General features: G+C 32.6%; 4 protein-coding genes across 7 annotated transcripts in view; all 4 read right to left on the reverse strand.

The window, feature by feature from the left end:
* Positions 1 to 15,371: 15,371 nt before the first annotated feature.
* OTLD1 (OTU-like cysteine protease family protein) lies at positions 15,372 to 22,322 on the reverse strand. Of its 4 annotated transcripts, XM_012214766.4 has the most exons (11): positions 22,255 to 22,293; positions 22,114 to 22,171; positions 21,433 to 21,473; positions 20,451 to 21,347; positions 19,833 to 19,994; positions 19,010 to 19,087; positions 17,018 to 17,096; positions 16,771 to 16,916; positions 16,307 to 16,372; positions 16,042 to 16,213; positions 15,372 to 15,809 (listed from the first exon to the last, which is right to left on the reverse strand). In XM_012214766.4, exons 4-11 carry the CDS (start codon positions 21,141 to 21,143, stop codon positions 15,595 to 15,597), a joined length of 1,611 nt encoding a protein of 536 aa, XP_012070156.1. In that variant the 5' UTR covers positions 21,144 to 21,347; positions 21,433 to 21,473; positions 22,114 to 22,171; positions 22,255 to 22,293; the 3' UTR covers positions 15,372 to 15,594. The 4 variants fall into 4 exon arrangements, with proteins under 4 accessions (XP_012070156.1, XP_012070154.1, XP_089580687.1 ...); XM_012214764.4 differs by having other exon boundaries at positions 22,114 to 22,320; XM_089724561.1 differs by having other exon boundaries at positions 20,451 to 21,473; positions 22,114 to 22,320.
* Positions 22,323 to 26,438: 4,116 nt separating this feature from the next.
* On the reverse strand, positions 26,439 to 28,765 carry LOC105632401 (uncharacterized). Its single transcript, XM_012214775.3, has 5 exons — positions 28,375 to 28,765; positions 28,050 to 28,254; positions 27,623 to 27,932; positions 27,166 to 27,232; positions 26,439 to 26,485 (listed from the first exon to the last, which is right to left on the reverse strand). The coding sequence occupies exons 1-5, from the start codon at positions 28,763 to 28,765 to the stop codon at positions 26,439 to 26,441; spliced, it is 1,020 nt and encodes a 339-aa protein (XP_012070165.3).
* A 37,145-nt stretch (positions 28,766 to 65,910) lies between these two features.
* CASP3 (casparian strip membrane protein 3) lies at positions 65,911 to 66,849 on the reverse strand. Its single transcript, XM_012214776.4, has 3 exons — positions 66,493 to 66,849; positions 66,266 to 66,389; positions 65,911 to 66,177 (listed from the first exon to the last, which is right to left on the reverse strand). The coding sequence occupies exons 1-3, from the start codon at positions 66,792 to 66,794 to the stop codon at positions 65,962 to 65,964; spliced, it is 642 nt and encodes a 213-aa protein (XP_012070166.1). The 5' UTR covers positions 66,795 to 66,849; the 3' UTR covers positions 65,911 to 65,961.
* A 3,834-nt stretch (positions 66,850 to 70,683) lies between these two features.
* The window catches only part of ELM1 (fission ELM1-like protein (DUF1022)), a 6,615-nt gene continuing 5,209 nt past the window's right edge, over positions 70,684 to 72,089 (reverse strand). The window contains exon 10 of the mRNA XM_012214768.4: positions 70,684 to 71,181. Coding sequence (XP_012070158.1) covers positions 71,080 to 71,181 — 102 coding nt within the window. The 3' untranslated portion in view covers positions 70,684 to 71,079. The remainder of the gene's footprint in view (positions 71,182 to 72,089) is intronic.

Consider the following 72,089-nt stretch of genomic DNA (forward strand, 5'->3'; position numbering starts at 1 on the left):
AAAAGAAATAAAATTAACAAAAGAACAAATAAATGTTGGCATAAAAAACGAACCAAGACATACATTTGTTGTGCATGAATGTAATTGTAAACAGGAGTTGACAGAGTTCATCAAGCAGTATTCAGATTGCTTCGCTTGGATAGCTAGCGACATGACCGACATAGACCCTGATATTGCCGTGCACAAGATCCCCATATATGATCACATCAAGCCAGTAAAGCGGAAGCTTCGAAGACAGAAACCGGAGATTTTTCGTAGAATTAAGGAAGAAACAACCAAGTTATTGGAGAACAACTTTATTAAAGCTATAGATAACCTGACATGGCTAGCCAACATAGTACCGATCCCCAAGAAAGATGGCAAGATCAGAATTTGCATCGATTACCGAGATCTGAATAGGGCATGCTCTAAAGATGATTTCTCTATACCTCACATCGACCTGGTTGTTGATAGAATGGTAAGATCCAGTGTGATTTCAGTTAAAAATTTGTATACAACGTATAATTCGATACCAATCAATCCAATGGATAAACCAAAGACTTCGTTCATCACAAAATAGGGTACCTTTTATTATAGGATGATGATGTTTGGATTGAAGAGTGCTGGTGCCACTTATCAGAGGATAGCTACCATAATCTTTCATCACTTGATGCATAAAAACATAAAAGTATATGTTGATGACATGGTTGTCCACAATAAGGACGGACCAAGCCATCTAATTGCCCTTGAATAATTTTTCTCCAGGCTCTGCCAGTACAATTTGAAACTTATCCTTCTAAATGTCTCTTTGGAGCTCCATCTAGTATCTTACTGGGCTACATGGTCTCCAAGACAGGAATCGAGATTGATCCATCAAAATCTAAAGCCATCTTAGATATGCAACCTCCTAAAATAAAACAGGAGATTCGGGGCTTCTTAGGCCGCCTTCAATACATTAGCCAATTTGTTTCACAACTAGCAAACACCTATGGACTGGTCTTCAAGAAGTTGAGAAAGGATGGCCCAAAGACTTAGGATGAACAATGCCAGAAAGCCTTTGAACATCAAAGCATATTTGCTTAACCCTCCGGTTCTCTAGCATCCGAGACCGGGAAAGCCACTTCTCCTCTACTTATCAATGACTGACAAAGCCATAGGGGCTATGTTAGCATAAGAGGCATCAGAATCTCGCAAGAAGATTGTCATTTACTACCTGAATAAGTGCATGTTGGTGACAGAATTAAAGTATAGCAAGATTGAATAGCTCTGCCTCGCTCTGGCATGGGTATGCACCAAACTCCAGCATTACCTCTGCTCCTACACCACTCATGCCATCGCTGAACATAGGCCCTTAAAATTCCTTATGGAGAGGCCGATTCTGGACAGTAAGATGGCAAAATGGGCCATTATCTTTGTAGCATTTGATCTGAAATTTATTGCAAAAAAAGCAATCAAAGGCAATGTGATAGCAGATCACCTAGCTGCATCCCCTGGTGATGCCGAAATAGCAAATGTCAGGTTTCTAGATGAAGACATCCTTCCAATCCAAACAGGCCAGTGGAAGATGTATTTTGATGGAGCTACTAATTATCAGGGTTACGACGTTGGTATAGTTATAGTAACTCCAGACGGGAAACAATTGCCCTTTAGTATTAAGTTGGCATTTCAAGTCACTAATAATGAGGCAGAATATGAAGCATGTATTGTAGGGTTTGAAGCAACGTTGAGGATTCAGGTCAAGCACCTAACAGTTTATGGGGACTCCATTCTGATCGCCTCTCAAGCGCTAAAGAAGTGGAAGATCAAAGAGCAGCGTTTGGTCCCATACCTTCGACGCCTTGATCAGTTAGCTCAGCAGTTTGAAGAATTATCATTTCACTACTTGCCCCGGGCTAAGAATTAGTTTGCCGATGCACTAGCAACTCTTGCCTCTATGATTGATGCCAGTCCTAACATGGTCATCAAGCTTCTGAATATTCAAATTCATCAATAGCCAGCCTATTGCTGCAATCTCCAGCTTAGCGATGGCAAACCATGGTTCTGGGACATTTAGATCTAGTTAGAAAGGGAAGACACCCTGAAGGTGCCTCTAAATCTAATAAGAGGACTCTCTAGGAACTGTCGAAAGGCTCTAGCCCATAAATCACCAATCAAGGTTATTATCAGCTCACCATGCAAAGCGCCAAGTTTGTTCAGAGATGTCATAAGTGCCAGATCTATGCCAAGCTCCAGAAAATGCCCCCAATAGCACGTCACCCTGTTGCTACGCCTTGGCCCTTCGTAACTTAGAGGATCGATGTGATTGGCAGAATCACTCTTAAGTCTTCCAATCAGCATGAATACATCCTCATAGCCATCGACTACTTCACCAAATGGGTAAAAGCTGCCTCATACCATGTCCTGAATTCCAAGAAAGTAGCTCAGTTTATGCAGACAAACATCATCTGCAGATACGGAATCCCTTTTGAGACCATATCAAATAATGGGTCTCATTTCCAAAAAGAGGTCTCCACTCTAATGACAAAGTATAAAATTCAGCACCACCGATCTTCACCATACAGGCCCCAGACCAGTGGAGCAGTTGAAGCAGCAAATAAGTCCATTAAGAATATCCTTTAGAAGATGATTCACAATCATAGAAATTGGCACGAGGATCTGCCTTTCACCTGATGGGGATACAGAATCTCCATCAGAATGCCAACCGGGCAACGCCACATTCACTAGTATATGGGATGGAAGCGATCCTCCCTATTGAAGTTCATATTAGATTAGCTAGGATCATGAGAGAAAATCAGTTGCCCGAAGCCAAATGCACCCAGAATTATTAACTAGTTGAATGCTATTTATGAGAAAAGACTAGAGGCTTTTAATCATTTTTAGAGTTACCATTAGAGAATAGCTAGACATTTCAACAGAAGAATTCGAGATCAAAAACTAGAAGAAAGTTGTCTTGCTCTCAAGGAAATCAGAGCTCCTGTGTAAGATCCTCGGGGTAAATTCTGGCCAAACTGAGCAAGCCGCTACATACTAAAGGAGATCCTTTCCGGAGGTGGTGTCATCTTGATCGATATAGATGGCAACGAATTCACCTATCCGTGCAATTTCGATCAGCTCAAGAGATGCTTTGTCTGGATGCATTTAGGCATTAGCACCAGAAAAATTGCCCCTTTTCATGTCACTGTAAAGTAGAATTACAGTGACCTGACTCCCGAAAATATGTTCCAAAAGTACGGGATATGTAAGTATCCAAGTCTGTGGGTGTGGTCAAAATAATAATAAAAATACAATTTTGTTCCTTCTCTTATGAAAATTCTAAATTTTCTGTGCCTATTAATGAAAAAATCAAAATAAAAAAGAAGAAAGACTAATCAATAAGCTAAGTTGAAAACCTGCAAAGGCAGGCGGCTTAGGCAAAATCAGAGCCCACTAAGTCGAAAACTCGAAAGGACGGCTTAGGCAAAAATTAGGGCAGCCTGCTAAGTTGAAAACCCGCAAGGGCGGCTTAGGCCAAAATTAAGGCTCAGAAGCAGCAATCTCATGAAGGATAATACTTATTTCCTCTTCCAAAAAGTGTCAAAATAATTACCTTTTCACATATCCCTAATTAGTACAAGTGATGTAAAAAGAAAATCACAAAAGCCCTATTACATAGACATTTGTCTCTACCATCTACCTATCTCTGCCATCTATCTATTTGTGTCAACCATCTGTGTGTATCCACTATCTATAGTCTCAAATTATATGTCAACTGAACCCTCTATACATCATGGGTTAGTGTCCTACCATGAAGCCCTATGAAAAAAATACGAGTCGAGTCAAAGTCAAAAGAATAAAAATCACACCCTATCAAGATAAGGTCGGCCTGCACCGAGGGACTAGGCAAATTGTCTGTGTCGCCTCGAAGGCATCTCCCTAGAGTTGTTAGAATCCTCTGGGTCAACCTGTCGAGTAGAGTCTAAGGTCGTCTTAGTCGTCACCCAGAGTCTAGCATCCATCTCCCGAGTTAGAGTCGTTGTACGATCCCTCTCTCGGTCACCATGCTCAGCCATCCATCAAGCCTCATAAGTAGTAGTCCTGCCCCTTAAAGCTCCAGTCTCAACCACATGAGCTCCTCTCGACTAACTACCCAGTATGGCCACAGTAACCTTTGGAGAAATTAGTATATCCCGGAAAAGAGCTCCAGCCGATGGCAATCCCTGAACATGCCCCATCTGTCTCATCAATCTAGGACCAACATAAATGTGATGCTATCCATACCAAGTAGATAAGCCATCTAGAACCCAACTGACCGGACCAGAAACCTCCTAATCTCATACTAGTCACATCTCCACAGAATCTGATCAGGCCTCAGCGCCAACAACCACTATAGCCACTCATCCTCTGACCCGAGTCTCACCATGACTCGTCTGGATCGATACTGTGATGGCTCATATGGATGACATTGTGGTGGCCTACAACTCTCAGATGATCTCTTAGCTAGACCTGCAAGATCAAACATTGCACCAAGATGCAAAGATGAAATAGGTACTCAGATGCAAATATTCTCTTCCCTAACAGATTCAACCATACCCCAACTTAAACACTCAAGCCTTTCCTTGAAAGCAAACCTTACCAGATTTTGCCTCCTCAACTATCCAAGTCTAAACAGGCATTTACATGCAAAACTCCTTCCTTAAACAAATTCAGCTTGATCCTAACTTAAGTACTCAAGCCTTTCCTAGAAAGCATGTAGGACTGGACTTTACCCCCCACTATTTGCACCCTAGACAGGTATATTCATAGGCAACTCAAAACTTAAGCCTCTTTCAGAAAGCACCTTAACCAAACATAAAGACGAGCTAGTTCGAGAATGCTTACCTGAAGCAAGATTGGGCTAGCAGACCAAATCCCATCAACTCTATAAGCTCGGTCAAGGCTTATGATAGTCTCAGCCAAGGCCATGCTAGCTATCACAGCACCTTGCTCCGTCTGAAGGACCAGGTTCACCACTCTCAGATCTTCACAACTTACTGAACTAGTCAGTATGCAGGTGCTCACTAAACCAAATACTAGAGCCCGAGTCCTGAACCTCTAATGGTCCGAGTCTAGGAAGTCGAGCGGTATCTAGGAGCCCAGCCAGTTCGACTTGGTTGTCCACCACCAACTCCCTAGCCTCTACCACAAATAGCCCCAGCATCCTTATGAAACTCCTAAAAAACCTAGTCCCAGTCGGTGCAGCCACCGAAGCGCTCTCAGAATCACTACCCAATTGTTGATGCGTGTTTTTATGCCCCCACCTAATCCAATGATGATACGAGGATGTGGAATGAAAGGTTAATGCTACCTAGAAGTCTTTTAATCCAAGGATTTAAATAAAATCAATTTTAAGTGTCTGACTGGGTCGTAGCTGCGTCACGCAGCTATGTTAGACTACATGCCGTTTTTGTATTAAACGATATGTAGCTCTGATACAGCAAGTAAGCTGCGTCACGCAGCTGTGCTCTGTGCCCCACTTATATAAATAGATCTTTTTTCTCATGTTAAGGAGAATTCGGGATGATTTTTAAGAAACCCTAAAACGCATTGTGCGGCCAGATTCTCCTCCAAAAGCTCTTTTGAGTTCGTTTGAAGGAGAATTGCCATTAGAGATCAATTTTAGGTGAATTAAACTAAAAAGAGAGAAACTCAAGAAAGAAAAGAGTGATTATTTAAATCCTTGGTAACGAAGCTTCTGGATCGTCGTAACCTTCATTCGTTAAGCCGTTTACAATCCTCAATCTTAGGTAATTTCTTTACACCTTTTGTGTTTTTTATTCATTGATTATTGATTTTATTGTTGTTTTAGTAGTTTAATCTTAATTGAATTGTATTCTGTTCGTTTTTGGTCATTTGAGGTTGCCCTAAAATATATTTATATAAAAAATGCTTTAAACAAATAATTTAAAAACAAAATTCGGACCAAAGCAGTTGCGTCACGCAGCCAGTAGATCCGTAACGGAGCTTGCAGTTGCGTGACGGAACTGTTCATGTCCAAAATTTCATTTCTTTTACCCAGAAGAGCCGCGTCACGCAACTATTCTTCAAAGAACAGCTGCGTGACGCGACTGTTCTACGGTCCAGAAACATTTTCACTCTTTCGAAAAAAGATAAATTTTGTACAAAAATAAAATTTAATTTTTCCAATAAATCCGAAAATGACCAATTATGAACAGATTGTAATTTAATTAAGTTTAGAATATTAAAATGTAATTAGGCATGATTTCGGGTTTTAGGGTTCTTGGATTCAAATTCGGGTAGAATGTATTTTTAGGTTCGGTTTGTGGCCCGCCTTTAACCATAAGGCAAGAGTGGGTCTTTTATTTATTTGATTTAATTGCTTTGGGTTGGATAATTTGGATGATTTGGATGATTATGAATGCAATAACTGATTTAATTTGGGACGATTAAATAATTTTCCATATAAGAACTCGGTTCGACTCATTCGGGTTGGGTTTAAGTAAATAAATTGGCTTTTCTAACTAAAATAAAAATAGAAATCGTAGGTTAAAAGAGGCCAATTTTTCCCGGCGTCGGCTTCCAATGGGCCGGCGTACCCAGGTCCCTTACCCAGAATCGCCTTGGTGCGCCTGACTAGTTTTTAAATAATTTGGCCTTAAATAAAATTGGGTTTAAATGGAGTCATTTTTATAAAATAAAATTGAAAACAGTCCCATTGCCGAAAAAAATGGGTGGCAACTCAAATGTTTTATAAGACCGATTTATCGGCATCGTGTCCAATAAAGTGTTTTGTCACTACTGCTCATAAATAAAATCACTTTTCCATCAAAATCAAAAAGGGAACGTTTTCGGATCGCTCGGGGGCAGTGCGAAAACACCAATAGAGTCGTAAACTCCTCGTATGTCGGGCACATCTCCTCAAAATGCATGCCGAATCGAAATACATGAGTCTGTGGATCCCATAGTTGCAGGCATGCATCTAAAATAGCCCGGTCAACCGGCAAGCATCTCAAAGTCACCAAAGAAGCCATACTGTACCGGCTTAAATTAATCTTTTTAACCTTTTCCAACCTCTTGGTCCATCTTTTCATACCACAAATGATAAACAACTCCATTTTTGGGCAGAGTGCTTAAAAATCAGAAAAATCAGGCTCCGAGGTGCAAAACGACACCGTTTTGAGGTTATAAATGAGGTATTTATAAGGCTCCAACTATCAGCCCTTAGGACGCTCCAGCACCAATATGCCCAAAGTTGATACCGATGGGACCAAATTCGGTATCGATTTGGTCCTACGATGGACACCAAAATGGTACCGGTTCAAGGGACTTCGGTTCCGTTATAGGGCACCTCGGTACTGATTGCCCCCACTAAAAGAGAGAGAGGAGAGAGAGAGAGAGAGAAAGAGAATTAAAAGAAAACTTTTTGGGAATTAAACAGAGCACTTATTAGAAAAAAATTGATCATTTTATTCAGAAGCCGGTATTTTCGGACTGTAAGATTTTCAAAATTATATTGGCAAACCAGACCTGAATTTTCTGAAAACACCCTCTCAGGAATGGAGCTAAGCAATCAGAAGTGGCATTCGTACATCATGCATAAGTATCATGTTCAACTAACCAATATCTTTCAGAATGGAGTTTAAGCAAATAATCATTCAGTGCAGCTACAAGAAGAAGCAGGCAATCAGTGCAAACAGGCAGTCAATGCAATTCCTTAGAATCAGTCACTCAGAATAGGCAATCAATGCAAAATTCAGTATAAGCAGGCGATTAGTGCTAAAATCAGAAAAATTATAAAACAGGCAGTTCATGCAAACTCCCAATAGGCAGTCAGTGCAAAAGAAACAGGTAATCAGTGCAGCTATAAGACAGGCAGTCAGTGCAAAATTCAAGACAGGTAGTTAGTGCAAAAGTCTGTATAAATAGGTGATCAACGCCAAAATCATAAAAAATTATAAATCAGGCAGCTCAATGCAATTTTCAAATCAACGCTCAAGATAGGCAGTTCAATGCAAACTCCCAACATGTAGTCAATGCAACCATGAAACAAAGTACACAATGCAATTCTATGCAGTTCCAAAATAGGCAGTTAGTGCAAGACACAAAATAAGCAGTCAGTGCAAGACTAAGAATAAGTAGTCAGTGCAAAACTCAGAAAACAGGCATCCAGTGTAGTCTCACTCAAAACAGGTAGTCAATGCAAATTCACTCAAAGTAGGCGATCAACGCAACTTGCAATAACAATTCAGTATAAACAAGGCATTCAGTGCCACAACTGGAAACAATCAATCAAGCAATCAGTGCAGCTATAAGACAAGCAATTAATGCAAAATTCAAGACAGACAATCAGTTCAAAATACAGTATAAGCAGGGCAATCAATGCCAAAATCAAGATAAATCAAGTAGTTAGTGCAATTTCCAAATCAACACTGAAGACATGCAGTTCAGTGCAAACTCCTAACAGGCAATCCATGCAGAATCAGAAAGTCAAGCGTCCAGTACAAACAGATAAAAATAAGACCTGCAGAAGTAAAAATCTGACATTTTCATTAACAATATAGTCAAGTTTTACAAAAGAAGATGCTACCACTAGGGCAGAATCAGCCCAAATTGTGCTATGAAGTTAGTCCCTAGACTACTTAAGCTCAAATCGATGGCCTACCCCAAAAAACAGTCAGAAGCTCGAGGTCGGGACCTTAGCGATGCCTAAGGTCATCCCGTAGTGTCCTGACCTAATCCTTAAGGAAGCTGTCGCAATTCAAGGCCCCAGATAGTGCCTCGCAAAGCTGGCCAATCAAGTACATCGCCCCCTCACTCCAACCAGAAGGTGGTTGCATAGTAAGCAATATGTCAAAAAAAGGGGAGGATGATGATGAAAATGATGAATGAAAGTGATACATATATATACCGACATGCCCTGAGGATAGACTAGCCAGTGGTCAGGGACATCATCCAGCAGAGGACATAAGGTCGTGCCGTGCCGAGTGACGAATCTCACCCGCTGCATGCTCTCACATAGCAAATCTGGCACCTCAGGAACATCTACCCACCGACTCATCCTCAATCTCAGTTGTGATGGTGGGCCCCGGTCTTACTCTACCTACCTAGTCAGCAGTGAGGAATGAGATGCATTCACACTCCGCTCCAAGTCACTGGCTGGGGAGTACGAGGAAGAGGGAATTTGGGAACCCATTGGTGTCGAGTTGTGGGTATGAGAATAAGTGGGCAAGAAAGAAAGAGTTAATTGAAGATAAGATGGAAAGTGTGAGTGGGGTATATGGGCCACCACTCACCCTCCTCCTCTATTTATAGGAAAAGGGGAGGACAAGCCTCACCCTTGCTCAGAAGATCAGGTCTTTCAGGATTCATCCAAATTCAAATTGAAGCATGGTCATTGTCAAAACGTTCATGACAAAATCCCAAACACAGTTGTACCTTCTAATTTGATAGACGATTACAGCCAAGACCCGAAAAATCAGACAGACCAGACCGACTCCAGAAACATATTCTCAAAATTAGAGGAAATTTGCATATGATGTTCCAGACATCGCTACAATTTTCCAGGTATGGTTCTTATACCAAAATTCCCTTTGAAAGCACTGAAATTGAAGTCCGAAAGATCGATCCTTGATCGGCTCCGATCTTTGAAAGGGGGCAAGCTGTTAACTATAATTTTAGCACTAGGCTCTAAGAAATTTTGCCACGATTCCAACGACATGAGCATGAGCTCAATTGGGCATCATTTGGGCCTCGAATGGACTTCTGAAAGCCTGAAAACCCTAAAACCAAAGGGTAGGTTCAAAATGGTAAAATGCCACAATTGGTACCGATTTTGGATGCACCAAGGCCCCTAATTGGCACTAAATAGGAGCATCTCGATGCCGAATGAGAGGACCTCGGCACCGATTTTTGCTTTGTCTCAACACTCTCTTGCCTATAAATATGGCACTCCCCCTCTCATTTTCACACCTCTTATTGCTTGATTGAGCACTTCTCTAGTTTTAATGACTCTCATTCTCCCTTTTGTGATTCTAGGACAATATAGTCCGACCTTGCTTTTCTTCCTTAGTTGAGTTAAGGCCCAACTTGGTACTCAAAAGTCAATCCTTTCGACTTTGAATCACACTTTTGTCTTCCTTAAACAAAGCTATTAGTTAACTAACTTATTGTTAATTAATTTATTATTAATTAATTTAAGAATTAACTAATAATTCATTAATTAATGCTAGTAAAATATAAGACTATAATTCGGGACCTCGTGCACTACCTTAGCTTAGTTGGAGAGAGCCTCAACCTCTTTGGTCGATTAACACTATGGACCTCCGATCCGGCCGCGTCACAAGCACTAGGGTATAAAACACTAAACTCAAAACTTTGCCAATTAAGCTCGGTTTGTCCGGTACCATATCAATTATCAAGCTGGTTCGTCCAGCACTTAGCATGCTTTAAGCCCGGTCCAATCGGCCACTAAGCCCAGTCCGTCCGACAAAACCACAAAATCAATTTTCAAGCAAGCCTGGTTCGCCGATAAACCCTTTAAACCCACTCCCTGAATGGTACCTTCAAAACCCTACCATCCTAATCGATGGTAGAACTTCATGCGCCCTGATCCTTATACAAGCGAGGTACGAAAGCATAACTACGGATTTCAGTCTAGGTAGTGCGCCTCCGACCAAACTAACCAGTCGAGACTTAGGGAAATATGTGGCACAACCTAGAGTCCTTAATAAACAAAACTAGAGTCGGGCTCCCCTCCAATTACACACTTTTAATTATTTATGTTTTTAATGCACCATATTTTTTATATTGACATGCATTATTAGTATGTTCATGCATCGATAAACTGATATTCATACAAAACACTGATTTTTGATTTCTTAATTATGACCCAACCGTTGATTCATTCGAAAGAAGCCAAAAAACCTAGTCCCCGAACCCAATGATTCGAGGCTAGTGCATTTTATCCAAAGGCATACTGAAAATAGAGTCCAACACAGAGTTTTTTCCTTAGTCTTTCTCCGAAAATAAAAACAAATTAGGGTGGCAACTCTATCACAGTACACACTGTCAAATTGGGCCAAAGACCCAACCCGACATCACTTAAGCGTTAAACTGAGCCATAATCTAACAAATCAATCTAAAATCAAAATCAACAAAAGGAACCATAAGGAGTTCCTCCCAGTTTCCATGATGAATCGTCCAATGGGCCCGTCTGGATCCACTCTGTCCTTCAGATCTTTCCTATGGCGCTCGGGTGGGGGTTCACAGATACCAATCGTGAAGACCCAACGTTTTCATAGGTCTCTTTCTTCTTGCAAGAAGCTATATTACAATGGATCTCTTGAGTAACCAATGATCTTGGATATAAAAATTGATATTACCAAATAAATCAATTACTTGGGGTAAGTTCTAGTAGCTGTACTGAAATGGGTCTCTTCGTTATTGAAAAAAAAAATGTGAAATGGGTCTTTCAGTTCTTGATTTTGAAGTGGAGACTAAGGAATAGTGATCTGAGATTGATATGGTTTTGTTGTTGTTTTTTTTTATTATTATTACTGAAATTCTTTGTTCATATTCTTTGGTGGCTAGAGGCTTCATCTTTGGTTGATGAGTTTTTGTTTGTATTACAAATAGCATATTATTTTCTTTTCTTTTTTTAACGAGCATATTATTCTTTTTGTTAGAATATATATTACTTAATCTTTATAATGGAAAATTGTTGGTATAAAGGGGAGCCTTCAGTTTATAGAGTCTCATCAAATGCAGAATCAGATTTGCATCCTTTTTCATTTATTTTTTTTTCATTTTTATGTTTCAAATCTTGTTTTATTTTGAGAAATGGGTTTCACTTATGATTTTGTTTTTCAATTACAAATATAAAGCTAAAAGGATAACTATAAATTTATCATAATCAACCTTTGTTCATCTCTGTGTGATTTTTTGGTATTTGTAATTGGGTTGCTAACTAGCTTATTTTTAATTGTTTTGATCTAGATGTTTTTATGTAGAAAGGAGGGCAATAAAAAGCTTGAGGGTATTTTCTGTCATTTTAGAAGATTTCTCTCTCCTCTCTCTTGTTTTTTCTTGTATTTTAACGGAAAAAGTAGCTAAAAATGGACAGACGGACTATATAGTCTAACGGAGGCAAACCTCAAGGATGATTTAGATATTTGAACAAACTACATGACTACTTAAATAATTTTTCTAAGCCTCAAGTACGAAATAATAATTTTTTCTTAAAATAATTATAATAAATCAAATTAAATATTAATAAAAATAAAACCAAAATATATTATATTCTTATCATATCTAACATGTACCTTATATATACCTTATATATACCTTATATAGTATAATATAACCAATCAAAATCAAATTACCTTTACTTTTTCAATCAATATTATTAAAATCTTAAAGATATTATATTCTTTTATCACATTTAATAGATACCATATTTAGTATATAGTATAATTTCTTAATTTATCCGATAGAATTTGGATTTAAATAGAAATTTTTTGGAATAGAAAATCTTGATTCGGAATTTTTTGATGTTGCCCCTAATAATTGATATGTATTATATTCTTATTTTTTAAAAAAAAATAGACATTAAAATAGGAGAGAATTATTATTTTATCTTTCTATTTTGTTAAAATTATTCCAACAAAAATTAATTAGGACCATATAAATTTTTTTATACTTTATTAATAACATGGTATTAAGCCTTGTTTTTCAACTTCATTAAAGGACCTCAATTTAATAGCAAAATTTTTAATAAATTTTAATAATTATTTATTATTTAAACAAATAAAATATAATAAATACACATTATAGCATAAATAGTATTAAAAAAAGATGGAAATGGTAGCATACAAAATTTCCCAATTAAGATTTTTAATAATATATAATATTTGTTATACTTTTAAGGCAATATACTAAATTATATATAATATATTTTAAAAACTTTTTCACGTTGCAGAAACTGAATTTTTTTCAATAAAATTATTTATATATATTATATACTTTTTTCTTTTTCTATCTCTCTCCTAAATAAAATAATTTAAATTATAATCAAAATAAAATCAAATATTTAATAAATAAAATATAAAAATTTCCAATATCTCATTATCATATATATTTATTAACGAAATAAATTTAGAAAAGAAAAACCTTAATATTTTGAAATGCTTCGATCCCTATATGTACTTATTTAAAAATTAATTTTTAAAATATATCCAATCAACTAATAAAATATAATAATTTAATTGGCTATTATTAAAGTTATTTTAGAATATTCTAAATTTCATTCAGAACGATATCGAAAATCTCATTATTCCATTATCCCCTTATTCCCATATTTATATATATACTAGTTTTTTTATAACGTGCATTGTACGTTGACTATGCTTGTTATATTATTATCTTTGTACTCTTTTAATTTTTTATCTATATAATACTAAAGCATAAGCTTTTGTTTAAATTAAAATAAATATAATTGGTTAATTTGTATTAGATTTTGTCGTACAAACTATTTGTAATGCTAATGTACTTAATTCTATTTTATATAATGAAGTAATCTCAAAATAAAGTTTAACCAAATCTCTATACTTAATCCTTCGGTCTCTAATTTATAAATGTAGATTCTTAAAACCCTGATAAGTGCCCAAAAAGAAAATCAAGTTATAACTCAATTCTCAATCCCTGCTCTCAACCTCAAATTAATATCTATATACAATTATAATGAAAAATAAATAACTTATTTTTACTGCTAAATAGAAAAAAAAACTGAAAAGATAATCTGAATTGATAATGGTACCCATTTTGTCTAATAGTGATAGTAGTACTTATACAATGCATTGGAGAAATGAATATATAAACTTACACACAAATTCTTAAAACAAAAAAGTAACCCAAAATAGAAATATATAGTTAAAAATTTTTCTAATTTTACAAATACTACTTTCTTTCAAATCAAATAGATTTAGAATATAAGAGAAAAAACATTAAGAAAAATAAAAATGCCTAATCACGAAGAGATCATCTAGGATCCAAAATTGATTAGTTAGTGAGATTATTCAAATATTTTATTCTCTATTGTTTTAAATTGCACATTTAAAATAAATAAATAAATAAGTTAATTAATTAATAAAAAAAGATTACATAAGATAACGTTTTATCTCTCCAAATAAATTCTCAAATTTTCATACAACCATGAAAAAAAAGAATATATTTTTTCTTTTTTATCTCTCTCCTAAATAAAATATTATGTATATTCTATTTAAAAATATTTTTTTTAAAAAAAAAATTTCAATCAAATCATACAAATATAAAGAAAAAATATTAATAAAAAGAATATACTTTTTCCTTTTTTATCTCACCCCTAAATAAAATATTTTAAATTATAATCAAAATAGGATCAAATATTTAAAAAATAAAATATAAAATTTTTTTAATCTCTCATTATCATATATATTTATTAAAAATAAATAACTAAGTTAATTAATTAATAAAAAAATTACATAAAAGAAACGTTCTATCCTTTCCGAATAAATCCTCAATTTTTCATATAACCATACAAAAAGTAAAAATATATATTTTTCTTTTTTTATCTCCTAAATAAATAATGATATATCCCTTTCAAAAAAAAAATTATATATATTTTATTTGAGAATTTATTTTTTAAAAAATATATCAAATCAAATCATACAAATATAAAGAAAAAAGAATATTAATAAAAAGATATGTACTTTTTCTTTCTTGTATCTCACTCCTAAATAAAATAATTTCAATTATAATCAAAATACAATCAGATATTTAAAAAATAAAATATAATTTTTTTTAAAATCCCTCATTATCATTTATATATTTATCAAAAAATAAATTTAAAAAGAATAAAACTTAAATTTTAAAACACTTAATTATCTATATATATTTATTTAAAAAAATATTTTAATAAATTATATTCATTCAATTCATAAAATGTAATTTTCTAATTGGTCATACTAAAATTATTTTAGCACATTCTAAATTTCATTAAAGATAATATCGAAAATCTCATTACTAGGGTATCCATAAAACCACTCACATGGCTCAAAACAATTTAAACCAATCCAAACCGATTAAAAATTACTGTTTTAAAAAAGTTGCTAGGCTGGTAGAGGCATTAATGTCTTTTTATCAGTAATTAACATCTGAAATGGATAAAATAGACGGAAAAACAAAAATTTATACCCGTTGCAAAATATGGAAATATTGTATTTTTTTAAATGCAGAAACAAACAAATAATTTAAATAATAATTTTTCTTTAATATAATTATGAAAGTAAGGTAACCCAACTGAAACCCGATAAAACATCGAAAAGCCTCCTATGAGTTGGGGACATTTTGCCATCTCTACCTTTTCTCGGCTATAAAATGCATGCACAGCCACACAATATTTCATGTATTATTGAGCACTGAAAATTGAACATTTGATTCAAAAGATAATTTTGAACATAAACTGGTAGTCCATTTTTATTTTATTTATTGAACTTTAATAGCATTCTTTAAAGTTCTCGGCAATCGCTTCTATTTTTCACTCCAAGTTACATGTCTGTCAGCATGAAGCAGCTAATTCTGTTTCTGACATGGAAGAGGCTTGCTCTATTCAGTTGCTTTGCCTTTGCGCCTGCTGCTTCCAGTTCCAGTTTCCAAGAGGTAACAAACCATTGAATCAACATCGTCACCGAATATGCTGTATGCCTCAATCACCTGCAGATAGCTGAATCCCATAGACAGAACCATCTGCATACTGCTGCTCAGGACAGCATCTTGAGATCCATGTTCCTTCATCCCTTTGTTCTCACTGCCCGATGATCCTTTTTCCAAATTCATACAATTATCGACGACTTAGTATAAAAGTTCAACTCTCTCTCAATAGACTGTAAAAGATAATGATCATCATTATATTTATCTAACTGTGTTTCCAAGGACTAGGTCATACGAAGAGGGTGGAAGGACAAAAAGAACAGTATTTTGCTCCATGTTACTTGCCCATAGTTTCAGAAGCTACTGTTTTGAGATTGATTTGGAACAGATCTGTGTACTTACTAGCTCCAGAAGATGATGGTTCAGCGCCAGAAGTAGATTCTTTATGACCAAGTTGCTGCTTGAACTTGTCATTGGCAATATACTCAGCCCGAGAAGCTTCCATCACCATACGCTCAATCTCCTTTTCAGTAAGTTCAAGATCAGAGTAAAACCGCCCCTCAGCTAAAAGTGCCTGTCATATTATCAGATAGAAGATGGTTCAGGTTAGCAATCCAGCAAGCCAAATACAACAACTGCATCGAATATGCTGCATAATAATACTTGCATTATCAATCTGCTGGTCCTGCTGAGCTTTAATTGCAGCTTTGACCTGATCCTTGTCCACGTTAGTCTGGAGAACAGAAATCAAGCTTTAGTAAGTAGTAACACCAGTATTTTTCCACTGCATCAGTCCACATCATAAAATAAGTAATTCCTACAAGTCCTATAAGTCCCATTGAAAAGTGAATTAGCCAGTCATTGCCATGGCATAGCCTAAATAAATTATTATTATTTTGCTGCTTCGCCTTTACCCATAACAAAAGAATACAGATTATTGAAACTCAAGCTTATTGCACTTAAAGCAAAGTGATTGTGGCACATACTAAATGGCAATTGTCAGAGAGATTCACAAGCAACTGTTTTCCTTTGACGGCTATTTGAGTCATCATGTTTTAATTTTCAAATAAAAGTATGAACAACTATTGTCATTAAATAATAGAAACAACAATAAAAGAAGCAGAGACGTACCCCTCTAAGACAGCTGAAACCAAGCCCTGCACCAATTGTCAGTCGACGTGGGTCAAGAAGAGAGTTATAATGATTACCATGATGATAACTCAGCCTTATGGGTGGTGTGTCAGTGTTGTAGCTTCCATGAAAAATGTTGATAGGTTCTACACCAATGACTCCCAGTAAGAAAGATGCAGCAAGTGGCAGTGCAAACTTGATGAATGAAAAAAAAAAAAAAAAAGTTCTAAAGAGGGAAAAGCAGTACCAGTGCTATAGGAATATATGTGGATTGGCCGGTTATACATTTCTGATAGAGCTTGGATCTCCACATTGTTCCCATAGACCTGTGAATTGAGATGAAAGGTGCACATGTACTCAAACCAACATTATCAAGGCAATGAGCATTCAGACATAGTCAAGCCAAATGGACCGGTCATAGTATACAAGTAACATAGCAAAAATAAAGGATATTCCACAAACAATAGACAAAACATGCTTAAATATTAAGGGCCATGTTTCTCTACAGAGAGAGGGTATCATCCCACCCCACCCAAGTCCCTATCTCTTCTCCTCCTCTTCCTTTGGTGGTGTGAACGGTGTTTTGTTCATACCAAGCAAAAGGACTATGAAAGAAGGAACATGACAAATAAATACCACGCATTAAACTGTTCTTAATCTGTAATAGAAGGACGAGACAAATATCTCAAACATTTTACTGTAGTTAAAATCAGGTTTAAAAATATCAGCCTATATGTTATGCATTGGCAATCTCATTAGCTTTTTGGTAATGGTACATGATATTTTCCGTGTTGGTGCTCCGAATTAAAAAACGGAGGAGAATCATCTGTACCATTATGGTTCTCCCAATAGACCAATCCATGCCAAGACTAACAAAACGTGTCAAAAGTAATCACTCCCTTCTCCACTCTCAAGACTCTCTTTTCTCACCTAACTCTGCAAAACGTACAAAGTTGACAGAGAGGGTAGTTTCATTTTTTCTAAAATCAAAATCTGATGTAATTGAACAAAAGTTGGAATTTTGGTTGGGAAATCACAAGTGTTGAATTGAGACATTGAAGAAGGAAGAAAAGACTAGAGTGTGGAGAAGTGGAACTGGCTGCATTGGTGTAATGTGGAGAGGATGACTAGGGTCAGTTTTTTGCACGGTGGTATAAACAAGTTAGGAGATGTGGTCTCTTTTTCCCTGCATGTGTTTAGGTTAGTTAAACAGTACTGCTTTACTTTTAGTTATTTTTTCCCCCAAAAAAGAAAGTGTAATGCTTCACTTTTAGTTAAACAGTACTGCTTTACTTCTAGTTATTTTTTCTCCCAAAAAAAAAGTGTAATGCTTCACTGCAGAGTTTAAAGGGTAATGAACTTTCAATATAATAATCTAAACTTTAAATGGTTTGTATTTATTTTTATAAAATTATAAAATGGAATTTAGAACAAAAATAAGACTTCAAGTCAAAATAAAGTTTTTCATTATATATATATATATATATATATATATATATATATATATATATATATATATATATAATAGTTCTAATATCTGAATGAAATACTGATTGAGTAGAAATACTATATTTACAAGATATAATTGGTTTCAGATAGTTTTCACTTAACCATTATTTAATTTGTAATGTGTAATTATGTAACTCAAGCCATGCAATGTTTATATTTATATATATATATATATATATAGCATGGCTTGAGTTACATAATTACACATTACAAATTAAATAATGGTTAAGTGAAAACTATCTGAAACCAATTATATCTTGTAAATATAGTATTTCTACTCAATCAGCATTTCATTCAGATATTAGAACTATTAAAAACATGTAGTTTGCAATAAATAATTATTTTGCATCTCATTTAGTATTATTGTGCTTTTTTTTAAAAAAAAAATTTCACTACCATGCCAACCAATACCATTACATTTCAAATGCAACATACCAACGCGTCTGCAATGCGAACACATCCGCAACTGCGACGCTGGCTGCAATTGGGATTTAAAAACTTGGTCAAAATGCATTCTGGAAAACAATTTCACAGCTTTCCAATTTCCTTTTTCCAGGCGCAAGCTAAACTAATGACCTCAAAAAGAGAAAAATTACGCAAGTATATGAAGCTTTAAAAATTTCAGAAGGTCATATACAAAAAGAGAGATATTTACAGTGTAGTGCATTTCTCAGCACCAGATATTCAACAAAACAACAAGTGAAAAGCCAAACTGGATACATATTCATACCTTGTCCCTTCTCTTCCTCTTACAGTATGATGTAAAACCTTCAGTAATAAATTGAGAAAAGTGGTCCCTTTCTCGCTCCTGAATAGCGAAAAAAATAGATCAGGACAACCCTACATCTCATTAACAATGTCCACTTGTGCACAGAGAAATAGATATCCTAAAAGTTTTATCAATTCAGCTAAAGCAAATACATTATGAAAGAGATCCAGAAGTACGGAAGTATAGCATAAAAATATTAACCTTTGCCGCCAATATAATGGAAGGAAGATCATTAACACCAAATATTCGCTCACAGATATTTTTATAATTAGAAAATGAATCCAATTATCTAATCCCATTATTCAGATGAAATTGACAAGAAAACAGGGGATAACATGAAAGTTGGTCTCAAATATACCCCTAACTAGAACAAAAATACAAGAGAAAAAAGAAAAGAGAAATGCCAGAGATAAAGAAAGATCCAACTATAAGATCCTCACATGCTACCATATATTACTCTCAAACTCCTTTCTTTTCTATGAAACTGTCTGCTATTACCATCAAATGTCTAGACATGAACTTTCAGCAAAACCGCATATCACAATCAGCAAATAGGAATATTAGTACCGTTAAAAGGAAAAATGCGCAATTCTATCAACCTATCAGACTAAAATTCTTCAGTAACATTCAATAAGGCCACATGAAAACCAAACATATACCAAGCAAGACTAATGAAACAAAGAAATGGAATGCCTTTTCAGCATGGCTCCTCTAAATGAACAAGATTTGAACTGGAGCAATGAATTCACAAGAATATTGAAATAGAAGAAATTAAACATATTACCATATAATCTATGCACATTTGTCTAATCAAATCATACGCCTCAGAATCCCCATACACTTGATCCGCAACAGCACGGAAGAGACAATTCCCATCCCCCAACATCCTTCTAACTTCAAATCCTTTAGACCGCCTTATGTCAATTTCAAATTGGCGTTCTCTTTCCTGAAATAGATGCAACATTACGAAATAGAACCCGATGTAATTTTTGATATCATTAAGTCTTAAGGCACAAACAAAATATAGGGCAATGTGATAAAGATGATAAGATCACAAGCACAAGATAAATAACTGTTAAATTCCACTAACTTTTATCAAAACCGTGAAGTCCATGGATGGAGATATTAATCAAGATTTTCACTGAAGTAACTCAACAAGCAGGAGACCCAAAAAGGCAAATAAGTAATCAGATAAAGAATATAAGGAAAATAAATCTGACAGCCCAAAAGATTACAATTGAAAAAGTAATAAGAGAACAGGAGAAATAGAATATAATGATTGTTAAAAACGTTATTACTTGTTGCAAGCACATGACTTCTTTCAAAAGATTAAGCAACTTGCTTGATATAATGCAAGAACAAAAACATAGATCAACCATTGTATTCAGTAGCAGGAACTGACCAAATCATCATAGGAGGAAACACAGCAAGGGTTCTGCTCGTCAGCACTATTATATCCCTCACTATCACCATGAGACCTAGGAGAGGAAGGCCGTGACCCAGATGGTGATGTCCTTGTAGAAACAACAGGCCAAGCAACCGCTCTTCTAGATGATCCAATACGCACAGAATTTGAACTTCCCGTTACAGTTCTCCTCAAGTTTGAGTTCGAATTTGAATTTGAATTTGATGACAGAGGTTTTGGTGGTGGCACAGGAGGGGGTGGTGGATGAGGACTTCCACTGCCAATGCCTGGAGAACTACCACTTGAACCTTCAGTCTCAGCTGCAGGTCCCTCCAATATCCTCAAACCGTCCAATCCTTTTATCAAATCCCCTGATCCAATGCGCTCGACATTAATCAATTTCTCATTATCAACAATTTCATCATTCAAATTTTCAATCTTATCACCATGTAAACCTTCCATAAAAAACTCGTCACTTTTTGTTGCCTTGTCGCTACTCCCGCAATACTCCAAGAACTCATCGACAACAAGTTCCTGTCTTTCATCACCAATTTCCTCATCTTTTGGAGCTGAAATAATCTGAGGGGTAGCTGCAACCTGTGTCTCAGGCCGAGCAGTTGATGATGACCCTGCTCTGCTCTGGCTTGAAGAAGAAGAACCACTGCCTCGTTGAACCAAAACCCGAGTCATTGGTTTTCAATTTATTGTTCTCAATTATTGAAATCCAAACGCGAATTCTTGTCCCCAGGTGACCCAAAATTAGAGGTAGAAAAAGACCATAGTAATCACAGGTTTGTCGCGAGTTCTTGCCTTAGGTGCAGTGACACCAATCCCTTGGCTGAAGGAATTCTTCCAGCCCAGTGCGTTCAGCTCCTTGTCACCGTGAAAAGATCTCTGCATTCCCCTAACAATTCTCATGAGACCCAAACCTTCAACTTTTTTAAACAATAATAACCTTCTCTAAGTACTCGAATTTTACCCGGAAAAAGAAATCCTGAAATTCACTTTCAAAACCTCAAGCTGCAATCAACACCATCCAATTCCCACAAAAATCAACATAAAAAAAATCAAAATTCTCTTTCTCACAACACAGAGAAACAATTCAAATCATATTTCAATAACAACAAACTCTAAATTCAAAGGAAGTTGGAGAAATCAAGTAAATCCATAGCTGGTCTTTTTCATCACTAACACATAAATGCCCTAAGCTCACTCATTAACTAATAAAACCCTATATAATCTACAAATAGCTAATCCTCCATATGCTCCATTCAATTCAGAGAAATAAAAATTAGGAAATTAGTAAAGCCAAAGCTATAATACTGCATTTGGAACCTAAATGCACCCAATTTAACTAATTGACCTGAACTAAGCAGCTATCCTCTCAATAAGAAAAAACAAAAATAAGAACAAAGCTTATAACTTTCTTTTCCTTTTCTTCCCTTTTTGATTTCCCACAGACGGTTAGCAAACCACAGACATAATGAAATCCACAAACCGCACTTCAAATAATAATAATTGAAAAAGCTAAAGAGCGATCAAAAAGATCAAACAGAGAGCAAAAACATAGTAATTGAATTGAAACAGGGATGTATTCTACGGAAAAAAAAGAATAGAAAACCCTAGAGTTGACTCAGCACGAACTGAAACAAAGACTCACCTGAGAGAGAAGAGATTAGAATCAAAAAAGCAAAAATTAGAAACCGAGTTGTTGAGATCTGCAAAAGCTGAGAGATAGATTAGGGTCCCTCTTAGGGTTTTTAATCAAAAGGAACCAAAACGATAATAAAAAGTCGATTACTTGGTAGAAAAGGAGAGAGTGTTTTAGAGAGAGAAAGAGAGAAAGGGAGAATGGGAGGCTTCCTTTTAACGGTGGGTGGGTGGAGAAGGGAAAGGTGACGTGGAGTCTACCATAGCAGACGGCCGGGAAACGACGGACTTACACGTGGCAAGTTCACCACTTTGTTCCGCACGTGTGACACAGCTTTCAAACTTTTACGGAGTAATTACTATTTAGTCCCCAAAATTTGGTCAAATACACTACTAAGGACTACGTTTCTCAAAATTTAATTATTTTGTTCCTTAGTTATCGTATCCTTATACTAATACATCCCTCCATCTATTATTCTCCAAAATTTTTGTTAATGAAATTGAAAATTTATATATATCTATACTATATATAAATATGGGAATAATGAAATTTTCAATAGTATCCTTAATGAAATTCAGAATGTGCTAAAATAATATTAATCATAGCCAATTAGAAAATTAAAAAATTACATTTTATTAGTTGATTGAATATCTTTATAAAAATTATTTTTTAAAACAATCAAAATTTGAATATTGATTTTCCTTAAAATTTTCAATAGTATCCTTAATGAAATTTAGAACGTGCTAAAATAACATTAGTCATAGCCAATTAGAAAATTACATTTTATTAGTTGATTGGTTATCTTTATAAAAATTATTTTTTAAACCAATCAAATTTTGAATATTAATTTTCCTTTAAAATCATTAATATTTGTTGTCTCAGATTTAATTTCTCTTAAAGCTCAATTATATAAGACAACTAACTATCAATTAAGAAAAACAACATTTTAGGCAATTTTAATTTTTATTATTTTTTAATGAAATCTGAAATTTTTCCTATACAAGTAAACGCCAAATATTTAAATCATATACAATTTCACTCTTTAACAAAAGCGTCACGTCAACATATAGGAAAAGCTCATGATTCTCCTTTATATATATATATATATATATATATATATATATATATATATATATATATATATATATATATATATATATATTGATATAATGATTATTATATCATGATATTGATAAATCTATTAAATAGATTATTATATTATAGAACATTAACGCTCCATTTGGTATAAATGAATTTTAGTAGAATTCATTTGTGAATGATGTTTGGTATGATTAGTTCAAAACATATAATTCAATTGAATTCCATATGATTATGTATGGAATAAATTCGTAATTGAAAATTCATTTGCTTTTGTTTCCTAAAATATTCTTGAAATAATAATTTTACAATAATAAATAGCAATTATATTTATTTTATGCTATATAATTTTTTTATATTTTTATTAGAATAAATATATAAAAAAATAATATTAATAAAGTTATTGCATTTAATTGAAGAATGTATATTTACTTTGAATCTATCGCCTCAGTAGTAAAAAAAAAAAAAAACTCAAAATATTAAAATAAAAGATGAAAAAATTAAAAGAAAAAACACAATAATAGAAAAACATTTTTCTAAAAAATTTTTTTTTCATGGTTTTGGTCAAGTATGATAAATAAATAAATTAAATAAGTAAAAATTAAAAAATTGACTTTGTAGAAAGAGAAGGGTAGTTTCATCATAAAAAGTTGGATGGCTTAGTTTTATGGAATTCATTTAGAAATTCTAACTATTTTTATGGAATTGGTGTAGTTATATTCAATTCTATAGAATTGAATTCCTAGAATTGAAATCTCCATTTTTTTTTTCATTGCAAACGCAAAAATATGGATTTCTAAATGAATTGTTTACAAAATTTCATAGAATTCATTTGTTTCAAACAAGAGATAAGAGTCATACTACCATATGAACGTCTTCTCAGATGCTACAAATTTTCAAAATATAAAATGTATAGGAGCAAATAAAATAATATGTTATTCATTTTAAAATGGAAAGAGAATTTTGATTGAAGTTTTAGTAGATACAATCATATTCAACTTAAATTGTAATATTGAAATTGTAAAATATTTAAAGATAAAAATTTACAAATAAATAGGATAGATTGTTGTTTAAAAAGTTAATCTTTTTTTTTCTTTTTCCTTTTATGAAAGTGATTTACTTTTAATGCAATAATAATTGTAGTTCTTAATATTCAATGTAACATGCTTAAATATTGTTAATTCTCTCTCCTCAAATGAAGTGTCACATCAGCATATAGGAAAAACTCATGATTCTCCTTTATTATATATGATGATAATGATATAATGATGATGATACGTTGGCTTAAGGTCATGAATCCTAAGATTTTGATGATTAAATAAATCAAATAAATTTAATATTTTGTATGTGCTAAAGTGATTTATGTAGAATTTTATTAATGAAATTATTGAACAATTCAAGCTCCTACAACTCAAAGATTTTTATTGAAGACCATGAAGATAAATGAAAATTTTAGTGGTTAGTATTTTATTGAGTCTAGAAAAATTGTAGGATAGCGAGATAATATTATTATAAGCACAAAATATTTATTATCTTTTTAAAATCATTTTTGAAATATTTTAAATTAAATATCTCAGAGAAAAAATCATTAATCATTGCTCTTCACGTTTATCCAAGTAAAAAAGATTTTTGGAAAAAACATTTTGGTGGCTACTAAATGTCCTTTTTACAAAAGCAATTCTATTTCTGACAGAGTTGACATTTTCTTTTATAAAGCAACACAATTTTCTAAATCGGTCTTTCCATCTCCAAGCTATGCGCGTGTGTGTGTGCATGTGTGCATGTGTGAAAGAGTGCTCTGACAACCTTTTTAAATACATTCCATCCATTGCCTATTTTATTTAACATGTCAATCACACTCATTGCTCCTTTAAAACAAAACTTAACATTATTAAACAACGGGAAGATTATTCCCTTTATAAAATCGTTTCCCTCTCTCTCTAAAAAGCTATTGACAAGAGTAAGAAATCATTGTTCAGAGATTCAAAACATTCAAAGCTCTCTTCAACCCCCCTTTATTTCTTTTCTTCTCTATTCTTCAAGAAATATTTTTAAGAGAAAAGAAATTTTGTAATAACTCTTTTGAAGAACAGTTCTAATCTTACTTTCTGTTTTATATTCTTCTTGTGCTTATAGTTGCATTTCTCTTTGTCTATATAGATTCGTGTAATCTGTTATAGGCTAGAGATTTTTAATGAAAAACATTTGTGTATAGCTTAGGTTGAAAAACTACATTGTAAAAGTTATCAAACAACATTCTCGTTAGTGATATTCTAATGTCTTGATTCTGAGTTTTCTATTCTTTGTAAAACAAAAAGGTAGAGGTTAACTAGAACCTTTAGAAATCTAGTGGGTTAAAGGTTAGATTTACATTTTTGATATATTTTTTTGTAATGTTAGTTTGTCTCTTACCCTTTAAAAAAGATAACATAGTGGAGGATCTCAAGATGATTCTTAGGGAGTGGATATAAGGGCATTAGTACCAAACCACTATAAATTATTGTATTTAGTCTTCTTTTAATTTTCTGAAGCTTGCTTAATCATATTCTAATTACACACCTGTTTATATTTTTAGAAATGCAAAGTTGTCAATGATTTTTTAATTTCTGAAAGTGTAAAAGCTTTGTCTTTGTGATTTATTAGAATTCTAAATTTTTGTGCTGTGATTTCTCCAAGTTCTAATTTATCCTAGTACGTTTAGAAGAAAGCAGAATTTGAGTTATAATCAGTTTTCTAATTTTTCATAAGCTTTGTAAGGAAGTTTTAATCGTGATAATTGTCTTTCACAAAGTCTTTCTAATTCCACTGCTTTAGAATTCTGACTTGAGTTTTTAAAAGTTAAATTTTAAAAAAAAATCCAATTCACCCCCCTCTTGGATTATGCCATATAAAACGAGACCCACAATCTGGTATCAGAGCTTTGTCTCTTGACTTACCAAGGCTTAACCGCTTAAGAGAAAAGATCCCTTGGCTGCCCCATAACTTCTAACAGCTTTAGAAGGTCAATCAATTTTTAGACAACCTCTGCTCAATGGATCTAATTACTCTTATTGGAAAACTAGAATGAAGAATTTCATTAAATCAGTTGATAGTAATTGTTGCAGAATCATTATTCAGGGTCTTCGCGTTCCTATGGAAACTGTTGAAAATAAAAGAGAACCAAAAACAAAAGAAGAGTACAATGATGTAGATTGAAACTATATCTCTATAAATGAAAAAGCTATAAATATTGTTCACTATGCATTAGATCCATCAGAGTATAATAAAGTTTCTGAATGTAGGTCTGCAACAGAAATTTGGGATAAACTCAGAGTTATCTATGAGACCGAATTAAAAAATCCAAAATAAATATCCTTTGGAGATAATATGAAATATTTAGCATGAGAGAAGGAGAGTCTTTTGCTGAATTAAATTCTAGATTCACATAATTAATCCTTTGAGAACTCTTGGAAAGAAAATTTATTTGTAGTGTTGGAACCTGCAAGATGAGCGGAGCAATATTAAAATATGAAATAACTTTTATAATATCATTGAAAAATAATAAAATTGTATAATAAAATATCTCATTGAAATTTATTACAACATTGTTATTTCATTAAGAGATTCTTAAGTATCATATAAAGCCTTTCACCAAATTATGCAATAGCAAAAGGCATAACCTACATCAAACAATAATACTTTGAAAATATGGCATGAACCACAATGAACCAAACTCGGTTATTTCCCTATAAAATCAATAGTAGCAACTCATAAAAAATATATATACAATGATGTCCTATATAATTATTAACACTTCAGTAAAAATAACAGCTCATAGATAACTTAGCAGGATAGTTGCCCATAAACACATGTAAATTCAACAATTTTAGGGTACAAATTTATTTGCAAAGAATCTTAGCCAATGATATAAATAAGCAAAGTCATGTGACAGCCTGCATATAGTCATGCACATAAATTACTCACCTTGAATGATGAGTTGCTTCAGCAATGATTTTGTAGGCAATATAGGTGGAAGAAACACCACTTTCTCCTTCGAAAAAATGCATAACTATTAAAGGATGAAATAATCTTTGTAACATAATTAAAAAATAACATCATTCAAAAAATGATAAATAATTTTATTTAGTTGAAAACTGAAAATTAAAATACCTATTTAAATTAGATTATGAAAAACTTCTTTATATACTACTTTTGTAGCTTCATTTGTAATTTGTCCCTCATCATCATAAATTAAAACTTTCAATCCATTTTTACTCGTCACCCTTGTAAGAACAACATAAAGTTGTCCATGAGTAAACGTGGGTCTTTTCAGAAATAAGCCGACATGAGATAAAGATTGGCCTTAACTTTTGTTAATAGTCATGGCAAAAGATACAGTGATAGGAAATTGCCTTTGTTGAAATTTAAAAAGTATTCTTACTTTAGATGGAGTCAGTGTCATTCTTGGAATTAAGACTTTTTTTCCAACTAAATTTCCTGATAAAGCCTTTGCTTCAATAACCTGATTCCCAAGTCTTGCGATGATTAACCTTATCCTATTACACAATCCAGATGACTGATCTATATTTCTCAATAACATCACAGGAACGCCAACCTTCAAAGTGATAGAGTGATTTGGAACTCTAGAACATATACTATTCACAAATTCTAGTGTATTTACATGTTCCAATGATCCGAAAGCATGATCAGACATAAAAACCGAATCAAAACTCAAATATGATTTCTCAAGGCTATTATTTAGTAAAACCATGTATTCATTAATTGACTCTGTGTCAAGAGTAGGTGCTAGAATTACTGTATGCTAAAGGTAATTTATATCGCTACAATGAGTAAAGAAATCAGGATACATGTTTTCAACAATCATCGATATTGGATCATCATAATGATTTATGAGAAGATCATCGGGGATTTGAACATTTTCAATGTCATCAACTGATTTTCCAATATTTCCATCTCCAATTGCCAAAATCCAACCAGAAAAATTCTTTAACTCATCCAAATTTACGTTCGAATGATTTCCTTGCAACCTCATATTCTTTTTCAGCTTCAAAACTTAACAGTGTGTCCATAAATAGAAAGAATTCAGAGTATAATGGACAATATCTTGGCTAGTACCTTTTGCAATGATAGGCAACATTTGTCTAAAATCACCTCAAAGAACCACTATTTTACCTCCAAAAGGCTGATCTAAACTGGATGCACTTTTAAATCTCAGAATGTCTTTGAGAATTTGGTCAAGTGCTTCAAAACAAAACCTATGCATCATTGGTGCCTTATCCCAAATAATTAACTTTGCTTTAATAATCAAGTTGGCTAGAGGACTACCTTGCTTTATATTGCATGTTGAATCTTCATTTAAATTGAGAGGAATTTTAAACCTGGAATGAGCTGTCCGACCTCCCGATAACAAAAGTGATGCAATACCACTTGATGCCATAGTTAACACAATGTCATCTCTAGATCTTATTCCAGAAGAGAGAGTCCTCCAAATAAAAGTCTTGCCAGTACCTCCATAACCATATAAAAAGAACAATCCACCTTTGTCTTCATTCACTGCTGTCATTATTTTATCATAAACAGACTTTGGTTCAACAGTCAAATTCCTTAGTAATTGTTGATGTTCCTTTAATAAAGAGATTCTATTATAACGCAATTCATCAATAATTAATCTATTACTAAAATCAACCTCTTATTGATGGTAAATAGGTCTTGGCATTGTTGGATAATCCTAAAAAGTTCTGCCGCATCTTTTTAAAATTCTTTCTAGTTTTTGTAAGCAACAATTTTTTACCTCATCATTTGTTAGCTCAGCATCTAAAGGAAACAATAACATAGAATAAGAAAAGCAATTATCAAAAATCAAATCATTTAATAATAGTTAAGGTACCTAAGTAAGATTAAAAAAAATATAAGCAAATTAAACAAATTATTTGCAAAAGATGCTAAGAAGAGCATCAGAACAAACAAAAAAAGAACAAAAAAAAATATTGTGACATTAATGTTATGCGAAGTATTGAGCTGTTAACCATGACAAATAAGATGAAATTTCATAGCACAATAGAAAATAGTAGATATACTTGAGAGATTTAAAATGCTGAAAATTATTAACTAAGCAAGCAATCAAACTTCTCAAAAAAGGGCTAAAGTCACAATTTTAATGGACTTTTATGCAGGCAATGGTATACCATATTATTGTGTCAACAATGATCATTTTTCCATGTATTAAATTTATATAAATAAAGATGCTAATCAATTGGATATCAAGGACATCAAATACTACTTGACACTGATTTTGTCACTACATTAGGGACATTTAGGTAAAAAATCCATTTTGAATCTAAGAAATGCTAATGGAAATATATAACTATAAATTTAGTTATTATTATACCAAAAACAACTTCACCTTTATATATCAAAAATTGTTTTGAAAAAAGATAATCATGCAATACACTGCATATATAAGGAAAAGAGCATTAAAATATAAAACTTAATAAATGGCTTTTGGATGCCATTTGTTTATCTTTAAAACATAAAGTTAGAATAATCATTATGTAAAAAGAAATCATATTACAACAACAATAATAAAAGGTCCATTTAGGTACCTGGATTATTTAATAATTCTCGTTCTTCATAAAGGACATCATTTGACAACAATTGCCATGTTTCCTGCCAAACATTTTCTGGTCGTGACATCGAATTTGATAACAGCAACATAACAAATAATTATCTAAGGTATGAAGACATCCCCCATTCACTTGCTTCCTTTATGGCATCCACATATTCTTTGTCATCATCCAATAAACCAAGTGAGTAACATGCATCTCTAAAATTGCTATGCAAATAATTGTTAATTGTCTTAAGATCATCATAGCATACTGGACCTTTAATTACATTCAACAATAACCTTAGATAATATAGCTCGCCAGTTCCAGTGGAACAAAGAAAATCCTCACAATAGAAAATCCAGAACTTTTTCTTCTATCCCATTTTTTGGCATTTTGTTTCCATACAAATTTAAGAGGAAATTCTGCATAGGTTAATTCTCTTGCTTCAAGAAATACTTTATTTACCTCAAACCATCCTAAAAACATTGATTAATTTATGCTTGGTCTATTTGCAACGACATCAATTGGATCATCATCAGAAAATATGACATTCTGTTCATTTGGAAGATGAAATGCTAATCTTTCCACAGAAGGTTCTCTATGCTGAATTGAAAAGCCAAATATTCTCTAAATAGCTTTGCAAGGTGATATATATCGACAATCATAATACATATTGATTTCATCTACAACATTTGATGAACCTTCCTCTTGTGCACTTTGAGAAAAAGCAGCAGTAATATGATCATGCCCTTTATTAACATACTTGATGGATCTTGATTGGTTGCACCATTCCACATTTGTATGAGCATCATATTTTAACAATAAGAATCGATTGTGCGACACTACTGTCACGACCCATTTCCATGGGCCGGACTGGCACTAGGGCCCAGGTAAGCTTAAGGCCCCGAGGCTTATAATAAGCCTAAAACACTAAAATCTACTATCTCAATATAAATTTCAAACATTCAGCCCATATTACTAGGAAAAATAAACCTTAAGATTTTATTATATCTCGGCCCAAATTTATCATCTATAACATTCCACAGTTCGGGCCCAATTTATAATACATCACATTTCTAATATGGGCTCAAAGAATTATTTCATCTATGTTAATATACGACTAAATGTATGTAAATTCTACAATTGCGGAGTTCACTAACAGATATGTACGGAGAAGTTTTCGTACATTTATCTATTTAATGAATTAATATTAAAATTAGAAAGTTCTTTTCTAACAGTGAAAGAAGTAGAGCTTTAGCTAGGATTCAGGAAAAACTACTTCCTGAAAGATTAAACAAAAGAGATGTGAGTTTATTAATGAATAATAATTATTCTATAACACATGCATTCACACGAATGTGTAAATAATTAAATCTAGTCATCCGACTAGTTATATGATCACGCGGGCAGTCACACAAATGGCACAACAACAGTACTCGCAATTATTAACATCTTCACATAATCACATCACGTGAAAATTAGTCAGTGGCGTTACCGAAACCTTTAATGAGCCGTCCTCACATATGGCCCACCCTCTCATAACGTGTGCACCAGGGAGTCGATCCCCATACATGGCCGACCGGTCTAATCCTCACTTGACCAGCCCTCTCATTGTTTTTCCATTCTCTCTTTTCTTTTCCATACCAACAGGAGGCCACCCTGTTGTTTATCCATATTATCCATATCATATCATCAGGTGCACACGGGGGCGCCGATCTCCTATACGGCCAACGGTCTTGTGGACTGCCCTCACAAACCCATGGTGACCCACTTCATCCTAACTCCACACATACAAGGCATAACATTATCACAGCACAATTAATCAATTATTGCAATTAAATGCAAGCATAGCAACTAATTAATTAACATGATGCAAATACACAAGTAGACATTCATAGATAACTATAATTAAATAGAGAAACAGAAATCAACAACATATTATTATTATAATTGATCCATCGAAAATAAATAAATAACTAAATAACTAAATAAATAATAATAAGAATAATAAGAATAATAAAATAATTAGAAAAATTTATTTATTATGTATTAAGTTAAAGAATTAATCTAATAAACCAATTAATTTAATTATTGATTAAGACTAATCTAGGTTCTATCGAAATTTCGGCAGAGTCTCCCCTAGATTTTGATCAAACCATAATTCAATAACAAATGTTTCAAAGCCCATCCATCGGGCAATTCACATCAAATCATCTCATCCGCCATAACCACAATCATTTATTTAGTCTCTTACTCAATTCACACAGCCCATCCGTTGGGCAATCAAACAATTCAAGCACCCTTCCTCCTTTAACATCAACATCATCCCCAACTATGTTAACTTTAAATTCAGAAATATAGTAACCTTTAACCTGATCTAATAATATTCATATAACATTGTTTATTAAATCATAAGCTAAAAAAATTAATAGCTTTATGGTAATTAGTTCCTTAAGTGTTTAAAACTCGTTTTTAACAACAACTCATTATAACTTCTACTTATTTATATTCGATCATCTAATTATCTAACTAATTAATTCCAATTCATCCTTCATGTTTTGATTTATGACAATTATTCCAAAATGACTTATTTTCTAGATTTTCAACATTAAATGTATTTAATTAGGTTGAATAGTGTTTTTAATTACGTACTCAACCTAATAGAATCATGATTTCTAACAATTGAATCCTAAGTTCGAATTCTCCTAAAAATTCCACAATTAAATTCACAAGCTTCCAACCTAATATTTCAAAGTCCTTCGATTAAATATCTATTCGAAATTAACTAAATTAACTCATAAATTTAAATTTGAAATTTATACCCAAAAATGGGAAAATAGGTCTTAGGGCGTACCGGTCGAAAATTGGGCAACGATTCCACGAGCAGCGCGAGAAAAGGAGTATTCTGCCTCTAAGGGTCTCGCCGGACTGCCGCCGTCCACGGTAGCCGAAAAGTCGATCTTTGTCCAGAATTTTGCAAGGACACCACTACTCCAATCGAATTTCGCTAATGGTTCCATTTCCGATGTCAATTGAGCGAGATGGGACCTCTAACTGGACGGATCGGACTTGACAAGTGCTTGGAGCTCCTGTCCATGGCAAATTCCCTTTTTGAGCTCCATTGCCATAATTGATGGAGGAGAAACGATCGCATTGAGGAGATGAAGCTATCGGCGCCCCCCCTTCACGCTGCAATCACCAGCAACGACGTGTATCGCCGGAAGTTGATGAACGCCAACTGTCAAGAAAGAACGGCTCCATTTCAAGTCAATGGAAGCTCTTTCCGCGTGAGAGGAGGCCGGAGACGAGACCCGCAGCACCAGACGAGTCAAACGCCACCTGGCTCTCATTGAGCAGTGACCGAAGACGCAGTGCATGGGGCAAGAGGAGGCTGTTACGCGCTGGAGGAAGAAGAAGGAGAAGAAAAGAAAAAGAAAAGGAAGGAAAAAATCGGGGGCTTCTAGACCATTTTGGTTTAATTCGAACCAGTTTGTTCTAATTCAATGATTTGGCTCAATTTGCTAGGTTTTTGAGTTTTTCACTTGGTTTTCAGAAAATTCAAGCTGGTTTATGGGTCCGATTTAGTAATAAAAAAATATTTTTCCGTTGATTTCATTGGTTAGGTTTTATGATTATATTTTTAAATGAATAATTTTTGAAAATAATTATTCGGGTCATTTCAACTACATAATTATTAATATTTACATGTTAATGGGAAAATCATACTGTAATAATAAAATTCAAAATAAATCATTAAATACTGGCTATCTAAGTTAATATCATTTTTCTTGATAGTTCTACCATTCTCCCTTCTTCTATAGACATGATAACCATCTTCATCAATTGTGGTTGACTCAATAAACTTTTTTGGAAAGTGCTTTGTACATCTACCATTTTGCATGCAAAGGGAAGATTTTCTAGCAAAACCACATGGCCCATGCATCATCAAATTTTTCACAGCTTCATAGTAATGAGGATTAATCAATTCATCTGGTATTTCTATGGAAATTATTCGATCCATATCTGCTGTAGTTGGATATTTACATCGTTCATAAAGAAACAGCAAGATGTGAGCATGAGGCAACCCTCATTCTTGGAGCTCAATCGTATAAACCACTGCACCAAAATAAATTATTAGGTGAATAAATAGTCAAAATCTAAATTTAAAAATATAGCTTATATAGAAGTTTAATTTTATATCTGCTTTAACTTGTCCAAAAACTTGATTGTCACGAAGATCCTTTATTAACCGATCCAATTTAGCTATAAAAACTCTATATAAAATGTCTGGATGATCCTCAGGATTTAACCTCTTGTACATTTCTGTTCTTAACTGTTTTTGATGAGTTTTAATACACTTCAATTGAGAAGATTCAATCATTGTATAAGCATCAACTAAGAATTGCTGGAATAATCTTTTAGAGAATACAATCGCTGACACCTCATTCTTCCTTTCTTGAACTTTGTATGCAAAAATATTCTCGTATGCTAACACATTGCCTTCCTCTAGTTGATTCATCTTCTCTATAACCATCTTCGCCATATCGAAAAAGCAAAGGATATTGCAGACTTAAATAGGCAGCATTCAATTCATTTATCCTTTGTAGCTGTCCATATTGAGTTTCAATAATAATATCTCTATCACCTATAGATAGTTCAAAGTCTCCCACTACTAAAGTAGCTACTTCTGAAACTGTTGGTAAATTGTATTTCCTTCTATCAGTGCTCCTTTTCCCTATCAATCTGAGTTTAACATTAGAGTTTATATCTTCTTGAAATCTACCTCTCACCATTCTAAAATCTTAGCCAAGACATTGTAGTCATCAAGCATTTGTCTCAAATTAGCAACAATCTCAGCATGAAGTTTGTTTATGTTTTCACCACGACTATAAAAAAACATATAATGTGAAGTTAGCATATATTGCAATTCATAAACTAATTGAAATGCATTATATCAATGTAAAATAATTGTTTTGATATTCATATTATTGTACAAAAAAAATAGCAATGCTAACCTCACAACATGAATTCTATTTTCTACTTCATTCTGTATCATAAATGTATAATTGTGCAAACTTCAGGGAGGATTCAGCAAGTGGCAACAAACTTCCAATCTTATGAAAATCTTGGCCATATAATTTGATTTTTCTTGAGTCATGTGTTTCATTGATGAATCTATCAACTTTTCCCCCTATTGAGGTAAATTATAAAATAGAATTATAAGTCCTAATATTCTATTGAAAATGATGACTTTTAGGACCTATGTAAAGTTTATGATCTCAAATATATGGGGAATATATATATATATATATATATATATATATATATATATATATATATATATATATATATAAGACATGTATTTATTAAGATTAAGGAGAAGTAAATAAGTTTTAACCTGATCTGAACAACAATTCTTTTAAAATCTGAGGAAGATCTTTTGGATTCGGCAACTTTATCTTTCCATGACAACAATATAAAGAGTATTCTGGTCTTTGAGTATTATAATGTTTGCGAATCCTCTCTTCATACAAAAAATATGCCCCACATTTTTCACATTGATATATAGGATCTCATATATCCCAGTACTCTATTAATGAAGAAAATGCTAGTGTTAAAACCATTATATTTATGATGTGTTTTACTTAATTAATGGTATATGAAAAATGCATACATCATACATATCTTCAGTGCATATATCTCCATGCTCAATATCATCGTCTAAAAAAAAATTAAGAATTTAGATAATATAAGTCATATCATAAGCTTCATAATCTTAATTTTAATTATTAATTACGAAAAATATAGTGGTAAGTTTATTATATTTAGGAGTGATCATTAGTCAAATTAAGCTAATTTTGAGTAATATTTTTAACCAAAAAAATAAATTGAAATTTTTTTCCTTAATTGAACTAATTTTCATTAACTAAATTTTTATTTATCAATTCAAATTAACTAAATTGGCCAAACCGAATGCTTACCCTAATTACACTTATGATGTTGCTCAATTAATACAAAACTAATACATTGAACATACCTTCACTGCATATGTCACCATGTATAACATCACCATCTACAAAAAAAAAAAAAAAAGAATTATGATAACATGAGTGGTGTTTTAACTATATATATATATATATATATAAACCAACTTTATGAATAAATAACAATTTAACAATAAGAAAGTCTTATTCTTAGTTTTTCACAGTATTTAAATACAAAAATTAACATTTCAAATTGCATACCTTGCATAGCACTATTGATATTTTCAGCCTCAAATCCTAATAAGAATTTTAAAATTATGAATTGTCAGTAAATACAAAATCACATGTTGTTTAAAAGTGAAATTATAAAAAAATTCAAATCTAACCTTGCGATAATGAAGGAATATTTAAATCAAGGATAAGAGGATGATTATCCATATCTAGAAATTCAAATTTAATGTTAACAAAATATTTGAAGTGAATATCTATTAAGCAATAAGTCTATAAAATGCAAGTCATAAATATATATAATTCAAAATAAAATTACATGTAATATCATAAAACATCATTATATTGCATAATATATAAATTGTTACTTTACCTTGCTCTTATGGATCAACATTTAAATCAGATAAATGTGACGTCTTACTTGGTACTACTTGTCCTGTATGGGTAATTGAAAAAAATATGTATAAATTGGTGCTTGTAAGCATATCATATTTGCACAATGGCTGTAAAAAATATATATATATACAACTAATATAAATTTATTGTCAAACTGACCATTTGTAATATCAAATAGAGGAGGTCCTATTCTTTCATTTTTGATGTCATTTCTAGATTCAAAATTCTCTGTGGAAAGAATATCAAAATAAGATAGTTTTACTTTGCTATACAACTATCATAAAGATTAGTATAATATCATATACTATTGCAATATACAAAGTTCAAACCATTGCTATTTGATTCATATATGGAACATTTTTTATTTCGAATGCGAATTCTGTTCATTCTCACCAATTGCTTCTCCATATTTTCCATGTTTAGGAGCTGAAAACAGAATTTGACCAATTTTCAAAGAGCCAACCATAAAATAGGCAGAATGTATTACAAATACCTGAGATATATACCATTTATCAAACCAATATGATGAAGTGCGAAATAGCACATGAAATTGATTATTTTTAGATAGAAGTGCTATAAAAGGGGACTGACTTCAATTTTTCAGAACATGGATGTGCTATAAAGAATAAAGGATTGAAACGTTATATTAAACCCATTGGATTAGAACCTTTGATTATCAACTGTAGGATAAAAAATCTTGTTACTAACAAAAGCAATGCCACACAAAATCAGCTTTTTACTAATTATTTGTGTAGCCATTTTACTTTTTGTTTTGAGAATTCTTTTTGTTACGTAGCATAAGGTTCTCCAGAAGTATTGACCACAAAGAACATAAATGTTCCAACTTCTCTCTTAACCCCAAATCTACCATTGTAGATCCAAAATTTTTCTAATACATTTTTATGTAGCTGAAAGGGATGTATCACCACCTTTGAAAGTGAAGACCAAAGTGGATTCCAAGTTTCTCAATTCCAATATATGATTAGGAATGGGTGACGCAAGGAAATACCGCCAAACACGTTACACAGATCATCCTCCTTCTAACCTTTCTTTGCTTTTCTTTCTCTTAGCCTAAATTGTGGGTCCCGTATGTATATAGAACAACCCAAGAGGGGGTGAATTGGGTTTTCAAAAAATAAAAATTTAACTTTTAAAATCAAACTCAGAATTCTGTAGCAGTGGAAAAGTAATGCACTTTTGAGAATAAGTTATTGATTAGAACTTCCTCACAATGCCCTTATGTAGAAAATAGAAAGACTTTGCAAAGTACAGTTATTGATTAGAACTGCTTCACAATTTCTTATACAATATCAAAATTACTTTATGAAAGAAAGCTATTATGTTTAGAACTTCCTCATAAAGTTTAAATAAATATAAAAGGCTATGTGAGAGACAATTATTGAAATTTGACCTGCTTCACAAAGCTTCAATCAAGATTAGAAAACTGATTAGAAACCCAAGTAGTGAAATATACTGAAAATAGAAGAACAATTTAGAACTTGGTATATTCACTGAGTAGAAGTCCAGAGTTCTAATGTTCAGAAAAGATAAAGCTTATTCCAGTTTAGAACATCAAAACTATTAATAACTTTTAGCATTTGTAAAATATAGACAGAAGTGTAGATAAAATAGTATCAAGGAGAACTTTAGAAAATAAAAAGATTAACACAGTGATTTATAGTGGTTCGGCACTAACTTGCCTACATCCACTCTCCAAGACTCATCTTGAGATCCTCAGCTATGTTATCTCTTTTCAAGGGTAAGAGACAAACCAACAGTACAAGGCAATAGATCAACTCTTAGATCTACCCTCTGTCCCACTAGATTTTCCAAAGGTTCTAGTTAACCTCAACCCTTTCTGTTTTTAGTAGAGTACAGAAACTCAAATCAAAACATTAGAATCTCTCTCACGGAGAAGGTCGCTTGAAAACTTATTTCACAATAGCTTTTCACCTAAGCTATTACACAAATGTTTATCAAATAAAAAACCTGTCTACCAAAGATTACAGAATCTAAATAGACAGACAAAAATGCAAATATAAGCACAGGAAAAATAGTTTTTAAGATTAGAAAATCGTTTTAGAAATCAGAACTGTTTTTCAAAAGAAGTTGTTACAAAATTTCTTTTCTCTTTTAAAGATAAAACGTAAAGTATTAAGATAAAAAGAAATAAGGGGGTAGAGAGTAAGTTTTGAGAGATAAAAAATATGATCAATGGACGAATACTCTTAAAATGAAAACTCTTTTCACCCACGTCTTTTAAAGAAAAGATGCATTTTATAGAGAGGGATGAGAATCCCGTATTTAGAAAGTGAAATCCCTTTTTCAAATCAGAATATTGACCTTCCATTTTTAGAAGATACGAAAATCTTTGTTACCAAATCTTTTTAGTCAATATTCTTTCTTTTTAGTAAGCAAATAAAAGAAAATCTAACTTTCCTTTAAAAACAAGATTTTCGAAAATAAAAAAAATCTTTTTCAAAAGAAATATTTACCAAAAACGATTTGAGATATAATTTCTTTCGTTTAGGTAAGAAGATAAAATCAAGATTTTGGATCTCTTTAAAAAAATTGTTTCCGAAAATGAAAAGTATAAAAATCTTATTCGATATATTCTTATTATCAAAGTCGTTTGAGATAAAGTCTCTTTAATTTAGGTAAATGAATAAATTTCGAACCTTTATAAAGATAATTTTCGAAAAACTAAAACAAGTTTTTTTCCAAGATATTTATTACCAAAAATGATTGAGACATTACCAAAAATGATTGAGACAAGATCTCCTCCATTTTAGGTAAGATAATCAAGGAACGAAAAAAGCTTTTGATTTTTAAAGAGTTATTTTCGAAAAATCCTTTTGATAAAGAGAGAAGAAATTAATTTTGTGCTTATAAATGGATGTTCTCTCTATCCTACAATGAATCCTAAAAATCTAACCACTAAGGTTTTCAATTGTCTTCATGATCCTTGAAATTATAGGATTTGCCTTGTTTATTTATTACCTTCCTTATATAATATGCATAAAGAATATTATTAGCACAAATAATAATATTTGTGCTTTAATTATCAAAATCTCGAAATAAATATTTGACCTTTGAGCCAACATAAATAAACTATCATTTCAATTCATTTAGTCTCTTCTCTTTTTGATTCTCAATCTCTGTTTCCAAAGGTAAGCTTTCAATCGAGATCGTATGCTTTATTTGTAATCTTTGTTTTGATTCTAGTGTTAATCATTTTTATTGATGATTTATGCCCGGTGGGTTTTGCTGTTTTTGTTTTTCCATGAATTGGGTTTTGAATTTGGGTAATGAGGTTTTATTTCGATTGTGTTTTTGGCTAAAATGAAATCCGTTTAAGGGGCGAAAAAAAGGATAAAATCGACTTACCTCAACTATTAACTCGCCGAAAAAATGGTTTATTCATCGGAACTAATGGTTATTGTACTTGTAGCAGCAAGAACTCACCAAGATGGCGATATGAGACTTCGTTCACGTAGAGAAGGAAGTGGAATGGGCTTGGTTGATGGCCGGCAGTCGTGGCTTACGAATTTCTGGGCGGAAAAGACACGGAAAAGGAAGTAAAGTTGCTATACGATTGTCGTGCGATGAAGAGAGACGGGATGAGAAAATTCTAGGTTTTATCTTTCCAAATCCATATATTTTCTGATTTGGTTGTACTCTAAAGTAGGCATGGCTGGTTCAGTGAACCGCCGTTCCGGTTCACTGAACCGCCGGTTCCTGATGTTTAAAATTTTGAACCGGAACCGACTCTTGAACCTCCGGTTCCGGTTCCGGCACGGTTCGGCACGGTTCCAGCGAACCGACGGTTCGAATTACGGTTTCGATTCGGTTCCGGCATTACGCAAATTTTTTAAAAAATAATAAAATTTGATTCCGAATTCATAAATAAATAATAATTTTAAAATGTTTAAATTTTATTAACTAAATAAATTATTATAAAATTTTAAAACAAAAACTTATATTAACTAACTTAGAACTATTATTACATTAAATTTACAAATTTTACTAATTCACTAATATAGACAACTATAAATGGAATATAAAATTAACGAAATGAGTTGGAAATTATTATTTTCAAATACTAAGAAAATTATTAAAAAAATCAAATGAAGTAAATTTATGAATGGAAAAAATTGAGATTAGAGAAAGAATTTGGAATTGGATGTAAGAAAATAAAAAATAAACAATAGATAATTTCAATATTAAGGAAAATAAAGCAATAGAAAAAATAATGAAATATAGAAATTTGAGAGAATTTTGATTGAGAATAAGAGAAGAATTATGATATAATTGATCGTGAAATAAAAAATCATCAACTCATCATATTTATACATGTTTCTCATCTATTAGTTTTCCAAATTGTCCCTTATAAGTTATAACAGAAAAATAATAACTATATTTTTGGATAATTTAGTAAATTACAGTAAATAAATAAATAAATGATTAAAAAATGAATAAAATTTATTTACCAAAAAAAAATAAAAAAAACTTATCATATCAAAAACTATTCGTTACACTTTTTTTTTATATACTTGAAAGTATTTTTTTTTTATAAATCAACTATTCATGTACCATTTTTTGTATAAATTAAGTAAAAAAATATGTTTTTTTTTCACCACTTTTTATAATTTATGTACCATTGTACTTCTATTCACCATTAATCAAATCAACTACAATCAATCAAGTGATATAAATTTTTTTATAAAAATTTTAAGCTACAATTTTTTTGTGCATCCGGTTCGAACCGGACCGGAACCACCGGTTAACCGCCGGTTCCGGTTCATATTTTAAAATTCATATGAACCTTAACCGGCCCTTGAACCGCCGGTTCCGGTTCAAAATTATGAACCGCCGGTTCCGGTTCAAAATTATGAACCGCCGGTTCCGATTCGTCTACAAACGGTTCGGTTCCGGTTAGAACCGAACCGGTGGCCATGCCTACTCTAAAGCGGTTTGACTTGATTCGTTTATTTATTTTCCTTGGTTTTCCAATGGTCTAGAGCCTACTGAATTTTTTTTTTTTAAGAATAGAGCCTGCTGATATTTATTTTACGAAGATCATCCGATTAAATCATTCTTTAATAGTGGAATTAACTTATCCCAGGTATCATCCTTATTCTTTTCTTTTTTTTTTTTTTTTTAATTGTGGAATGGCAACAAACCCATTCATCTTAAATGCGTGTAAGTTTTGGAGGATCGATGGACCTCCCCGCAATTCTAGATTTTGTTGATTTTGGTCGTGATTTCATAATTGCTGTTGATGTTAACGCCTCTGTTTTGATTCGTGAAATTGCTATTGAGAGTGGAGTTGATTTTGATGAGGTCTGTTCCAGTTAGTAAGCATTGTGTTTTCAATTTATAGTCTTGTGCAAATTTCATATAGATATTGACATGTTTGCACTGCTTAATTTATGTTTTATAGGACCTTAGGGCTCTGGTTATTGATCACATGAGTGATGCGGTTTTGGAGACTGAAGGAGACCATACTTTGAATGCTAGTATGACTTTATTAAGTCTGATGTGGTATTAGGCAGCAAGAATATCATAGTAAGTTTAAATTTTTGCAGTCTAGCAGTCATGAAGCTGCATCTAATAATTGCACTTCTAGAATTTGTTGGCTAGTATTTTATTGCCTATAGCTTTTCTATTGTTTGTATGCGATGGTACTATTTGGTAGATACTTTCAGATATTAATTTGGAATTATCCCATCATTAGCTCTCTGTGCTGCAAAAAATTGATAATGCATGTATCCTGTGGGCTTGGTGAAGTCTCTGGTATTTTGGACTTTAACACGTTTGTTGAGTTTATATAGCTACTGGTCTAGGAGTGAGAGTCAATTGCATTTTCAGTAGTGGTGGTTATAACTGTTGAGACTTTCATTTTCCATTTCTTGTTAATGCTTTTATGGTATTGCCACAGGCTCCTGTACTTTTCCAGGGAATTGCTCATACATTAAATCCCACCAGTAGCTTGGTGAGATGCCTTTATCTTCTCCGCTCTTGAACTGCCGGCAGCATCTATAACTTTATTGCTTAATTTTACTTAGATTATTGTGCCTTTTCAAGGTATTGAAAGTTCTCTCAGCTTTTCCTTCAGCCTATTCAGCTGATCCAAAAGCCAAGTTGTTGAATTCTCCTTTACTTCCTGGATCTGCTATCTCTTTAGTGTCGATTGTACAGGTGTAACTTTCAGCCCCTCACTTTCTTCAAAAGTTGTTGTATTAGCAAATTTTTCAGTGCTCATGTGATTTACTCCATGTAATTATGGGTTTATCCTATTAAATTTGTTGAGATGGAGATGACTATTAATCGATACACTTATTCCTGCTGCTTTAATTTTGGTGTTATTGTTCTTTTTCACCTCAAATTTTACCGTCGAATTTGTTAAGAAAATCTTTAGAATTCTATCTAAAAAGTGGGATTCTATTGGAGCTGTCATGAACTACAAAGAGACTCTAATAATTTATGACTATTTGATGGGAGCTCCCCTTTCAGAAGAGATGATATTAAATTGTAATATTGAAATTGTAAAATATTTAAAAATTAAATTTTTAGAAAACTCAATTCACTTCCTCTTGGGTTGTGCCATATAAACGCGACCCACATAATATAATGATTATTATGTTATAGACCATTAAGAATCATAATACCATATGAATGCCTTCTCAGATACTGCAAATTTCCAAAATATAAAATGCATAGGAAGAAATAAAAAAATATGTTATCCATTTTAAAATGAAAAGAGAATTTAGATTGAAGTTTTAGTAGATACAATTAATCATATTCAAATAAAATTGCAATATTAAAATTGTAAAATATTTAAAGATAAAAATTTACAAATAAACAGGGTAGATTGCTGTTTAAAAAGTATATATATATATTTTTTTACCTTTTACGAGACTGATTTATTTTTAATGCAATAATAATTGCGGTGCTTAATATTCAATGTAAAAAAAGCCTCAATTTTTTTTCTTCATGTCCTCTTTGAAATCTGAAATCTCTCCCAATCAAGATAAATGAACATGCTCAAATATCGTTAATCCTCTCTCCTCAAATGAAATGTCACGTCAGCATATAAGAAAAACTCATGATTCTCCTCTACTATATATAATGATAATGATATATGAAAGCTGAAATAAAAAGAAGATTCAACGCTTTCTCTTTGTCTAACTTTCTATTTTTCTTTTTTTTAGGGATTTTTAAAATTTTATTGTATTTTTCTGTAGTGTAATTGTACAAATTAAATATTTTAATTAATAATTATTCATATTAGATAATTTAAATTACTGAACCTTATCTATAAATAACTATATATCCTAAAACACGTTTTCCAAATTACTTAAAATTATAAATTGCCTAAATTTAGCTGAATTTTTAAATTATTAACACAAATATATCTATCTATTTATATATCCATGTAAATATTTTTCTTTTTTTTTTTTTTACCAATTTTTGGGTTTTACTTTATTTATTTGTATTGGCATTAGAACTTAAATATTTATTGAAAATACAAAATATTATATTAACCATATTAGATAATTTAAATTATAGAACTTTATTTGTAGAATTATCTACGATAATGTATTTGAATTGTTTAAATTAATATGCTATAGATAAAACCTAGCTATTATAAGATAAATTCTACCTTAATATAGTCTTCTACTTTCTATAAAACACTTCATTATGTTAACACAGCAGTATTAACCTCCACTTTTTCTTTAAAAATTTGGGAAGCCTTTTCACGATAAAAAGGACCCCATAAGCAAAGAACATATGTTTTTTATTTTTTTTTTCTATGTAGTTAGTATCCATAAAAGATTGCATATGTATATTCTACTTCCTTAATAATTATTTAACTTTTTTTAAAATTATTATTCTTTCAATAAGCCATATAAGGATCAAATTTCAAAATCAATTCTCATTCTATGATGAGGAATCTTATAACGATGTTTGATGATTTCGTATGGAGCAAATAGAGGTTGAAGAGTCTTTCGTTCAAATAAAGATAAGGTTTTTTTTTAGTTTTTTCTTCTTTCTACAGATTTTATGATTTAATTAATAAATATTTGAGAAATTTTCTTATTTTTTACATATTTGATAGAAAGTTTAGCTAAAAAAATGATATTATTACTATAATTGGGTTGTTTTTGCAATTTTAATGCAGCTCCGAGATCGGACTGGCATGGAAGTACCCGATTGATGTAACTAAAGGAGTGATAGATGTTGATTATACGGACCTAGTTGATTATCGAAAAAATAATTACTCCTGAAATTGTGGATGTCGAGAATTTGGATGCTCCAATAAGGGGTGCAGCAGGATTTGGTTTTACCAGTGTTTGAATTTGTATATATTTATGTAATATTATAAAGTTAATTTTTTTAGCTTTTTGTAGAACCATACATTTTATATCTATACACATGAAAAAAAAAACTATATTTGAAACATAGCTACCAATAGGGCTTATCGATAAAAATTCATTTCATATATAATTTTTGGTAAATTTATTGTTAATTGTAATTACTGGTAAAACTATTAACTATTGTAATTGTTATAGTTTATCAATTTAATTGATGCCCATATTTTTTCAACCTCATTCATAATATAAATTAAAGATTTAGATATACCATAATATATTATGTTGAAATAAAGTCTTAAAAAAAAAAAATATTATGTTGAGTATATCTCAATATTTAACATATTAATGTTTATTTTTTATAAAAATTTTAAATCTAAAATTCAAATTCAAATTCATAATCTTTTTTAATTTTAAATTCAAAATCTATCCAAATAGAATAAATAAGAGATAAAAGTGTACAAAAATATATTTTAAAATTTTAATTTTTGTATGCTCAAATAAATAAATAATAAATATTATTATTAGAAAAATTTATTTAAAATATTTTCAATTATTTTTATCCATAAATAATTTTTTTTAAAAAAAATAATAGCATATTTCAATAATAATAATTATTGAAAATTATATAAACACTCGCGCATGAAATGTGAAATAACGACTAGTTACAAATATGAAGCGACCACTTGATTTTTTATTATAAAAAATAATTACGATAATTGCAATTTGGGTATTCATAAATGAAAAAGAATAAAAATACTAATCGAGCCTCTAGATAATTAATTCATAACAGTAATTAAAATTATTAGTAATCCTTAATAGTATTTGTAAACTAGTCGTGATTCTGCGCTTCACGTACACGTACAGGCATGTATATATTAGTTGATGTTTATTATTATTATTGAATTAATTAAAAAATTTTTAATTTGCAATTTTGTACTAAAAATTTATTTATTAATTAACAATAATTAATCTTTATTTAGACACAAATTGATGATTATTTGAAACTTAAAAGATGTAAGTTTTTAAATCCCAATTTAACATGATTTAATATAATAGAAATGATTTCAAAAGTGAAAGACACAGTTAATTTGAATTTGAGTATTAAATATAAAACTAAAAAAAAATGAAGTACAGTATTTTGAGACTAAATTAATTATCAATATATTTACTAAAAATGTTATATAATTTACTTATAAATTGATAAATTATAATTTTAAAAAAATGATAATAAACATAACACTAATTGTAAATTCTGCTATTGCAAGAGGGGTGGTGCATTCTCCGGTATTAACTCTTTAAAATTGTCCTAAATGAGAGAAATACATACATAATAATACCGACGTTAAACATTTAATATAAAACTGAAAAGACTAATCTTTTATTTTCAAAAGATTTCAAAATAAATTTAAATTAGAAAATTTAAACAATATTATAATATTAAATTATTTGCAAAAAAGATATCGGTTGAATTAAAAACTGAATCGGATACCATCTAAATCGAGTCGAAACCGTTTAAAAACTAAAGAAGAAATTTCTAGAAGTCGAATTGAACCAAACCTATTCAGTTTGGACCAAATCAGACTATATACCTAAAAAACAAAACTTAAAACCCTCATCCTCTCTCTCCCCGTCGCCGACAGCTCCCACACACCCCTCCTTTCTGTTTTCCGGCCAAACTCAATGGAATCAGACGATTAAGGACTCTAAAGTGCTCTACTCGTTGTAAGAAGTTCAATCCAAGTCCTGGTTCACACGATTTAAGCTTGGATCGAGAGGAAATGAAACTTGAAATATCTTCAGTTTGCAATCTGACTCTCCGGCGAGTTCTCGCCGTTACCGGCTGATGTACGCGATGAAGACGGGTTGAGTCAGCTCTTCAGCGCCATGCGAGCAATACCCCTCTGTTAATTTGGTCAACGAAGCTAGCATGTGAAATCGCCATGGATGGTAGTGGCGAAGCTACTGTCAAGGCCATTTTCAGCCAAATGAGACACACCCAGTCCAAATTCGTCACGGATTCTGAGTCCCAATGAGATTTCGAGCATTTTGGTGTATGTGTTGCTCAGTTTTGGCAATACTCGGTTTTCCGGCCACCGTGTGCGGCGGCAGGCGGCAACATTTTGGTGACCGGCCAGCGAGACCCTGGCGAGGCCATAGGAGACAGAATTCTCGTCTCGATTTGGTCAATGCGATGGTATTAACGAAATTCCTATCAGTGAACCCTAGGCTTTGATGCTAAATTTCCGATATAATTTGGTTAAGAATTTATCGATCTAATTTCATTGTTTCGGTTAAGTTAAGCTGAACGTATAGCTAAAACAGTAATTTACTAAAATGCTTTAGCTAAATTAGCTGATTCACTCACTTAGATTAAAGGGAAAGTTAGATTGAATATCCGAGATCTAATTACCGATTTGGTGAGTATCCACTTATTATCTAAGCAGTTCAAATGTTATGTAAATAATGGAGGATGGATATTGATTGAGATTAATGCACAATAGATGGGTTGTAAATTGAATTGTGCCTTTTATATATGATTAGACAGCGATCACAATTTACAAGAAGAGAGATGCTGGTGGATTTCGGTAAAATGCTAAATAATGAATTAAAATAATTATATCATTAATGAGAAATGACTAATAAGATTATTGGTACTCGCATTACCAATATTAATATTAATATTAATAATATTATTATTATTATTACCATTAAACATTAATTACCAAAAGAACCATAATATTGATTAAGTATCAATTAGAGTGAATAAGTAAAAGAAATAAATATAGTTGTGTAGCTAATAGACTAAATAAGCAGTCATAACGTAGCGGTTGTGATTAGTTAATGAATAAAAATTAAATTTCTTAAATTAAGATTTTTACTTAAAATTTTCTTTTTAGATGCTTATAAGGTTCCAGAATGATAAGATAAAAACTAGAAGAAAGCATTAATAAAGATAGTCTTGTTAAAGACAATAAAAAAATTGTGAGTATAGTTAGATAATTTGCATCGCTCATGCATTTTCATTCATGCATACATGAACAATATAATGTATACGTGAAGCATGCATACATATAGAAATGCCATATAGGCTTGTATGCTATGAGCCGCATTGAGCACATATACTTATATATTGAAATATATAGAGATGTAGGATATTGTGCACTATGTGAGTGATATGAAATTTTGTGATTAGATATGACTTGTCCGTGATGCGCTGTAGAGTTAGAATGATATGGGTCACCCTAGGGTGAGAGCACGGGCACGGTGAGAATATCGTCAGTGGGCCGTAAGCATGTGGAGTGGCATCCCCCAATTATGCATCAATGCTAAAAGAAAAAGAAAGAAAAGTGACAAAGTGAAAAGAAAAGGAAAGAAAGGAGATATATATGGACTAGATCCGTCCAGCCTGAATGGGAGTGGGCTCCCTGAGTGCACTTGACACAAGATTATGGATTTATTTTTCCAGAAATTATTTTAAAGCATGCTTTGGGGTGAGCATGATCCTTGTTTATAGTAGGTGATTCCACGGACTAATGTCCACTGTATGATTACTTGAATTGTTGTGACTTGTTTGATAAGTGTGCATAAATACTTACTCGTTCATTCATAGTTAGCTGGAGGGCTACTGATTGTATAGTATGATTACAATATGTATGAATGTGTGGGGTGAGAGGGTTATCTAACCCTACTCATTGAGTTTGGCGCTCACCCTTGCCTCCTTATTTTTCCAGCTATTAGGAGGAGAGAAGAATCCTATGGATCCATTTGAATTGAAATACAGATAAAGAAAAATAAAAATAAATGGATACAATATGTTAATGTAAAGATTGTAATTTCTAGAGTTCAATTGTATTCTAAATGGGTTGTAATTGAATAATATGGATATATGTAATAATTATATAAATTGTATTTATAAAATATCTGTGGGTTGCCAGAGAAGGGAACATGAATGGATTGCATGTGGCCAAATTAAATTGCCTGGCACATTGATTTGGAGAATATTGCTCGAGATAAATGTTTGGGCTTCAATTATGTGAAATTGATTATTGGGCCTGAGGCCACGATTATGTACAAAATATTGCCATTAACCGATTAAGTCTTACAACGAGTCTAGGAGGCCTTAAGCTCACCCAGGTCCTAATGCTGATTCGACCCTTGGAAATGGATCGTGACAAAAACACAAAACAAAATCCCCAAATAGTCTATTATAATTTTGACATTGACTCCAAAAGAAATACTAAATAATGCTCCTAATCATACAAACTTGTTATTGAGGAAGACAACCATCTAAATATTTTTTACTAGCAAAGATTCTTTCAGTTACTTCTCTAACAACAATCCAATTAAATCAAACATAGTTTATAATATTATTATTTTTTATTAGTCATATATGAAACTAATATTATAAATATAGAAATTTAATGTTTAATATGATAAAATTTTAAATTAATATATTTAATTAAATATAATTACCTCATTCACTCTAATATCAACTTTGTTCTCTTTAATAGAAGTGAGGATGCTAATTTTATTAAAAAAAATTATTTTTCATTATTTAGACCCATTCATTGATCCTCGAAAAAAGGGTTCTTACTTTGATAAGAGTTTTATTTTGGAGTCGTCATCCTCTTCAGGAAAAATTCTTGAATATTGAGTAAAGGAGTTAATGACGGTTTCAAAAAGGTGTTAGCCACCCAAACCACTTGGTTTAAACCGGCCTCCTTATTATCCATTAATTCATAAAAATCAATAATATGATTAACTCAAATTAAGGTGTAAAATTTTTTTTAATGCATTATTTAAAAACCATGTCAATCATGCATGTCATCAATCTCATCAAGCATAAAAAGTAAATCATCCACAAGAAATGGGAGGAGAAAAAAAGTACAATTCAAATCCTATTTATACATTCTACCCTTTCAGCCCTTTAAATTTTTCAAACCCCTAATTATTACATTTAAGTAATAATTGGACCCATTAAGGTCCTTTATATTAAGCTCATAAGAATAAAATCAAGATCCATACATAAAGAACAACAACCATAAATAATAACAATTATTCATAGGAACATAAATTAATTCCAGAATCAAAACACATACAATCATTCAATAATGATGATAATAATGAATGTTAAATGTTAAGAAATTCTAAACTAAAGTCACGTGAGTTAGAGTTATATAAAGTAAAAGACATTAAAGTGAAGTGCATTGTAAATAAAAGACTGGAATTTAAAGCACTAATAAATGAAAGATAGTAAAGTAAAAGCATTTATTTGAGGGTTATACAAAATTTAAAGTTCAAGGTCTTGATGTTTATCAAGGTTGATGAACAAATACACCCATCACTACCCCAAATCTTGTTTATTAGTGTTTATTCAATCCATTTGTGGATAAAAATGCACTCGAAAACAATAAAGTCTGTTGTTTTGCCACTGGATCTTTGAATTGGGTCCATTTTATTGATTTTTAACATTCTAGACCTTTAAAACAAAGTGTCTAGCGCCACAGGAGAAGTGGCGTATGCCACACATAGTGGTGCTAGGCACTTTTCCTGATCAAAAAGTCAAAAATCGAAAACAGAGCTTCAGGAGAGTGTTTGTGAAGAAGTGGCGCATGCCACTTACTTGTGGTGCACACCACACTCAGTGCGCCACAAGCATGTCACCCTTTCTTGATTGAGTGCGCCACTTCAAGCAGGCCACCTTTTTGGTTGATCCCGAGCTTCCCTCACAACCAGCTTAAGAATGGTTATTTATCACCAAAATAAAAAGAAAAAGAGATGGAGAAATAGATTAATGGCTCTCACAAGTTACCTCTTGGTGATTTCCAATGGGTTTTGAGAGATTGGATGCAAAAAACCTAAAAGTTGAGTTTTTGAATCAAGATCCGAGTTAGAGATCAAATATACGTGTTTATGAACTTTTAATCAATACTTAAGGGTTTTGTAATAAAAAAATCAATGAATGGAAACCTAGATCAAAGTAGGAAACACAAGTTTTTCCTTTGATTTTGGTTGAGTTTTCAAAATGAAAGAGTTTCCTTAAGTTGATCAAAATGCCTCCCCTTAGCACTAATCCCAAGGCCTATTTATAGGCAAATGGGTAGTGTTGCCCCAGTTTAGGGCTTATGTGCCATAATGCCACTAGCGGGCCCCAAAATCGGGGCAGAGTTATTTTTATAAAATTGGATAGGGTGCCTGCAAAACTAGGTAGGGCACTGAGAAGCGCGTCGGGCGAACTCAAAGCACGCGCTTCCCGAGCCCGGTTTCTTCACGAAACGCCTGGTGATTCGAAAAAGTAAAAAATAGTTAAATGCATCCATTATCTCAGCCACAAACCATTGGTCTAAAAACCGAGGTGATCGGGATTTCCGATTAATCTTATGTTAAAAATAAGCTATCATCACTGAGCCATTAAGGGTAAAATTTGAGTGTCTACAACAACTAAAATCACTAACATTAAGTTTGTAAATAAAAGTAATACTTGATACTATAAACATTGGCTTCACTTTTAAATAATAATTTAAGTCATCGATCCTTTCACAAACCTACCATGTCCATAGGAACCTACTTCATTTGCAGCCGCATAAATAAGAATTTTTAACTTTAAAATGGTTTTGTTTTGGGTTGGTTGAAGAAACATAAGGAAATCAATGAACTCCTCTTGTTTCTGCAAAAATAACTCTTTAGCTCTCTTTAGCTTTTTGTCTATGAGAAGCTTCAATCTTAAATTGGATTTGAGAGTTGCCATTGAACTTTTTGCGTTTAGTGATTGTATAAAGATGATTATGGGTGATGACTTTGAGGTCCTGTGACTACTATATATGGCGAATACATAAATTCACCCCCTGAACTTTGTTACTTTAACCTTGTGGCACCCTCAACTTTTACTTTGACCCATCAGATACTTCAACTTCTGAAATTACACATATTAAACACTTCAATTTTTAAATTTATTTTATTGAACACTTTAACTTGCAAAATTAGATCAATAGTGTCCATTATATCTCTAGGAACACGGGTATTGAGAGCTGAATACAAGATGAGAACTTGGCAACAATTCTTGTAATTTTCTGCTAGTAATAAATTAAACAATGTCATACATGCAAAATCTAAAAATACATCAAAACCACCATACCATGATGAAGATATAAATTAAATGCCCAAAACATATAAAAGAATTAGATCTGGATCCGATTTGTGAGGTAATTTTCCTGCATGAATATCATTCTAGAAATATGTAATTACAAATTGAAACCTTAATAATCATTGCACCCTAATTAACGAAAAAATAATATAATAAGTAATGGTTAATTTTTGATTACCTATAAAAAAAAAAAAGGAAAGGTTTAAGGCCACCTCTTGATAAATTATTACTCAGGATCAACGACTTTTCATCATCTTCTTCTTAGTTAGAAAGAAAGAGGAGCCCTGCATTTATCAAGGAGAAGAGCAAAGATACAAATATAGAATGAGTTCTCAATAAAAAGGAAAAAAAAAGATTGCAAATTTTATCTTCTTCATTTATTCTTGCACCATATAAATCTAAGCAAAGCAATAATAATTATTCTGTGAGAAATATAAGAACACAATTCTTGTTTGGATTGACAAAAAGGAAAAGGATGACAATTTACTTGATATTTTAGGTTGTTTAGACAGATTCAATATCTTTTTATTAATAAAATCTGATTCATGTAAAAGGGTGAAAAATGAGAGATACCTTACTCAAAGTATACACTTGAAAACTACTCGACCATATAGTGCTTCTGAAACAAAAGGAGAAAATATTAAGCAAAGATAGATAATAAGGTAAACAAAACAATAATAGAAAAATATAAGCATGAAAGAATCTCTGCAAATAAACAAAATAGAGAGATTATATATAACAACAACTTCAATTCAAAATTTAAAAGTTAAAGTTGTATTCGAATTAGATTAGATGATTAGATTAAAGTAAATTTCAAAAGTTATCAATTATCGTTATTATATATTAAATATTATATTACAAATATAATTATTAATCAAAATACAAAAAATTAAAAAAATTAAAATTTTCTACAAAAAGAAAAATAAAATGCTGAACAAAGAGAATGTTTTGAACTTTCTCTTTATCTCAGCTTTCATATATATATATAATTTTTTGGCCGGTGTCAACATTTCTATATAATTATGTAGTGTATTCTATAATATTTTTGCTTACTAATTATATTATATTATAATATTTTTATTTACACCGATCCCAATCATGATTTTCTAACTCTAAATAAGGGAGAAATTTCATATTATTTCTATTTGATGTGAGAATTAATAATTTTAAAATGAGATTTGAATAATTACCTGACAAAGTATCATATAACACCTTTACACTTACATTGGCTACAACTAAATCCAAACAAACAATAGAAACTAAACAGAGAAGCATTAGTAAAATATATATATTTTTTTTTTATTTCAGGTTATCAAAGTTTAAATACCATGATTAATTATGATAAAAAGAATGATGTTGATCATTTTAAAAAGTGATGTTTGACAAGTTAACTTGAGTTCATTATTTAATCATTTATCACTACCAATCCTTCGCTAAAATCCTATCTATGATATATATTAAAAGGGAATAGGGAGATGAACATTAGAGTTAATAAAAATACATCTTACCAAGTTTATAGATTGAAAAACATAGCTTTAAAACTTTTTAATTTTCATTGGTTGAAAAATAAAGGTAACTTAATTAGATTGGTTATATCAGTTTTCTATCTAAATCTAAATTCTATTGGCTAATAAAATAAAATAATTATTGTTACAAAAGGTTATAATTATATGTTTTAATTTAGTAAGTTGATTGTATAGCGAGAAAACTACTTTAATTAATATTTATTAAACATAATTTTATCTATATATACATAAGTGGTAAAAAATTATAATAAATCAAATACAATGTACATGATAAATATTGGTTTCATAGATATCGATAAACAGGATATTAATATATTATATATTTTTCTTCGATTTTATTAAAATTATAATTATCTTCGTGTACTTTCTATATTTCAGTAAATGTGAAACTATAAATTAGAGTAATAAAATAAAAGAAAATTTCTAATGTGTTAATTACCGTTATTTGTGATTATATTTTTTTTAAAAATATATATTAATTTAATTATTTTTCCTAATAAATTTTATTTTTATTAATCTTTTAAAGTATCAATTACTATAATTTATGCTTATAATTTTTTTATTTTAGTAAATTTTCTACTTTTTTAACATTATACGTAAAAGAAATTAAATCACAGATATACAAAATGAGTACACATGCAATGCACGTTCATAAAAACTAGCATTATACATATTATATATAAATGTGGGAATAGAGGCAAATAATGAGATTCTCAATAGTCCTCTTAATAAAATTTGAATATCATAAAATAACCTTAATTATAATCACTTAAAAAATTATATTTTATTAGTTGATTAGATATAATTTATTGAAATTATTTTTTATATAAATACGTATAGATAATTAAGTATTTCAAAATTTTAATTTTATCTTTTTTAAATTTATTTTTTAATAAATATATATGATAATGAGACATTTGAAGATTTTTATATTTTATTTTTTAAATTTATTTTTAAAATTTTTGATTATGTTTTTATTATAAGTTAAAATATTTGATTTAGGAGAGAGATAAAAAAGAAAAAAATATATTTTTTATAATTTTATTCTTTATATTTGTATAATTCGATTGGATATATTTTTTAAAATATAAATTTTCAAATAGAATATACATGATATTGAAAATTTTTAAAATTTTTCTTTTTAAAATTTAAAATTCAATATACATAATGTTTACTTTTTAAATAAAATGAATATATATATGCAGGATGATGAATAGTTAAAAAATTTTAATTTAAAAAAAAAATATAATATTTTATTATTATATCTATGTATCTATACATATTGAAAGATATTTATTATGTGATATTGTAGAATTGTACATATACAGTACAATGAACTTTAGATAAATGACGATATAAATTAGACTAAAGCGCTTGTACATACACATTGCTACTTTATTCATTAATCTCATATAAAATATTAATTTAATATTATAAAATCTAAATAATATAACACAAAAATTATAATCAATATTTAATATTAAAAAAAATAAAAACAAGTATAAATAATAAGTAAAAGTGAACAATGACATATAAAATTGAACGAGTACGAATAACGAGTATAGTTCGTGAAACGTACGTCATAAAAAAGACTAGTAATAATAAAAAAGTGAAAAGTAAAATATAATGGGATAAAAATGCCATAAAACACATTTAGCCGGTACAGTGATAATAACCATTTTTCCCTTAATTTTTTTTGTTTTTAATAGTATTTAATTCGAGGTTGTGAAGTGGGTTGTTACTTCTTTCTCTCATTCTTGAATTGATTGGAATGGGATGATGAATTTATTTTTTTTGCCTCTTTGCCAATAAATTAGAATTTTTATAGTGTATTTGACCAAACCTTAGGGACTAAACAGTAATTATCTTAATTTTTATTCCTTACTTCCCTACCTTCTCATGTTCTGGTTAAGTGTACAAACGAACCGAGTCGAGCTTCAATCGAGTTTAGCTTGGTCTAGCTCGGTTCGATGAAAGCCCGAGCTCAACTTGAGACTCAAATTCAACTCAAAAAATTTTAATCTCCAGCTCGGCTTGAGGCTCGATGCTCGAATAAGTTTAAAATAAATTTAATATATATGAATACAAAAAAGTTCGACATGGCTCGATATGGTTTGACGAGCTTTCGAGTTGAACATCATTAGGCTCAAGCTCAGCTCGTTAACTTTTTTGTACTTTTTTCGACCTAAATTCAAACAGCTTGCGAGTTGGCTCAGCCCATTTACACCCCTAATTGTGATAAAGTTAGTTAAACTAAAATTACATTTTTAGCCCTTTTTATGCCTAAATTTTTTGGGCACAAGGGAGGAAAACTCCAAAATAAATGTTAACTTGTCAAAAATTGAGAGTTAAGAGAATTGCGAATTAGTCCCTTTTCTAAATTAATTTGAGGTATATATACTGGAATAAAGATAATGCACTTGGATAAGGATTTTGAGAATCCTATATTATCTGTTAGTTAGAGTATATTTAGGAATCTAATATCTTTTTATATGTTTTAGTGTTGTATATTATTAGTAGTCCTCCCTAGGTTATTTGGTCATTTATATCCAAAAGAGTATGTTGACATGTATTAAATTATATGTATATATTTATATTTATATTTATTTTTATTTTTAGATCATGGGGTTCTTTGTCTGTACCTGTTAGTTTAAAGCAGCTATATTTTAGAGAAATGCTGTGTTGGTTCGCTTGTCTAAGGAGAACTTAAAGAGTCTCCACATTGATGTGGGTGACTTTTCAGTGTGTCGCCTATCTATATATAAGGCCATCTTCTTACCTCATTTGCCTCAATTTTGCATTTCTGCACATCAAAGTATCTCTCTTTAGAAATCTCCTCTCTCTCTCTCTCTCTCTCTCTCTCTAGTTTCTTTTGCTTTGGCAAGTTTTATAATTTCTACGTTGCTTTTTTATTTATTGTTGAATGGGATCATGGGTTCATCTGGCGACGAGGACGTTCAGGTTTTACTTGATCAGTCCGAGGATAAGAATGCTGAGGCTACTGAATTTGGGGTGGGTGAAGCGAGAGGTAGAAAGGAGAACATTAGGATCGTTGATGTTCCTTCTGATATTGATGAAGGCGAGCTTCTTGATATATGCTCCATGTATGACATTGCGCCATAGTACAAGTTAGTTTGGCCCTCGAAATATATGAGGGCAAATGAACCGTTGGACAGTGAGTCTATCATGCTATATGAGGAGGATTTCCAATCTGGGGTTCAACTTCCCTTATCTGAGCCTTTAAAGTCGTTTTTCAATGACTATGACATCACCATCAACCAATTCATTCTAAGGGCTTGAGACTCCTGTGTGGGGTAGTGGAGTTGGCTTGTCGTGATGGAATAGTTCTAACGGCTCGGGGGTGTGGGAACTTTACAATCTATATGACCAAGTAAATGAAGATCACTGTTTCCTCCAAGCAAAAAATAAATGCAATGTTTTCTCCAAACACTCAAAGATTTCTTTTTTGAAGAATTTGAAATAAAAGTACTTTATTGTTCGGTATCCAGGCGGGTTTGGGATACTGAACCAGTGGTCTACCGACCTTTTGCGCCATCTTCCTGCTTCAGCTACCCCTGATGATCGGCAGTGTGTGGAGTTATTAAAGGCTAGGGGTTTGAGATCAGTGAACCTGAGGCAAGTAATTGCCGAGTGCTATCCGGTTTGTTCCTCCAATGGACCCATAAGACCCAACCCTCACCTTTTGTAAGCTTTGCTCCTATTTGCATAAGTGTCCCTTCCTTGTACTAACACTTCTTAATTTTCTTTTACTTTTGTTTTTCTGCAGAAATGGCTCCTAAAAAGGTAAGGGCTTCCAAGATGTCTAAAGTAGCTGAGGCGATGAAGAGAAAAGCTGAAGTGAAGAGCTTGAGCAAGGAGACATCCCTAGTGATACTTAACCCTCCAACAGTCGACGCCAGCATTGGTTTGAAGTCTGCCCTTATTGAGCATACTTCTTCAAGTCTCTCTGTCAAGCCTAGCAGAAAAAGGCCTCGGGAAATAACAGTTCTAGTTCCTTCTTTTCCTTCAAAAGCCAGCAAGGCTTTGGACATCCGAGCTTATTTTCTGAAGAAATATGGGCCGAACTGCAACCTTCAAAATGATCAGCCTAGCAGCGAGATGTCTTGGCACTACCTTTTTCTAGTGGATGTTAACTAGTAGGAGTGTATGGATGACCTGGCGAGATCCCTTCTCACCAATCAATGTCTTTTCCAAGCCATCAATGCTAACAGTTTTAGTTTTGCCCGTATAACTAATTTGAAGGGCAAATACACTACTATGGAAGTGAAAAAGGTTTAGCTGGAGGCTACTCTGAAGAGCATGGATGCTACTATGAAGGAGCAACAGACCCAACACAAGGCAGAAATGGATGCTCATGGTGCAGAGCTTAGAAAACTTCATGAGGAGAGCCAAGCTTAAGAGAGAAGATCAGGGTTTTGGAGGCCAAGAACTAAGAGTTAGAGGATGAACTGAAAGAGCTTCGTGATCAGGAGGGTTCGATAGAAAAGGACTTGGCCAAAGCTTTTCTGAGCCTTAAGGCTAATATCATAGCGGAGCTAAGGGCACAGGATCGGGAGAAAGACTGGAGATGGGTTGACAAGGTATATCCTGATGATGATGATGAGGAGGAAGAAGATGAACTTGCTAATGATGGTTTTGTGTTACAGGATCCCCTCCACTTTACCAGTTCCCTAGTTCCCCCTTCTAAAGATCCTCTGATCGATCCTGATACCAAGTAACAGATGAGTATTCAAATCCCTTTGGATAATCCCGCGAAGCGAGGCTCAAATATAGAGCTACCTTCAGAAGAGAGAGTTGGTTTAGATACTTAAGTGAATTTCCTTTTGTACTAGTGTAAGGAAATTCCTGCAATACTTTGTGTTTTATTTAATGAAAAATCCTTATTTTATTGTCCCTATTTGAGTGTTGTGTGTATTTTAATTTTTTGCTCTTCTGATAAAGCGTCTCTATTTAAACTGAAATGATGTTTGAACATTCTATTTAGATTGGCAAACCGAAGTGCCAATATCACACTTATAGCACTAACCTTTTAGCATTGGTTGCCCTAAGCCTAAGTAAGCTTATATCACACTTAGGTATGAATTTATTTTGGTTGCCTTAACTTAGAGGAGTGTTTAGACTTGAATCGCATAGACTACTTAAGTTTGAATTTATGGAGTGTTAAGGTCCATTTGATCTGAAGGACTGTTTAAGTCTGAACTTGATGGACTGCTTGAGTATGAACTGGTGGACTGCTTAAGTCCAAACTGATGAACTGCTTGAATCCAAACTGAGGGACTGCTTAAGCCCAAACTGATGGACTGCTTAAGTCTGAACCTATAAACCTGGTGAAAGAATAAATAGTGTCAAAAATTTCTAATTAAAAAGAAATCTTTAGGAAAAACTTAACATATCATGCTTTCTCAAATTTTGCTAAGGCATGATATGCAAAGTGAAAAAACCTGAGATTATATTTATTATTTCACCGTAGAACTTTTTCACACTTTATTTTATGGAAATACAATAAGCCTTCTTCAGATTGTCCGAATTCCATGTCCAGGGTAGTTCCGATCCATGAATTTTCTTGAGTTTGTATGTGCTCAGTCCTAGTTTCTTTGTGATCCTGTAGGGACCTTCCCAGCTCTGCCCCAGCTTGCCCACACATGTTGAACCTTTAGTTATTTCACCTTTTCTTCATACCTTATCTCCTTCTTTGAATTGTCTGCTCTACACTCGTCCATTGAAATACCTTCGCATCCTTTGCCTATGCGCGTTAGCTTGGCTTACTGCCTCTTCTCTAAGTTCTTCTGCTAAATATAGGTTAATTTTCAAACTTTCGTTACCGTTAAGCTCCTCATGTTTGCTTGTTCTTTTGCTAGGGATGTGTATTTCTACTAGAACGACAACTTCGGTTCCATACACAAGGGAGAATGGGGTTTGGCCTGTTGCTTGTCTAGGAGTGGTTCTGTATGCCCATAGTACACTGTTTAGCTCTTCTGCCCAGTTGGCCTTCTCTCCATCTACTCTCTTTTTTAACCCCTATAGTATGGTCCTATTTGTAACTTCGGTGAGACCATTAGTTTGGGGTTGTGCTAATGAAGTGAAGTGAAATGAAGTTTGATGTGCCAGTCTTCACAAAAAGATTTGAAGGCTCCTGAATCAAACTGTTTGCCATTATCAGTAACAATCTTATTGGGTATTCCATGCCTAAATATTACATTGTTTTTGAAAAAACTAATGATCTGAGCTGGGGTTATGGTGCTAAGGGCTTTGGCTTCTAACCACTAGGAGAAGTGATCAATGGCCATAACTACAAATTTTTCTTTGTCTAGTTGTTATAGAGAAAGGTCCTAGGATATCTATCCCCTATTGGACAAAAGGACAGGCCGACCCTAAAGGTTGTAATTCAGAGGAGGGTTTTTTGGGCACGTAGTCATATTTTTGGCAGGTAAGGTACGGGCAAACATATTGACGAACATCCTTATTCATTGTTGGCTAGTAATACCTTAAAAGCACTATCTCCCTTAACATCGCGTCCGAGCCTTCATGGGCCCCACAAACACCTTCATGGTTCTCCCTTATGATGTAGTTTTCTTATTCTTCAATTAAGCACTTCGCCTAGGGATGATTTTTTGATCTCTTATAGAGTTCTCCATTTTCGAGCGCGTAATTTATAACTTTGCTGCAAAGCTTGATCGCCACTTGCCTATTGGTAGGTCGGACATCATTCTGTATGAAATCAATAATTAGACTCATCTAATTATCACTAGGCTAAGACATGAGAATTTCATTTTGTGCATAACTCGGCTGGCTCTATTGTTCAAAAATTACTTCTTTGGGCAACTCTTCTTTTCGTGCTACAACATTGGCGATCGCATCTGCTTTTTTGTTGTCCGCCCAATCAATCCAAATTATTCACCAAGTGCTACCTTCCTTTTCTAGTTTGCGTAAGAGCGATAGAGCTAAATGCTGGCATTTGTTTAAGTTCACCTCTTTATTGTTAAATGTGCATGTTGCCTGGTTCACTACCAACTGTGAATCTAGGAAGATATGAAGTACAGGGGTTCGTATTTCAAGAGCTAGTTTGAGTCCTGTGATTAGACCTTCATACTCAGTGCCATCATTAGTTGTGGTAAATTTATGGCAGACAACATATTGTATTTTCAACTTCCTAGGTCTTGGTAGTATGATGCCTACAACAACCCTCGAACTTCCTAGGGCCCCATTAGTATGTAATTGCCAAATATTACTGCTAGGATGTTCTACTTTGGTATCTGGTTTGCCCTCTTTATGTTCCTTAGAGAACTCAACTATAAAATCTGCTAGCACTTGTGCTTTCATGGCGGTAGGGGTGTATACCTAATGTCAAATTCTCCCTATCTAATTGACCATCCAACTAATCTCCCAAAAGTTTCTACACGGTACAAAAGCTTTTTCAAAGGGTGGTTGGTTCTGACAAATATAATATGAGATTGGAAGTAACGATGTAACTTGTTCGTCGATGTGAGGACAAAAAAATGCCAATTTTTCAATGTTGGGGTCTCATAATTCGGCACCTTGGAGGACTTTGCTAGTGTAACAGACAGGGTACTACTTGTCGTCTTTTTCTTTGTTAAGACAGATGCCATTGTACTTTCGGTAGCAACTAGGTATAAGGGCTCACCTTTCTTAGGTCTGCTTAAGAGAGGGGCGGAAGAAAGGAACTCCTTTATCTCATCGAAGGCGAGCTGACATTTTTTGTCCCTCTTGAAACTCTTCAACTGTTTTAGAGTTGCATAAAAAGACATGCATCTTTTGGCCAAGCATGAGACGAAACGTCCCAAGGCTGTAATTCGGTCATTTAGCTGCTGAACTTCATGAATGTTGATAGGTGCTTGCACCTCTAAGATTGCTTGATCTTTTCAAGATTTGCCTCGATTCCCCGCTGTGATATCATGAAACCTAAAAAAATTGCCTACTTTCACCCTAAATGTGCACTGTCTGGGTTTAGGTTCATGTTCAATTCATTTAGGATTTTGAATGCTTCTTCTAATTCTTTGGGATGATTTGCTGCTTAAGTACTTTTGATGATCATGTCATCTACATACACCTTTATCATTCTCCCTATCTGGTGTTGGAACATGCTATTGACTAGTCTTTGATATTTAGCTCCAGCATTTTTCAGGCAGAATGGTATTATCTGATAGTAGTAAATTCCCCTATCTGTAATGCAGCTCATATTCTCTTCATCTAGTTCGTTCATCCTTATTTGGTGGTATCTGGAAGCTGCATCCACGAAGTTGTATACTTCGTAGCTGGCTGTTGAATCTACCAGTTGGTCTATGTTAGGCAGAGGGTAGGAATCCTTAAGGCCCACCTTGTTCAGCTCGATGAAGTCTATACATAGTCTCCACTTTCCATTGGACTTAGGTATCAGAACCACGTTCACCAACCATTTTAGTTAGTTAACTTTTCTTATAAATCCTAATTTTAATAATTTGTCTACTTCGGCCGCCATGGCTTGTTGCCTTTCAGGTCCATGGCCTCACTCCTTTTGCTTGACAAGCTTGTAATTTGGATCAATGCTGAGCTTATTGATATAATGTCTGGATCTATCCCAACTATGTCTCCAACAGTCTAGGCAAAGCTGTTCAAGTTATTTTTTAGAACCCGTTTGATGTTACTTTTGTATCTCTATGGGTAGTTCAGTACCTAAAGTTAGATATCTCCCAGTCTCCACTTCCCATTTGGTGAGCTCGCCCACAGCTGTTGGGTTCAACTTTAAGCTTTCTCTAAGTATGTTAAAAGGTTGATGTTCATCCTGCATTGTGTACCCTTTCTCGTATGGCATCCACATAATAGGTAAGATGAGGGGTATCCCTTTCAGTGTTATCGTATATGTTTCCTGAGTCGTCTTCTGATCCCCCTTATAATAACAACCTTATCATTATCAGAGTAAAATTTTACAGTGAGATACCTGATGCACGATACTGCTTCCAGCTAGTATAAAGCAGGCTTGCCTAATATGGCGTTATTTAGAAAGTGGATGTTTACTATCATGAACTTTGACTTAAATCTTCTTGAGACACCTTCTATTCTGAGCTCCAAAATCACATCTATGGATCTAGCTACTGGGACTAGCTTCTTAGCGAATCTGACCAGGGGGGTTCGGATAGGCTTCAGCTTCACTTGGTCTAACTTTAAGGCTTTGAAGACTTCCATAGTCGGTAGGTTAACTGCATTATCATTATCTATTAGGATCCTTTTTACTAAGAAATTTTCTAAAACTCCTTCTATTAGCAGAGCATTGTTATGTGGGGTATGTACATGTTCACCATCTACTTCAGAAAATAAAATAGGTGGTCTCATGTTTGGTTTTTATTGGGTTAAGATAGAATAAACTTCTCTAGCCCTTCTCTTTCTTGTGGAGTTGCTATCACTCCCTGATGAACCACCAAAAAATATATGAATCGTGCCTAAGGTATTGCATTGCCTCACCAGTTTTTATTTCCTCTTGATATCTTTTTGAACCTGCCCAACTTTGTCTGTTTGTATGAAGCATTCTATCTCCTTTTTAATTGCCAACAGGATTCAATTTCATGGCCGACGTCCTATGAAATTCACAATATTTGTTCTTGTCTCGATAGACCGAGGTGTCTTCTTTCATCTTTCTAGGATAGTTGATCGGAACCTTGTTTCCATGATCTCTTACACAAAATAGTATCTCTGAGCGTGACCTGTTCAAGGTGGTGAATTCTTGGTCTTACTGTGATCGATCTTCTCTTGAGTAGGATGCTCTAACAGCGTAGTTAGCTCATGGGTGATGAAGAGGTAACCTCTTGGGCGAACGTCTCCTTATTGGAGAGGGGGGTCTTCTATGTCTGGGCTTTTCTTCCTTAGGGATCTTCGATGTTGACCCTCATAGGCCTCGTCCAACTTTGTGTATTTATAGGCTCGAGCCATGAGTTTGGCAAAGATTACAAGTGGGCTTATACCTAGATTCTCAAACAGCTTGTTATAGTTGCAGTTCTTTTCCATGCACTAATTGCCACTTCATCGTTCAGGTTCTCTACTTGCATTGCCATTTTTTGAAATCTAGTTTGTATTGTCTCAACGTCTCGCCTTCTTCCCTTTTTAGGTCTACTAGTTCAGATGAGATTTTCTTAAATGGTACACTTGTTATGAACTGAGCTCGGAATGCTGTGGCCAATTGGAAGAATGATTGGATGGATCCTGTTTTGAGGGTTTGATACCATTCCCGGGCTACCCCCTTGAGTGTGATTGGAAAAACCTTGCACATAAGATCCTCAGAGCTCGTTTATAAGTACATCATGGTCCAAAAAGTTGCTAAGTGGCTTTGGGGATTAGTAGATCCATCATAAGGTTGAAAAGTCGAATTTTAAATTTTTGGGGAAACGTTGTGCCCAAGATATTGGCCGATAAGGGGGAGTCCTCCCTGAGGCCTTAGTCCCCCCACCTCTCCTATTTCCTTGCGTTCTCTAACCAGTTCGTTGATGACGTTTCAGAGATTAGCATTATTCATGGCTGGTTCTGTGTTCTAAGCTCCTTACTATAGAGAGTACTGAGATTTGCCTCCGACTCCTCCTCATGGAATTGTTCAGATATTGGGTGGCCTTGCCACTTAGGTGATGGTAAAGGCGCACTGTGCTCTTTCTGACGCTAGTTTGTTGGCCCACTTGGGAGTGTCAATTCGCCATCCTGACGAGGGGTCTCAAGAAGGCGTTTCAACATAGTGGCGAACTGCAAATATGCTTGAGCTAGGGCTATCGCCACTTGAGGGTTGGTTGTTTGTGGAGGAGGCATCATGGCGTGTTTTACCGCCTCGCCGTGGTTGTCTTCTTGACCCTCTAGGTTGTGGTGCTCGACCGATTCATTAGTCATGGTATTCAAGGTGAAAAAGATTGAGGTTACTAGGTATTGAAGGTGTGTTTCACGCTCACTGCACCAATTGTTAACTTGTTAGAAACTGAGAGTTAATTGTGAATTAGCCCCTTTTCTAAATTAATTTGAGGTATATATACTGGAAAGATAATTGCACTTGGATAAGGATTGTGAGAATCTTATATTATTTGGTAGTTAGAGTTTATTTAGGAATTTAATATTTTTTTATATATTTTATTGTTGTATATTATGAGTAAAGAACAGTTAAGATTGCCTCATCACCCATCACCAAGTCATACCTTACATATTTCTTTGCAAAAATAATTTATTAGAAAGTATAATTATTATTTATATTATGTTGGACAACAACCGATAAAATGAACTGAATCCAATTTTGGTTCGATTTCATTTAATTTAAAAAAATGAAATCAATTTTATTTTTGATAAAAAAATTGAAATGTTTATAATTAGGTTATGGTTTTAAAAATTTTAAATTCTAATTTAATTTAAAAAATTTATTAAAATCAAAAAATCAAATTAAATCAGACCAATTTGATCATGTTGAGTTGAATTTAATAGAAAACTCAATTTCATTGAATTTTTAATTTTTCTGCATAAAAATTCAATTTTTTCCGCTTATATACTAGTTTGATTTTTATTTACATCGAATTAGTGGATGAAACTAAGAAATAATTCTCATTTGAAAAATTATACTCTCTTTGTCTTATTTTGTTTGCATGGTTTGACAAACATATTAAAAATTTAGTCAATAAAAGTTATTTTATTTTTTTTATACTTAACTTATTAAGATATTAATAAAAGTTTTTCATTTAATAAACAACCGTAAAAGTTGTTATAGGGAAGTTAATTGTTTGCGTATCTAAATTTAAAAACCTTGCAAATATTTTGAACAGCAAATAAAATGGGGCGGAGGGAGTATAAAATTCCTTTTAAGATCAAACAATTCCATTGAACATATTTGCATTTTCTCTAGTATTTACTAAACCAAAATTTTTTTCTTTTGAAATCTACTAAACAAAAAACATTAATGAGTCTGATTACTGAAATTGGTTAGGGAAGGCGGGGCCATCCCTGGCCCCCTAGCTCCATCAGTGTATATGGAGTTCCTGTTTTATGTAGAAGAAGATCAAGAATTCAAATCTTGACAAATTTCTTCCTTTCATAAAATTTCCAATGTAATGCAAAAACAAAAAGAGGGAAGCATATATGGATGAAGCTACATTGTTGAGAAGGAGGACGTTTGTCCATCTTCTTTTTCGGAAAAAAAAAAAAAAAAAAAAAATCTCATAATAAGATTAAGGTTGAAACCCTGTCCCATGAGATATTTCAATCATCTTGCCCCTTCTTCTTTGTAAGAATTTCATTTGATTAAATCTTATACTATTTTAGATCCTAGATTCATCCCTTGAAGCATAGGTTAAATTTTGGTATTATTTATAGAAAGACATAGATAGTATATGGCAACAGTAGTTAATACACACTATGATTTTCGATAGATATTAGATAAATCCAACCCAAATACATAGAATATCACAACTGCCAAACCCCAACAGACCAAATACGGGAAACGAAACAATTATTAACAACATGGATCGATCAGTTCCTTCTAAGAGCAACAGCAGACAGAATAATAAGAAACAGTAACATTACTGCAGCTATAAAGGAAGCCACAATAGCACTGCTCGAAGACTGGCAAAAATCAGTAAACTGGTTACAAATTGCGTTCCAATTTGCATCAGAATTCCCATTATGAGCTAAATATGCAATTGCAGTAGCAGCAGAAGCAGCTGCTACTATCAGAGCCATTGCCACCTGCACATATTATATCCTTCAATTAGTAACCTAATTATTTAAAAATAATGGATAATCAATAATATAGAGAGTTTGGCTTGATTATTACTGAATCGAAGATGATAAGGAAAAGCCTTGGTCCTGTCGCGTAAGGCCGGACAATGCACACTATGGAGAACGGCAAAGATAGCACAAGATATCCACTAGCTATTCCATTTGCAAACGTAAAAAACCTGCAAGTGCTCGACATATACATATATATATATATATATATATACATATTTCACTGTCCCAGTATTATAAGAAAAGACATGGGTTTTATGTAGAATTTTTCACCTGAAAGTTTCAATGTCATCATACTCAGCATGGAACTGGAAGAATTGAGTGAAGAAGGGAAGACTCTGCTCAGTAGTACCCATGATGGAAGTGGCAGCTAAACCAGCAGTAATAGCACACAACCTTAGAACGAAATCGAAAATGGCAGCACCCTTTTTCCATCCCCCTTTTTGCTGCATGTACGTAGCTTTACTAGTGACTAAACCAGTAGCACCAGCAATAGCCTTTCCTTTTGACTTAGGATCTGTTTTTGTGTCTTGAATAGTGATGGTTGCTTCTTCTCCACTTTTCTCGGAGTCCATAGCAAATGCAGCTAGCAGAGGGAGAGAGAAGAGTTATGTATTTTGTTTTTCTTGAACAAAAATGGCTAAGAAAGAGCTTTGTGGGACATTTCCTTAACAGGAAACAAGTACTATTATAGGTAGTAGAACTTAATGGAGTAGATATAAGAATTAGTTCAGGTGTTTTGTAATAACGTTAAAGAGGAGTGGTTGCTAAGCAGCTAACTTGCTCCACTGGTTACATAAGAATAATGGACCAGTAAGAACTTCACAATCTGAATTGTTATTTGTAGAATGGATGCACTCAATTTTTTAACAGATTTGATTCCTAGGAATCTTGAATCTCGTGGATAAAGCATTACGATCTGATGACATATGCACTAATCATCATCATCATCATCATCATTATTGTCATTTGTGAACGAAATAATAATTGCTTAGATCATTGCATCTCCCATTTCAATTTTGTGTAAATGAAACATATATTCATTTCATTTTAACTTTTGTAAATTTAGTTTTATATATTCAACAATGACTAAAAGAAATTCTATCATTTATAAATGAATCACCAGATACATAAAATTGACCCTATATACTTTACATAAAAAAATTTTGAAAAAATTATAATCGCATCCCTATGTTTCGTCAAAATTAACAATTTTACCCTTATTTTTTAAAAATATACTTCTATACCCTCATATTTTTAGTCTGTTACACCATATACCCCTTCCATCCATTTTTTGTATTTTCAAAGAGTAAGTCAATGTAGATTATGATGGTCTAAAGAGTGAGAAATTAAATACATGTGAAAAATATCCATGAGAGGTTATAATAAATGGACAGACAAGATTTGATATTGAAAACAGGCATCTTCAAGCTTCTCCTTCTCTTTGTTCGTTTGCAGCAACACTACTAGTTCCAACCATTACCGCAAACTTAGAACTTAAGTTGATAGATTGATATCAATAACCCATAGAGATGAGAGAGATCCAAGTAGCAATCGTACTGCTTAAGTTGTCATAACGAAGATTGGTTGTTTAATATAGTTTCTTTCTCTAAAATAACAAAAAAAAAATAAGAAGAAAAAGAAGAGATGCCCGTATTCAGTTGAAATATTTGGAAAATATAATATTAATATCATCAGTAATTAATATAGTAATAGAAACTCTTCTTCTTCTTTATTGTTATTGTTGAAAATAATAAATAATAATCTGATTGTGATTTTCCATTTAGGGCTTAATATATTGTTTCATTTTGAATTTTAGGTTTGTTGCAATTTCACTTCGATTTTACCTTTATGCCAATTTCATCCTGAATTTTAACTTTTTGTTGCAATTTCACTCCAATTAACCTCATACCAATTTCACCCTAAATTTTAACATTTTGTTGCAATAACACCCTAAATTATAATTAAGACTTAAATTGTAAATAGAAAATAGGTTCACATAAATGTATTAAGTTAACCCAAGCCTAGGGTCAAGAGTGAACCTATTTTTTATTTGCAATTTAACTACTAATTATAATTTAGGATGCTACTGCAATAAAAGGTCAAAGTTCATGATAAAATTGAGATAAATGTCAAAATAAAGTGAAACTGCAACAAAAAGTTAAAGTTTAGAGTGAAATTGGTTTAAAAGTCAAATTAGAGTGAAATTGAAACAAAACCTAAAGTTCAGCGCGAAACAATATATTAAGCCTCTATTTAGAGAAAAACTATGAACAAGTTTTTCTCTCTCTAATGACTTCTATTATTTTTTGTTTTCTTTTTTAAAAAAATTAATTTATAAAATTGAATATCTTAAAGAGAGAGAGAGATAGTTTGTTGTAATATTTTATCTCATGACGGGAATCTTTTGAAAAACTCAATTGGTGAAATTTGAGTTTGAAAGTTTTAGGGTTTAAAAATTTCTTGATATCGGTTGTAATTGGTGATAAAAAGGAAAATAGATGTAAAAATTAAGTTTTTCAAAAGATTCCCATCATTTGGTGGTTAAATTGAAAAATTTTGAGATAACCTAATTTTTCTACCACTGTTAGGTACGTAGGTGCTCGCATTATTCCGGTAAGGTAAACAATTGATTTCAAAATAAAATTGATCTTGTCTTTTAGTTAGGGTCATTACAATTATTTTATAGCAATTTAACATTTGATAAGAGTATGGTAGTTTATTTTAAAAAACACAAGGGTAAAGTAGTTAATGTTGATAAAACATAAAGCTACAATTATAGTTTTTCCGAAAAAATTTATAGTTTTACCTATTGAATACTTCAATTTAGAAATTGCATTCATTAAACACTTTAATTAATACTTCTATTAAATACTTAAATTTATAAAATTAAATCGATTAAACACTTGTTGGATAATTGAAAAATATAAAAAGTCTTATTCTAAAAGCTATGATAATCACACATTACATTAATAGTTTTCATATAAAAATCAAAAACACAAAATTTATTCTTGCAAGTAAAATTTATAACTTAACGGTGCAATAAGGTCTTTACAAAATTTAGGGCATTGCAAGTTCTTTTGTGTAAAAAAAAAATACTGCTGCTTTTATAAAAATTCATAAGTTTAAATACATGTCAATTGCATACTTGAATATCATTTGTACTCAACAAGAGGTTAGGAACAAGCAAACTGAAAATGTGCAATCACCTTCTATGAGAATTTCCTCATTTTGGAATATGGATAACGCAACCTGAGATGTGATTTGGTTTGATTTTAACGCATTTCAAATTACATACTTTAATTTGATTTAATGTCTTCATTATACCAAAATTGATAATTTAATTCTGACATGTTACCATTCAAGTGCTTAAATTTGAACATTGCTTAACAAATACAGTAAAATTCCTAGTTTTGTATCCTAAGAATTAGGGATAATAAGATTCTAGTTCGGTCTTGATTCAGCTAATTCCGATTCAACATTTTCTTTCTTCATTTCGGACTAAACTAAATCAAAACCGCTAATTCAACCAATAATTTTAGATTGATTTTGATCCCGAAACCTTAAAGGAAGAGATCTGAATTGAACCCTGTTCCTTCGTGATAAAAGTAAAAGAGAGAATATTCAGAAATTGCTATTGATTGTAAAGTGTCCTCTAGTGGGATAAGATATAAATATTTATTATAATATCTTTCCTATTCAAATGAAGGAATAAATACCGAGCAAGAATCTCAGTTATATATGTCAAGGAGCGTTAATTATATAATTAAATGACTCTTTGACCTAGCATTAGCATTATTCGAATTGGTCTAAATAGGCGTAACACTTCAGTTGATTCTCATTAATTGTTCCTCACTTCCAATTAAGAGTGTAAATGAGCCGAGTCGGGTTGTTTACTGTTCGAACTCAGCTCGTGAGCTGTTTGAGCTCGGCTCCAAAAAAGTTTGAAAAACTTCGGCTCAAATCGAGCTTGAACTTGAGTCTAATAATGTTCAACTTGAAAGCTCGTCGAGTCTTACTCGAGCCAAGTTCAAGCTTAAAATTTTTCAAGTTGAACTCGAACCTGAAGTCAAGCTTGAACCGAACTCAAGTCGAACTTGAGCAAGAGCTTAAATTTTCAAGCTCGTTAAATTTCAAGCCGAGCTAAATTCTATCAAGCCAAATTTCGAGCTTAGCAGGTTCGAGCTCGGCTCATTTACACTCATACTTCCAATCCCAGCCCAGATCCAAACTGGTTGTGAATCGATTCTAATTCAAAGTGGACGCCACTTCTGCTAAGAATTAAGACTTCTCGCATAGGATACAGTTTATGATGAATAAGGACAATCAAGAAGAAAATGTACGTTAAACAAAGTTCAGTAATTCAAGGAATGGAATACCAACTGCCAACTATCACCGACACGAGTCAAGAAGAGCAATTTCTCATAAGAAAGCAGAAACAAACAAATAAACAAAACAAAAACATTAAATAAAGCTTTGAAATCGAATTTCATTTCATTGCACTTTCTTTTCAGGTGCATAAGTTGATCACAATCAAGTAAACCAGTTTAATTACAAAAAATTATTTTCAGACTGGATACTGTGCGCCAATCAGAAAGACCTTCAGCAGAGCTGAACGGAGGGTATAAAGAAAAAGAAGCCTGCCACTCTTCCTATAATACAAGCCGCACTATTCAAGCTATAGCTTTTATTTTACATATTTCATTGCCCAAAAAGCCAATTGGGAAAAGAATTGCTATAAAATCTATGGAAATCGCAGTTGGTCTTGTGTGTGCTACTCGACAAACCTAAATTTAAGTGGATTCCTTTTCAAATGAAATACAAGTGTTACGAATTTGTTACAGCAACTATAAACACATTCTATGGCCGTAGACTCAGTCCACGCTCAGCAAGTGCCTCACGCACCCGACGAGCAGCTTCTGCAGTGTCATTAAGAGGAGGGTAGCACCAGTTCTCTGAAATCTGAAAAAGAGACGAACATAAAACTCATTTGATTAAGTGCAGAAAGTCTGCAAGGAACTTCAATAAATCAACAACCTACCAACCCATGGAGATTAGAGCACATAATCTTAAATGCCCAAAAGGATGAAAATTTCCAGAAAAGAGAGACTTCTAAACCAGACAAGCACCTCAATACAGATGGTACAAAATGTCCGAGAAAAAAGCATAAAAAAAAAATGGTCCAAACTCAATTTATGGCCATTTTTCTTCCCTTATTTTGAGGAAGTTCAAAGCGCAAAAGCATTCCCTTTTCCTATTAAACAGCTAATGAAGAATCTATATAGTATCTGATGATGGAAAAGGTGGAGCAGAAACTAAAGGAAATGATAATAAAAAATACTATGAAAAATTTGCATGAGAAGTAAATGTTGGAAATTAATTTTTAGTTATTAGTATTTGGAAGTGGAAGTTGTATCGTTTTTTCTGTTACAGAGCATGCTGTTCGAGCAAGTCCATTGGTGAAGCAGATGGAAAGTAACGCTTGTAACATTAGAAAAAGCTACATATGAGTTAGGATGTTAAAAATGTAAGTTAAGGCTAAGTATAGGGCTGACAAAAGGCCATTCTTTTGTACTTAGATTAAGCAACCTCTCTTGCATCTAAGTGTTAAAAGAAATCAATGAAAGTGTGCTTTTGAAATTTCAATTACAGAACCACATTTGTGTGTGCTGTTTGTTTGATTTCGCTCTACCATTCTTCAACAGTAACAATATTCCCTCTCTTAAGATGAAGAAATGGTTGAGAAGCTACAAGAAAAAGAAGGTCGAGGAGAATAAATGACACATCTGAAATGCAATGCAAGTTTGGCAACAGGTCCAAAAATATTCCATGGCAGAAAAAATGATCACAATGCACCAACAATTATTCAT

Source organism: Jatropha curcas, chromosome 1 (genome assembly GCF_041381405.1).
Source record: "Jatropha curcas cultivar XTBG-Jc1 chromosome 1, XTBG_Jcur_1.0, whole genome shotgun sequence".
In the NCBI taxonomy this organism is placed as follows: Eukaryota; Viridiplantae; Streptophyta; class Magnoliopsida; order Malpighiales; family Euphorbiaceae; genus Jatropha; species Jatropha curcas.

Coding starts and splice junctions, on each gene's coding strand:
- OTLD1 (XM_012214764.4), bottom strand. CDS start 21,143: ATGACTCGGGTTTTGGTTCAACGAGGCAGTGGTTCTTCTTCTTCAAGC. Junction 19,995..20,450: donor TTTCCTCCTATGATGATTTG/GTCAGTTCCTGC, acceptor CATCTATTTCAG/GAAAGAGAACGCCAATTTGA. Junction 16,214..16,306: donor AGGACCAGCAGATTGATAAT/GCAAGTATTATT, acceptor ATAATATGACAG/GCACTTTTAGCTGAGGGGCG.
- LOC105632401 (XM_012214775.3), bottom strand. CDS start 28,765: ATGACAGCAGTGAATGAAGACAAAGGTGGATTGTTCTTTTTATATGGT. Junction 28,255..28,374: donor TTTAGATCAGCCTTTTGGAG/GTAAAATAGTGG, acceptor CACACTGTTAAG/TTTTGAAGCTGAAAAAGAAT. Junction 27,933..28,049: donor TCGATGATTGTTGAAAACAT/GTATCCTGATTT, acceptor ACTAAATAATAG/CCTTGAGAAATCATATTTGA.
- CASP3 (XM_012214776.4), bottom strand. CDS start 66,794: ATGGACTCCGAGAAAAGTGGAGAAGAAGCAACCATCACTATTCAAGAC. Junction 66,390..66,492: donor GATGACATTGAAACTTTCAG/GTGAAAAATTCT, acceptor GAGCACTTGCAG/GTTTTTTACGTTTGCAAATG. Junction 66,178..66,265: donor TCCTTATCATCTTCGATTCA/GTAATAATCAAG, acceptor TAATATGTGCAG/GTGGCAATGGCTCTGATAGT.